Below are 66,084 nucleotides of genomic sequence, written 5' to 3' on the forward strand. Positions count from 1 at the left end.
AACTTAATTAATTAAACTAATCAATTAACTAAACTAATTAACCTGTTAGTTAACTAATTAATCAGTCAATGACAATGGGGCCCACCCCTAATTAATTCTGATTAGGTTAATTAAAATTTGGATAATAAAAATGTGTCACTAACCAGTGGGACGCACTGGTCAGGTGGACCAGTCAACCCTGTTGACTGCTGACGTCATGTTGATGTCATGATGACGTCAGCAAATACTGTTCTGGATAATGTTGAATTAAATTAATTAAATAAATTCTAAAATTAATTTAAATCTTTTAAAATTAATATAAAATAAATCGTAGCTCGGATGGAAAACTTTGTACATGAAAGTTGCTCAGAACGACGAGACGAATCCGGATACGCAGCCCATTCGTTCGCCACGCATCCCTAGCATAGCGAACATGCAACTTTCCCCCTCCGGTTCATCTGTCCGAAAACGCAAAACAGCTGGGATATTTTCCCGGATGTTTCCCCCCTTCACCGGTACCACCACATACCACGTTAGGGCACCCCTAGCACCGATACTTGTCATGTCATGCATCACTATGCATTTGCTTGCTTAATATTTAATTGTTTCTTCCCTCTCTTCTCTCGCTAGACACCGAGACCGACGCCACTGCTACCCAGTACGACTACGGTGTTGACGACCCCTCTCTCTTTCCAGAGCAACTAGGCAAGCCCCCCTGATCACTAGATATCGCCTACTCTTCTCTATACTGCTTGCATTAGAGTAGTGTAGCCTGTTACTGCTTTCCGTTAATCCTATCCTGATGCATAGCCTGTCATTGTTGCTACAACTGTTGATACCTTACCTGCAATCCTACATGCTTAGTATAGGTTTCTAGCATTTCATCAGTGGCCCTACCTTCTAGTCCGTCTGCCATGCTATACTATCGGGCCGTGATCACTCGGGAGGTGCTCACGGGTATATACATACATATATACATGCTATACAGGTGGTGACTAAAGTCGTGTCGTCTCGATGAGTACCCACGAGTGATTCCGGTGTGGTGGCTGAAAGAACAGGTGGTTCCATCCCGGTAGTGGTGGGCCTGGGTTCCCGACGGCCCCAACTGTTACTTTGTGGTTGAGCGACAGGGCAGGTTGAGACCACCTAGAATAGAGGTGGGCCTGGCCCTGGTCGGCGTCTGCGGTTACTTCTAAATAACACGCTTAACGAGATCTTGGTATTTTGATCTGAGTCTGGCCACTGGCCTATACGCACTAACCAACTACGCGGGAACAACTATGGGCACTCGACGTCGTGGTATCAGCCGAAGCCTTCGTGACGTCAGCAAATGAGCGGCGCGCACCGGGTTGGACCGTGTAACACACTTCCTTTGTAATGGAGGTTGCTAGGTCTGCTCTTCGGCCGCCCACGCAACATGCAGGTGTGCAATGGGCCCTGTCGTGGTTTTGTCACGGCAGATGTCCTAGAGAAAGGACTTAGTCGTGGAGCCATTGCGACGGGTTAGCTTGAAGGGGTTAAGTGGACACAAGGACGCAAGTTAGTTTATACTAGTTCAGCCCCTTCAAGGAAGGTAAAAGCCTACGTCTAGTTGTGATGGAATTGATGAGGTTTCGATGACTAGGGAGCAAACAAGCTTCGCCTAGGTCTCGAGTTGTTGTCTCTCCCCTTGAACCACCGCCGGGTCGTCCCCTTATATACAGGGTGACGCCTGCCGGTTCAGAGAGTCCCAACACCGGTTCATACTCGTATCCGGGTTGGTCTCTCCTTGTTCCTGACTTATAATACAAGTATATGCACAAAGTCGGTGTACGGCTACAGGTTGTAAACCGACTACGGGCCCTAGGCCTTTATCTGCCTCTTTGGGCTTTAACACCTTTGAACTACTGATGAAGTTAATCCGGCCTAGGTAGGCCGGTTTATGCCCAGTAGTAATATCCCCAACATTAGGCCCCAGATTGATTTGAACAGGTTCATGTCAATCCTTAGCAAAAATCTTCGTCTTCAACATCTTCTTGTAGTTATTGAACCGCCGTGATGTCATCTTCTCTGGTTGCTGTAAACCGGCGTGACGTCATCTGTCATAAAGAAAACATCCATGATATCTTCTTGTTTAATAGATTCACAATGACCGAGGCGACAGCTCCACTTCCAAAATCTGTGGTCCCTTGATTTACGCGCCTGACACATGTCCTTTGCCTTATAAATAGGCCCAAAGGGTCATTTCTTTTCTTCCCTTCGTGCCCTTCCTCTTCGTCTTCCTCGCGTCGCCAGTCTCAGAGCTCCGCCGCCGCGGTCATCTTCTGCATCATCCTTGGCCGCTGCCTCAACCTGAACGCACCAGAAAACCGCGGCGACCTTCCGCGTCTTCCTCAGCTCTGGTAGGTCTTCTGCTCTTCTCAACATAGATCTGATCTAGGGCTTCGTGTTCTTGCAGTGTTCATCACTTGGTCATACTCATGTACTAGCTCCTGGATGCACCTGTGAACCCTAGCTTTGTGTAGCGGTAACTTTCAGTATCCGCCGCTATTTTCCTGCCCAAAACCATAGATCTCACCTATACTTCTGCCCATTGATTCAATACTGCTCTGCTTTGATCTTCGACTATTTTTTCTTTTTTTCTGAACTTGCTTCAGATCCAACGCCGTAACAAGATCTTGTGAAACCTGTTTCTGCATACTTAACCATCCGCAACCTCAATTGCTTCAATGTTTAGATCAGGCGGTTTAACCTTATAGAAAATTTTCCAAACCGGTATATGCCATTAGTCCCCTTGTTGAACCGCCAGACGTTGGTTGCTTCATGAAAACTCCGGTTTAGATAGAGCTGTCTCCGGTTTAACATTGTATATACCAGTGCACTTTAATCAATGTAATTTTGAACCGGGGATCTTTTACCTTGTAGATTCCATCATGGCCAAGCAAGTGTATGAGTGCAATTGGGTTCCTTCTCGCGTCACAGAGGCTGAACTGGACGATTTAGTCCTGATTGGTGCTTTAGGCAGCAAACATATCATCCATTGGAGGGCTCCTGGCAAAGAATGCCCTCCCACACCTCGAGAAGGAGAGGTTGTTGTTTTTGTAGATCACTTAGCCCGGGGCTTTAAACCGCCCGGTTCTAAATTTTACCGGGACGTTTTAGCCGATTTCCAGCTCCATCCACAAGATACTGGCCCCAACTCTGTTACAAATATGTGTCACTTCCAAGTGCTCTGTGAAGCGTTCTTTCAAGAGGAGCCCATAGTGGAACTGTTCAGAGACCTATTCCATCTAAACCGTCGTACTGAATTTACTGACGGCTCCAATACGGAGTTGGGTGGCATGGCGATTCAGAAAAGGAAAGAGGTCACATACCCTCACGCCAAACTGCATAGCCACCCCAAAGAATGGAATCAGACATGGTTCTACTGCAAAGATACCTCCCCTGCTGGTGAGAATCCCTTGCCTGGCTTTTGACCGGAGCGGCTCAGCAATACACACCCTTCTCCATAAAGATTGACTGCACAGGAGAGAAGTAAATATGCTCCTCAGCTATCAAAGCTCAGAGCTTTTATGGCCAATGGTTTAACAGGGGTTAACCTTGCTTGCTGTTGGATATCATGGAGCATACTGCCTCTTAGTCAGCGCTCCGGTTTGATGTGCGAGTATACTGGCCATGTTGATGACCCACTGCGACACTCAAAACTCCAGCTCTCCGGTGAAGAAATCACCGAGGCTGTGCACAAGATACTGAATGAACCGGAGCACGTCTGCGCTAGAACCGGCCTGCTTCCCTTCTGTACTACCAACAAACCACCAGTTGTAAGACTTTTAATTTTTCTCTTTGCTGAATCTGTTATTGATATGTCTGGTCATTGTTTTTTAACAATAGTGTCTGCATAATCAGGGCGATGATCCGTTTTGGAGCAAAAAACTGCCGCAGGAGAAACCAGAAAAACCAGACAAACTGGAAAGAGCAACCCGGCAAAAGACTAAAGTTGTAAAGAAGACTGCCCATAGGAAAAGAACCACTGCATCTTCTAATCCAACTCCTGACAATGAGGTGGATAATCCGGACTTTGAGGTAGAGCTTGACTCACTTGGTTTATTTTTCATCCGTCTTATTGATGATGATATTTGTCAGGATGATGCCGAAGCCAGCCATGCGGATGTCGCAGAGGTAATTATTCTCTCTTCCGATTCAGAAAATTTGCCTTCACAAAAAATCCGTCAGGCAAACCGAAAAGTTAAATTTTCTCATCCTCTTGCTTATTTGGATCCTAAACTTCTTATGAAGACCCAACAACACGAAGCTCGCCGCATCACCCGGCACAGCGGCCAGGTAGTTACCTCCGCCGGTTTACCGAACAGTCCGGTTCGAAAACGCCATTCCGAGGTCTCTAATTTGCTTGTCAGTGCTTGTCCTAAAGCAGGCTGCTTTCGTCAACCTCTTAATCCGTCTGACTCTGATTATCAGGTTACTTCCCACTCATCTTCTGGCGAATCATCGGCTACTCAGCTCCCACCGCTCAAAACGGTGCTTGGGTAAGCTATACTTATTGTGATGTTTGCAGTACATTGCCTTAGAACATATTCTGTATTTGATTTTGTTATTCTTCTCAGGGCCAAACCTAGGCCAAGCAAGAAGGCCCGCCTGGACAAAGCGGCCGAAGAAGATGTCATTGTTGAAGCAGACAAGACACCCAATGCTGAAGCGGCTATTCCTGAGGATATTCCCAACGATCCACCGCAGCAAGATATTGATCTTATTGCAGAAGAGAGACCTACTGACACCTCAGGTCCTACCCATCAGCCTACAGGTTCCATCCGGATTGAAAGCTCCACCGGTCCAGCAAAGCCTACTGACAAGCCAACAGCTCCAGTGCAAACCGGCAGTACCAAAGATGATGAGGTTGTCATTACGTGGTACTGGCCATACTGAGCCAAACAATCCTGTCGCTTTATCAAAACATTCTGCCAAGGAAGAACTTGCTGCCTTTGGTAAAGGCAAGTGGAACGCTGATCTGACGACTTACGCTGCTCTGAACGCCCAAGATATCCATTCCAGCTATGTGAACCGGCTGTATACCAGCCGTGACTATGAAGCCGGTCTGGTTAATATGATGAAAGACAAATATGAGGTAATTTCCATATGCTCCTTCCTGCTTGTATGCTTCCATTCCTGACTCTCCTAGCCCCCAAGGGCCAGTTTGGAATATTCTTTCAAACCGGGACTTAAATAATATAAATCTTGTTGCTTTTAAATTTGCTGATGTAGCCCCCAAGGGCCGGTTCAACTTTAGCGTAGTTAAACCAGTACTTTAAGTAATTGAAACTGCCGCATCAGAATATATATGATCAAATAGCCATTGGCCCCCAAGTGCCAAGTTGAATACTTGTATTGATCTTGGGACTTTGTAGACAATTGAAAGATGAAGATCAAATATGCATTAGCCCCCAAGTGCCAAGCGCATAACTTGTTATGTGGTTGGTACTTGAATCCTTCTACCGATTTGTTGAAACATATATCTGTATGCATGCAGGCGGAGCTGAAGACGAAAGAAAATCAAGTCATCGATCTTCAAGAAAACCTGAAAACCCAACAGGCTGAAACCTCCAAAGCAAAAGAGGAATTGGCCAGTGCCTTAAGCGCCATGGAACAACTTAAGGAGAACTTCAAGAAGAAACGGGCGGACTGGGCCACGGAAAAATCCGCTTTGATCAAACGAGCCGAGGATGCTGAGGCTGCACTAAAACCAGTGGCAGATGAATTAACCAGCATAAAGCGGCACGTGCATGCCATGACTGCTGCTATCTTTGGTAAGCCGGTTTGCCTTCTGAATTGGCTCTACCTTCTGACAGAGTCGCCGGTTTATTAACCCTTTATGGTATTTCAGGGACACGCATTGGTCACTTGGGGTCAGATGTGCGGAAGAAACTAAAAGCCGCCTATACATTGGTTGAACAATTGTATACTGGTGCCCAGTGGATCATCTGTACCGCATCTCATAACAAACCGGCGCCCACTTTGATTCAAGATACTCTGATGAAACTGTCGGTGCTTCCTGCCCGGGTTGAAGAGCTGAAGAAATCTGCTGCTCGAACCGGCACAATCAATGCTTTAATCCGGGCAAAAACCTGGGTGCCGGATTTTGATCCTATTGAAGCGGCTCAGGGCTATCCCAGCTTGAAGGAAGACGGATCAGAATTCGGTGAAGCGGGTCTGCGAGCGATAAACCGGGAGGTGCGTCCACTAGCTTGTCAGTTGGCTGAGGAAGCAGACTTGTCTCGTTATCAAGCGCAATATGACAGTCAGAACAAGCGAATAGCTGCGCCAATTCATGAATCGGAAAATCTGATTCCTCCAATCTGTAAGCATACTTACGCTCCCGATATTGACCTGTCCTTGCTGATCCACGATGAAGCTGTTTTTCAAGCATTAATGGGAATCGACTGGACAACTGTTGATTTCCAGCCACTGGGTAGGGACACGGAGGCTGAAGCGGCACAGGATGACCCACAACCATCAGGCCAGGCTGGTGACCAAGCTTGAACCAGAAGTCGGTTTTAAAACTGCCTCTTCTTCACGAAAAACAATTATATTATTTATGGGCACCATGTTGCCTTGTAATAGGCTAGCTGATACCTTTGATGTTGATATGCCTTCGTGCATAATTTGCTCTTCCTGTGGTCATGAACTTTCCATATACTTTCTGAAATGAAAAATTCGTCAAGTGCCACCGCGGTTGTACCGTCAGGCAGAATATAATGTCTGCATATATGAAATCAAAACAAAATTTTAAGTATATGACCAAATTTTTGAGATACATAATACCTGCCGTCATTGAGCGTGAAGTTGGCTTAGCCAATCTTGAAGCGGAGTTTTGCAAACCCACACTGTTTGGAGGAGATGACAGCTCCTGTATATATATATGACGCCGGTTTACCATTGTAAACTGTGCCAGGTTATAATAAACACCGTGTTACTCCATAAGAGGATGTTAACAACATGGATCAAACCGGTCAAATAGTCTCTGGATTGACGTGAACTGTGTTCCATCAATTAAAAAAAATTGTCGGTTTAAGAAACACAATGAAAAGCAAAAAAAAAACCTTCAAAGAAAAGTGTGAAGCAGAAGAAAATTTTTATTTAAGCTGATCAAATGGCGTTACCATGGCTAAACATGACCAAGTTCCCGTTAGGTGTAACTATGGTTCTAGTCAGCCAGGTCCCCAGATGAAACCGTGGCATTTATGCTGACCAAATGGCGTGGTCATGGTTCGGGTTCGACCAAGCCCCCAAGTGATTCTGTGGCCTTAGGCCGACCAAGAGGCATGACTGGTTCAGACATGACCAAGTCCCCTAGTGATCTGGTGGCTCTCGCCTATCAAGAGGCATGGTATTGGTTCGGACACGACCAATCCTCCAAGTGATATAACACGATGCTTTTAGCAAAGTGAACTCAAGGGGTAAACCGGAGGCCGCTTTAGAGCAACTCCGTGTAACCTCACATGATGTAAAAGAACAGATACCCCGCTTTAGCTGAGGTTCCAGTTTATTATATTTAATCATAATATATACATTGTCGTAATATGTACATAAGTATAGCCAATGGCTCAGGTGTAGTAAGGCCGAAGATGAGCTATATTCCACGGCCTATTAGTCTCCTCCTCTGATGTACGTGAGTCCTTATGCTCTCGAATATCAATCAGATAGTACGACCCGTTGTGCAGATTCTTGCTGACCACGAAAGGCCCCTCCCAAGGTGGGGATAGCTTATGCATATTAGTCTAATCTTGGATGAGCCGAAGCACCAAATCTCCTTCCTGAAAGGTTCTGGTTCTGACCCGGTGACTATGATAACGACGAAGATCCTGCTGGTAAATCGCCGATCGGGCGGCTGCGATGTCACGCTCTTCATCCAACCGGTCCAAAGCATCTTGTCGTGCTGTCTCATTGTCCGCTTCAATATAAGCCGTGACACGAGGTGAATCATGGCGGATATCACTGGGAAGAACTGCCTCCGCTCCATAAACCATGAAGAACGGTGTGTATCCTGTTGATCTGTTGGGTGTTGTATTGATGCTCCATAGCACAGATGGTAATTCTTCTACCTAACAACCCGGCGTTCTCTGCAAAGGAACCATGAGCCGGGGCTTGATGCCTCTCAAGATCTCCTGATTAGCTCTTTCTGCTTGACCATTGGATTGTGGATGTGCCACTGATGAAACGCCAAGCCGGATGTGCTCCCGTTCGCAGAACTCCTTCATAGCACCTTTGGATAAATTGGTACCATTATCTGTGATAATACTATGCGGAAAGCCAAACCGGAAAATCACCTTTTTGATGAACTGAACCGCCGTGGCCGCATCACACTTGCTAACAGGTTCTGCCTCCACCCACTTCGTAAACTTGTCAACCGCCACCAGGAGGTGGGTCTTCTTATCTTTGGACCTTTTGAAAGGCCCAACCATATCCAGCCCCCAAGTCACAAACGGCCAAGTAATCGGAATCATTCTCAATTCTTGAGCCGGTACATGAGCACGCCTTGAAAACCTTTGGCACCCATCACACCGTCTGACCAGATCCTCCGCATCAGCATGAGCAGTTAACCAATAAAAACCATGGCGAAACGCTTTAGCCACCAGAGACTTTGAACCGGCGTGGTGACCACAATCTCCTTCGTGGATCTCACGCAAGATTTCACGGCCTTCTTCAGGAGACACGCAGCGTTGAAAAGCCCCTGATATACTGCAATGATGCAACTCGCCGTTGATGATAACCATGGACTTGGATCGCCGGATTATCTGCCGGGCTAGAATTTCATCCTCTGGCAACTCACCCCGGTTCTTGTATGCCAGGTAAGGAAGCGTCCAATCCGGAATAACGTGAAGAGCCGCCATCAATTAAGACTCCGGATCAGGAATAGCCAAATCCTCTTCACCAGGGATCTTGACCGACGGGTTGTGCAGCACATCCAGAAAAACATTGGGTGGGACCGGTTTGCGCTGAGAGCCCAGCCGGCTTAAAGCGTCTGCCGCTTCATTTTTCCGCCGGTCCACGTGGTCCACCTGATAGCCCTTGAAATAACCTGTGACAGTATCCACCTCGCGACGATATGCTGCCATGAGTGGGTCCTTGAAGTCCCAAGTGCCAGACACTTGCTGAGCCACAAGGTCCGAGTCACCGAAGCACTTAACTCGACTTAGATTCATCTCCTTAGCCATCCGGAGACCATGGAGCAAGGCTTCATACTCAGCTGCATTGTTAGTACAAGGGAACATTAAACGGAGAACATAACAAAACTTATCACCTCGTGGGGAAGTTAACACAACTCCAGCCCCCGAGCCTTCCAACTGCCTGGATCCGTCAAAATGGATGGTCCAATACGTATGATGCGGCCTTTCCTCAGGTGCTTGCATTTCCGTCCAATCATTGATGAAATCAACAAGTGCTTGAGACTTAACCGTTGTCCAAGGCACATACTTCAAACCGTACGGCCCCAGCTCTATGGCCCACTTCGCAATCCGGCCAGTTGCTTCCCGGTTCTGGATGATATCTCCCAAAGGAGCAGAACTGACCACCGCAATTGAGTGCCCTTGGAAATATTGTTTAAGCTTCCGGCTTGCCATAAAAACTCCATATACCAGCTTCTGCCAATGCGGATACCTTTGCTTGGACTCAATGAGTACCTCGCTGATGTAATAGACCGGATGTTGAACCGGATGCTCCTTACCTGCCTCCTTTCGCTCCACTACAATAGCTACACTGACCGCCCGGACATTAGCAGCAACATATAGTAGTAACGGCTCCTTGTCAACGGGAGCGGCGAGCACAGGCGGATTGGCTAATTGCCGCTTTAAGTCCTCAAATGCTTCATTAGCAGCAGAACTCCAGACAAACTGATCCATCTTTTTCAACATCTGATACAAAGGGATTGCCTTCTCACCCAGGCGACTGATAAACCAGCTTAGCGCGGCAATCCTGCCTGCCAAGCGTTGAACATCGTTGATACACTTCGGTTTAGCCAGGGAGGTGATAGCCGTGATCTTCTCCGGATTAGCCTCAATTCCCCTGTTGGACACTAGAAAACCCAATAGCTTGCCCGCCGGTACACCAAAGACACACTTGTCTGGATTAAGCATCATCTTGTATGTTCTCAAATTATCAAAGGTTTCTTTCAAATCATCAATCAGAGTCTCCTTCTCCCTGGATTTAACCATGATATCATCCACGTAAGCATGTACATTACGGCCAATCTGCTTGTGAAGACAATTTTGTACACACCGTTGGTAAGTTGCCTGGGCACTCTTGAGCCCGAAGGGCATAGACACATAGCAGAAGGCTCCAAAGGGAGTTATAAATGTTGTCTTCTCCTGGTCCTTAACTGCCATTTTGATCTGATGATAGCCCGAATACGCATCCAAAAAACTTAAACGCTCACAACCCCCGTAGCATCAATAATTTGATCAATACGGGGGAGGGCAAAAGGATCTGCTGGACAAGCCTTATTAAGATCTGTCTAATCCACACACATGTGCCAGGTGCCGTTTTTCTTGAGGACCAGCACCGGATTGGTAAGCCACTCAGGGTGAAAAACTTCAATAATAAAGCCAACTGCTAAGAGCCTGGCTACCTCTTCTCCAATCGCCTTGCGCCTTTCTTTGTTAAACCGGCGGAGGAACTGTTTCACCGGTTTATATTTAGGATCCACATTAAGTGTGTGCTCAGCGAGTTGCCTCGGTACACCTGGCATGTCAGAAGGTTTCCATGCGAAAATGTCCCGATTCTCACGGATGAACTCGATGAGCGCGCCTTCCTATTTCGGATCCAAGTTGGCACTGATGCTGAACTGCTTGGACGAATCGCCAGGTACGAAATCAACAAGCTTAGTCTCTGCTGCCGATTTGAACTTCAGGGCCGGATCATGCTTCGTAGTTGGCTTCTTCAACGGAGTCATGTCCGCCTGATCAACATTGTCTTTATAGTACTTCAACTCCTCGGTGGCACAAACCGACTCTGCATAAGCCGCATCTCCTTCCTTGCATTCCAAAGCGATCTTGCGGCTTCCATGAACCGTTATTGTCCCCTTGTGACCCGGCATCTTGAGCTGCAAATACACATAACAGGGCCGAGCCATAAACTTGGCGTATGTCGGTCGCCCAAACAGGGCATGATATGGACTTTGGATTTTCACCACCTCAAACGTCAATGTCTCCAACCTGGAATCATGATCATCCCCAAAGGCCACTTCCAGAGCTATCTTACCAATGGGATATGCTGATCTTCTAGGCACTACACCGTGGAATACTGTATTAGACGGTTTGAGATTCTTATCTGTTAGCCCCATATGTCGGCAGGTCTCATAGTACAGGATGTTAATACTGCTCCCTCCATCCATGAGCACCTTGGTAAACTTATAACCTCCCACCTGAGGCGCCACCACCAGAGCCAACTGACCCGGATTATCGACCTGGGGTGGGTGATCCTCTCTGCTCCATATGATCGGCTGTTCAGACCAACGTAGATAACGGGGTATGGCCGGTTCAACAGAATTGACCGCCCGCCTCTGAACCTTCCGGTCTCGCTTGTCCAAGCTAGTGGTAAAGACGTGGTACTGCCCACCACTCAACTGCTTTGGTTTGCTCTGGTAACCTGACTGTTGCTGCTGCTGGTTGTAACCACCCTGGTTGTTCCGATTATTTTGACCATTATTTCCGCCCGGATTACCATTAAATCCTGAACCGGAACTTCCTCCACCGTAACCCGGCCCGGACCCTGAGCCATCGCCAGATTCGTGATCATACCGGAAATTATTAGAATTCTTGAACTCCTGCATAATAAAGCAATCCTTCCAAAGGTGGTTTGCTGGTTCCTCCTTCGTCCCATGTTTTGGACAGGGCTGGCTTAGCAGATAGTTTAGGCGGTTTGGGTTAGGGTTGGGCGCCCCACTACGATTCTTCGGCCTCCCCTTGCGTCACTGGCCATTGTTCTGTGCGTTGGTATTAGCCACAAAGTCCATGTTACCATCCGCTTTACGCTTGCCTCCTCCGCCATTGCCTACCCAGTGATGCTGCTGACCTTTGGAGCTGTTGTTCCTCTTTTCTTTCCCTGTCTTGTCATCATTAGATTCGGGATCCTTGGTACTATCAGAATCAGCATATTTCACCAAAGCGGCCATGAGGGTCCCCATATCGGTGCAATGACGCTTCATCCGTCCCAACTTCAGCTTCAGGGGTCCAAACCGGCAGTTGCCCTCTAGGGTTAATACTGCGGTGTCAGCGTTGATGCGGTCTGAGGAGTGCAACACTTGTGAAACCCGGCGCACCCAATGAGTTGTTGATTCTCCTTCCTCCTGAACGCATGCCGCTAAGTCCACTATCGACATAGGCTGTTTACAGGTATCTTTGAAATTGCTGATAAACCGGGCCCGTAATTGGGCCCATGAGCTGATAGAATTAGCCGGCAAGCTTTTTAACCAAGTACGGGCCGTTCCTTCGAGCATCATGGTGAAGTATTTTGCACACGCCGCGTCATCCACATCAAGCATCTCCATGGCCATCTCATAGCTCTCCACCCATGTCTCTGGAGGTTGATCCGCCGTGTAATTTGGTACCTTGCGCGGGCCTTTGAAATCCCTGGGCAGGCGTACGTTGCGTAAAGCGGGGATAAGGCAAGGCACCCCCAAAGAACTGGAAGTAACACCAGGTTCAGTCAAGGTGGTTGGACGAACCGGCGTGAGCTGCCGGGCCTGATGCTGTGCGGCTAACTCGGCCTCCCGGCACGCGCGGGCCCGGTCCACCACTCCCTGAGCGTCATCAGCGCCACCCGCCGGGTTGTTGTATCGGGGTCCCCCACGTCGTTCGTTACTCGACACTGCCGGTTCACCCATATGTCTGCTATAGCTCCGGCTTGGACGAGGGGTCGAGTGGATCCGGTCGCGGCTGTACGAGTACGCTTCCTGTTGGGCCAAAGCTGTCCTCAGAAGTTCCTTGACCAACCGTGTGTCTACTGCCTGCGGTGAGTCACCTTCAATTGGAATGGCCTCCAGCCATGCAGCAGCGGCAACCAGATTGTCCATTGGGTTGGAGTAGTGACCCGGGGGTGTTAAAGCGGCCTGAGGTACAACGGTGTTTTGACGAGGCGGGTCGATCTGACGAGGCTGAACCGGTGCACCGGTCCCAGGGGCTTCTGCCCGGTTTCCCTCCAGCGGATTGCCGGCTCTTGGCCCTGGAGTATTGAAAAGGTCTCTGGCCTCGAAAACCGGAGGTAAGCGGGATCGGTGCTTCCTCCTCATGACTTCATGCGATGCGCTCTGGTCTAACATAAGCCTGTAGGCCTGTGCGTCTAAAGCAGCCCGCTCTGCGGCCATCCTGGTGTCCTCAGCCGCCTGATCCGCCTTGGCCTGGGTGATCTGTTCCTTTACCTTTGCAATCTCCGTATTGTGAATGTCCTGATCTGGCGGATTAACTTCCGCCATAAGCACAGCCAACACATCAAATAGTTCTGATAGAACCTGAGCCGGCGGGCGCACAGGGCCTCCTGCCCCGGCAGCCATCGCAGCTGCTGAACCGGAAATCATTGCCGCAATTGTCGAAGAATGAAGCGCTGCTTGTGTTTCGGCCATGAATATTCCAACCCGGTTGGGCAGATCAGAGGGGTCCGGAATACTGTCGCCATCGGAACAGCTTCCAATCCGGCCATCTTGTAGCTGATACAGAGATTCGGTTTCTCCGGTCGAAGATTCGTCACCGGAACAAATGATAGTCGCCCCGCGAAATCCCGATCCGTCCTCATAACTTCCTCCATGGATGACTCCCACGAAGGCACGCTTCATGGCCGGTTTAACCCGAGCGGATTGCGCACGCTGAGCCGTCTCGACAAGGTCGGTGCAGATGTCCGGCTCAGGGCCCGGTTCACCGATCTTGCCAATGAAAACGTGAATGCTCCCAAAGGGGACCCGGTAGCCTCGGGGCCCCAGCCTGCGTCGTCGATGTAGAGCCTGCCGCGACGACTCTTAGTCATCCGGCCTACAGCATAGCCCTCGAGCCCTTCAAAGCGGCCCTCCAAGAACTGGAAACCATCGTGCGATGGCCCCACGGTGGGCGCCAACTATCGTGGTTTTGTCACGGCAAATGTCCTAGAGAAAGGACTTAGTCGTGGAGCCATCACGACGGGTTAGCTTGAAGGGGTTAAGTAGACACAAGGACGCAAGTGAGTTTATACTAGTTCGGCCCCTTCAAGGAAGGTAAAAGCCTACGTCTAGTTGTGATGGAATTGATGAGGTTTCGATGACTAGGGAGCAAACAAGCTTCGCCTAGGTCTCGAGTTGTTGTCTCTCCCCTTGAACCGCCGCCAGGTCATCCCCTTATATACACGGGTGACGCCTGCCGGTTCAGAGAGTCCCAACACCGGTTCATACTCGTATCCGGGTTGGTCTCTCCTTGTTCCTGACTTATAATACAAGTATATGCACAAAGCCGGTGTACGGCTACAGGTTGTAAACCGACTACGGGCCCTGGGCCTTTATCTGCCTCTTTGGGCTTTAACACCTTTGAACTACTGATGAAGTTAATCCGGCCCAGGTAGGCCGGTTTATACAAAGTTCTCTTTGATGTTCTTGGAGATCTATTCGATGTAATACTTTTTGTGGTGTGTTTGCCGAGATCCGATGAAATGTAGGTTTATGATCAAGTTTATCTATGAACAATATTTGATTCTTCTCTGAATTCTTATATGCATGATTTGATATCTTTGCAAGTCTCTTCGAATTATCAGTTTGGTTTGGCCTACTAGATTGATATTTCTTGCAATGGGAGAAGTGCTTAGCTTTGGGTTCAATCTTGCGGTGTCCTTTCCCAGTGACAGCAGGGGCAGCAAGGCACGTATTGTATTGTTTCCATCGAGGATAAAAGGATGGGGTTTATATCATATTGCTTAAGTTTATCCCTCTACATCATGTCATCTTGCCTAATGCGTTACCATGTTCTTATGAACTTAATACTCTAGATGCATGCTGGATAGCGGTCGATGTGTGGAGTAATAGTAGTAGATGCAGAATCGTTTTGGTCTACTTGATACGAACGTGATGCCTATGTTCATGATTATGCCTAGATATTCTCATAACTATGCGCTTTTCTATCAATTGCTCGGTAGTAATTTGTTCACCCACCGTAATATATGCTATCTTGAGAGAAGCCACTAGTGAAACCTATGGCCCCCGGGTCTACCTTACATCATATAAGTTTCCAATCTACAATTCTAGTTCACTATTTATTTTGAAATCTTTACTTTCCAATCTATACAAAAATACCAAAAATATTTATCTTATTATCTTTATCAGATCTCACTTTTGCAAGTGGTCGTGAAGGGATTGACAACCCCTTTATCGCATTGGTTGCAAGGTTCTTATTTGTTTGTGTAGGTACTAGGCGATTTGCGTGTAGTCTCCTACTGGATTGATACCTTGGTTCTCAAAAACTGAGGGAAATACTTACGCTACTTTGCTGCATCACCCTTTCCTCTTCAAGGGAAAACCAACGCATGCTCAAGAGGTAGCAAGAAGGATTTATGGCGCCGTTGCCGGGGAGGTTTACGCCAAGTCGAGTCAAGATTTGATCTCCCATCAACTTGCCAATTTCTGGCGCCGTTGCCGGGGAGATCTACGGTCAAGTCAAGATATACCAAGTACCCATCACAAACTCTTATCCCTCGCATTACATTATTTGCCATTTGCCTCTCATTTTCCTCTCCCCCTCTTCACCTTTGCCATTTTATTCGCCTTTTTTCGTTCGTCTCTTTTCGCTTGCCTCTTGTGTGCCTATTTGCCTTGATGGCCTTGCCTAAAAGCGTTGATCCTTACCTTAGAAGATTGGAAGAACTTGAAAACAACGTTAGAAGCTTTATGTCTTTGCAATTGGAGCATAATAATTTCTTTAGAAATGAGCTTAAAGAACAGAAAGGCTTTATGGAGTACATGAATAAAGGGTTTGATGATATGTATAAAGAATTGTATGGTTTGAAATCTTAGTTTGCCCATCTTGAAAATTTAGTAGGCCAAATTTCGGATAAGCAAGCCACCTTAGTTAATAAGATGTCCGCTAAACCGGAAGATCTAGAGGATAATAATGATGAAGATCTAAAATTGATTGGTGTGCCTCCTATTAAATCTTTGTTTGGCAATTTGAATCTTGTTAAAGATGGGACTGGAGATGAGTCAACTTTAATTAGGAGGCATCCCAATGATTCGGAGTTTTTGGATCTTGATGCTAAAATTGGTAAAAGTGTGATTGAAGAGGTTAAAACATTACATAGCAATGAACCCACTATTTTGGATTTCAAAGAATTTAATTATGATAATGTTTGATAGATTGTATTTCCTTGTTGCAATCCGTGTTAAATTCTCCTCATGCTTATGATCAAAACAAAGCTTTTACTAAACATATCGTTGATGCTTTAATGCAATCCCATAAAGAAAAGCTTGAATTAGAAGTTTCTATCCCTAGAAAACTTTATGATGAATGGGAACCTACTATTAAAATTAAGATTAAAGATCACGAATGCTATGCTTTATGTGATTTGGGTGCTAGTGTTTCCACGATTCCAAAAAATTTGTGTGATGTGTTAGGTTTCCTTGAATTTGATGATTGTTCTTTAAATTTGCATCTTGCGGATTCCACCATTAAGAAACCTATGGGAAGGATTAATGATGTTCTTATTGTTGCAAATAGGAATTATGTGCCCGTAGATTTCATTCTTCTTGATATAGATTGCAATTCTTCAAGTCCTATTATTCGTGGTAGACCTTTCCTTAGAACATTGGTGCAATTATTGACAAGAAAGAAGGAAATATTAGATTCCAATTTCTGTTAAGGAAAGACATGTAACACTTTCCTAGAAAGAGAATTAAATTACCCTGTGAATCTATTATGAGATCCACATAGGGATTGCATACCAAAGATGGCAATACCTAGTTCTATTCTTGTTTTTATGTCTAGCTAGGGGCGTTAAACGATAGCACTTGTTGGGAGGCAACCCAATTTTATTTTTGTTCCTTGCTTTTTGTTCCTGTTTAGTGTTAAATAAATAATCTATCCTCTGTTATGATTGTGTTTTTATGTTTTAATTAGTGTTTGTGCCAAGTAAAGCCTTTAGGATCTTCTTGAATGATTGTTGTTTGATCTTGCTGGAAAAAAACAGAAAGTATGTGCTCATGAGAATAATTTTCATTTTTTACCAGAGAGTGATAAAATACCAATTTTAACTGAAGTAGATCAATATAAAAATTATTAAGGACGTCCTAATTTCCCAGGATTTTTGGAGTAACAGAAGTATTCGAAACCTACAGATTACTACAGACTGTTCTGTTTTTGATAGATTCTGTTTTTCGTGTGTTGTTTGCTTATTTTGATGAATCTATGGCTAGTATCAGGGGGTATGAACCATAGAGAAGTTGGAATACAGTAGGTTTAACACCAATATAAATAAATAATGAGTTCATTACAATACCTTAAAGTGGTGGTTTGTTTTCTTATACTAACGGAGCTCATGAGATTTTTTGTTAAGTTTTATGTTGTGAAGTTTTCAGTTTTTGGGTAAAGATTTGATGGATTTTGGAACAAGGAGTGGCAAGGGCCTAAGCTTGGGGATGCCCAAGTCACCCCAAGGTAAAATTCAAGTACAACCAAAAGCCTAAGCTTGGGGATGCCCCGGAAGGTATCCCCTCTTTCGTCTTCATCTATCGGTAACTTTACTTGAGGCTATATTTTTATTCACCACATGATATGTGTTTTGCTTGGAGCGTCTTGTATGATTTGAGTCTTTGCTTTTTAGTTTACCATAATAATCCTTGCTGTACACACCTTTTGGAGAGACACACATGAATCGGAATTTATTAGAATACTCTATGTGCTTCACTTATATCTTTGAGCTAGATAAATTTTGCTCTAGTGCTTCACTTATATCTTTTTAGAGAACGGTTGTGGTTTTATTTTATAGAAATTATTGATCTCTCATGCTTCACTTATATTATTTTGAGAGTCTTATAGAACAACATGGTAATTTTCTTTGGTTAAGAAATTAGTCCTGATATGATAGGCATCCAAGATGGGTATAATAAAAACTTTCATATAGAGTGCATTTGAATACTATGAGAAGTTTGATACTTGATGATTGTTTTTAGATATGAAGATGGTGATATTAGAGTCATGCTAGTTGAGTAGTTGTGAATTTGAGAGATACTTGTGTTAAAGTTTGTGATTCCTGTAGCATGCACGTATGGTGAACCGTTATGTGATGAAGTCGGAGCATGATTTATTTTTTGATTGTCTTCCTTATGAGTGGCGGTCGGGGACGAGCGATGGTCTTTTCCTACAAATCTATCCCCCTAGGAGCATGCGTGTAATACTTTGTTTCGATAACTAATATATTTTTGCAATAAGTATGTGAGTTCTTTATGACTAATGTTGAGTCCATGGATTATACACACTTTCACCCTTCCACCATTGCTAGCCTCTCTAGTACCGGGAAACTTCTGCCGGTACCATAAACCCACCATTTACCTTCCTCAAAACAGCCACCATACCTACCTATTATACAAATGTCATTATTGTTACGCTGACCACCAGGCCGTGAGGCTTTCCCAGGGGATGTTTTCTATTTACATTCCCGTCTCTTAGAAAGAGCCGCTAAACGATCGGACCAGACAAGTGCAGGTAGCTCGACTGTGTTACCCGTGATTGAAACACAAGCTGCCGTCTGATAATCTTTCTATAGGTTCCCCGAAGAGAATGGTCTCATCACAAAAACACTTTCTATATGTTCTGTTATTTCGAGATTCGAAGAAGCACCGGTTCTGCTTCGCTCTTACTTCGTGGTCTTGAGCAAGGAACTACTTAGATTCGCACCCTGATGTTTATTGGAAGGAAAAGCCAAAAAGCATGGCATTTCCATATGCATTCTGAGATATATTGCCATGCAACTTTCCATCGTTCCGTTTATTATGACACGCTCCATCATTGTCATATTGCTTTGCATGATCATGTAGTTGACATCGTATTTGTGGCAAAGCCACCATTCATAATTTTTCATACATGTCACTCTTGATTCATTGCACATCCCAGTACACCGTCGAAGGCATTCACATAGAGTCATATTTTGTTCTAAGTGTTGAGCTGTAATTCTTGAGTTGTAAGTAAATAAAAGTGTGATGATCATCGTTATTAGAGCATTGTCCTAGTGAGGAAAGGATGATGGAGACTATGATTCCCCCACAAGTCGGGATGAGACTCGGACCAAAAATAAAGAAAAAAAGAGGCCAAAAAAAGAAAAGGCCCAAACAAATAAAAAAAATAATAGAAAAAGAGAGAAGGGGCAATGCTACTATCCCTTTTCCACACTTGTGCTTCAAAGTAGCACCATGATCTTCATGATAGAGAGTCTCTTATGTTGTCACTTTCATATACTAGTGGGATTTTTTTCATTATTGAACTTGGCTTGTATATTCCAATGATGGGCTTCCTCAAAATGCCCTAGGTCTTTGTGAGCAAGCAAGTTGGATGCACACCCACTTAGTTTCTTTTGTTGAGCTTTCATATACTTATAGCTCTAGTGCATCCGTTGCATGGCAATCCCTACTCACTCACATTAATATCTATCGGTGGGCATCTCCATAGCCCGTTGATACGCCTAGTTGAGATGAGACTATCTTCTCCTTTTTGTGTTCTCCACAACCACCATTCTATTCCACCTATAGTGCTATATCCATGGCTCACGCTCATGTATTGCGTGAAAATTGAAAACGTTTGAGAAGATCAAAAGTATGAAACAATTGCTCGGCTTCTCATCGGGGTTGTGCATGATTTAAATATTTTGTGTGATGAAGATAGAGCATAGCCAGACTATATGATTTTGTAGGGATAGCTTTCTTTGGCCATGTTATTTTGAGAAGACATAATTGCTTGGTTAGTATGCTTGAAGTATTATTGTTTTTATGTCAACATTAAACTTTTGTCTTGAATCTTCCGGATCTGAACATTCATGCCACAATAAAGAATTTACATTGAAAATTATGCCAGGTAGAATTCCACATCAAAAATTCTGTTTTTATCATTCACCTACTCGAGGATGAGCAGGAATCTTGGGGATGCTTGATACGTCTCCAACGTATCTATAATTTTTGATTGTTCCATGCTATTATATTATCTGTTTTGGATGTTTAATGGGCTTTAATATGCACTTTTATATTATTTTTGGGACTAACCTATTAAACGAAGGCGCAGTGCAAATTGCTGTTTTTTGGCTATTCCAGTGTTTCGCAGAAAAGGAATATCAAACAGAACCCAAACGGAATGAAACCTTCGCGAGGATCTTTTTTGGAACAAACGTAATCCAGGAGACTCGGAGTGGAGGTCAAGAAAGCCACGAGGTGGCCACGAGGTACGGCGGCGCGCCCCCCACCCTCGTGGGCTCCTCGCAGCTCCAGCAACCTACTTCTTTCGCCTATATATACTGTTATACCCTGAAAACATCCAGGGGAGCTACAAACCACTTTTCCACCGCCGCAACCTTCTGTACACGTGAGTTCCCATCTGAGGACCATTTCCGGGGATCTGTCGGAGGGGGATTTGATCACGGAGGGCTTCTACATCAACACCATAGCCTCTCCGATGATGTGTGAGCAGTTTATCGTCGACCTTCGATCCATATTTATTAGCTAGATGACTTGTTCTCTCTCTTTGGTTCTCAATACAAAGTTCTCCTCGATGTTCATGGAGATCTATTCGATGTAATACTTTTTGCGGTGTGTTCGCCGAGATCCGATGAATTGTGTGTTTATGATCAAGTTTATCTATGACCAATATTTGATTCTTCTCTGAATTCTTATATGCATGATTTGATATCTTTGCAAGTATCTTCGAATTATCAGTTTGGTATGGCCTACTAGATTGATCTTTCTTGCAATGGGAGAAGTGCTTAGCTTTGGGTTCAATCTTGCGGTGTCCTTTCCCAGTGACAGCAGGAGCAGCAACGCACGTATTGTATTGTTGCCATCGAGGATAAAGAGATGGGTTTTATACCATATTGCTTGAGTTTATCCCTCTACATCATGTCATCTTGCCTAATGTGTTACTCTGTTCTTATGAACTTAATAATCTGGATGCATGCTGGATAGCGGTCGATGTGTGGAGTAATAGTGGTAGATGCAGCATCATTTCGGTGTACTTGACATGAAAGTGATGCCTATGTTCATGATCATGCCTAGATATTCTCATAACTATGCGCTTTTCTATCAATTGCTCGACAGTAATTTTTTCACCCACCGTAATATATGCTATCTTGAGAGAAGCCACTAGTGAAACCTATGGCCCCGGGGTCTACTTTACATCATATAAGGTTCCAATCTACATTTCTAGTTCACTATTTATTTTGCAATCTTTACTTTCCAATCTATACAAAAATACCAAAAATATTTATCTTATTATCTTTATCAGATCTCACTTTTGCAAGTGGCCGTGAAGGGATTGAAAACCCCTTTATCGCGTTGGTTGTAAGGTTCTTTTTTGTTTGTGCAGGTACTAGGCGATTTGCGTGTAGTCTCCTACTGGATTGATACCTTAATCTCCTAAGGATAATTTTGACCGGTGTCAAGTGATCTACTCTTGGATCAATATCGTACTCCCTTGCCAAACTCATGCAAGGTACACAATAGGTTTGGTACACAACATAGCATACTTTATAGAAACTATGACTGAGGGATAGTGAATGACTTTTCATTCTCTTTCTATTTTCTATCGTGGTTGGGTTTTGAGTCTTTACTCAACTTCATACCTTACAACACAGGCAATCTTTGACTGTTTCATTTTGAACAACTTCAAAAAACTTGTCGAGGTATGTAGTCATTGAAAATTTTATCAAGCGTCTTGATCTATCTCTATATATCTTGATGCTCGGTTTGTAAGCAGCTTCACCGAGGTCTTTCTTTGAAAAACTCCTTTCAAACACTCGTTTATGCTTTCCAGAAAGTTCTACATCATTTCTGATCAACAATATGTCATTTACATATACTTATTAGAAAGGTTGTAGTGCTCCCACTCACTTTCTTGTAAATAAAGGCTTCAACACAAGTTTGTATAAAACTATATGCTTTGATCAACTTATTAAATTTATATTCCGACTCCGAGATGCTTGCACCAGTCCATAGATGGATCACTGGAGCTTGCACATTTTGTTAGCACCTTTAGATTGACAAAACCTTCTGGTTGCATCATATACAACTCTTCTTTAAGAAATCCATTGAGGAATGTAGTTTTGATATACATTTGCTAGATTTCATAAAATGTGGCAATTTGCTAACATGATTCAGACAGACTTAAGCATCGCTACGAATGAGAAAATCTCATCGTAGTCAACACCTTGAACTTGTCGAAAACCTTTTTTTGCGACAATTCGAGCTTTGTAGATAGTAACACTACTATCAACATCTGTCTTCCTCTTGAAGATCCATTTATTTTGAATGGCTCACTGATCATTTGGCAAGTCAATCAAAGTCCATACTTTGTTCTCATACATGGATCCCATCTCAGATTTCATGGCCTTAAGCCATTTCGCGGAATCTAGGCTCATCATCGCTTCCTCATAGTTCGTAGGTTCGTCATGGTCTAGTAACATGATTTCCAGAACAGGATTACCATACCACTCTGGTGCGGAACGTACTCTGGTTGACCTACGAGGTTCGGTAGTAACTTGATCTGAAGTTTCATGATCATCATCATTAACTTCCTCACTAATTGGTGTAGGTATCACTGGAACTGATTTTAGTGATGAGCTAGTTTCCAATTCGGGAGAAGGTACAATTACCTCATCAAGTTATACTTTTCTCCCACTCACTTCTTTCGAGAGAAACACATTCTCGAGAAACGATCCATTCTTAGCAACAAATATCTTGCCTTCGGATCTGTGATAGAAGGTGTACCCAACAGTTTCTTTTGGGTATCCTATGAAGACACACTTCTCCGATTTGGGTTCGAGCTTATCAGTTTGAAACTTTTTCACATAAGCATCACAGCCCCAAACTTTAAGAAATGACAGCTTAGGTTTCTTGCGAAACCACAGTCCATATGGTGTCGTCTCAAAGGATTTAGATGGTGCCCTATTTAACGTGAATGCAATTGTCTCTAATGCATAACCCCAAAACGATAGTGGTAAATCGGTAAGAGACATCATAAATCACACCATATCTAATAAAGTACGTTTTGAGTTACTAATCATAGCAACTGAACCAGTATCAAATACCTAGAGGCTACTATGAACACTAGTAAAGTACACATCACTAACATGTATATCAAATATACCTTTCACTTTGCCATCCTTCTTATCCGCCAAGTATTTGGGGTAGTTCCGCTTGCAGTGATCATTCCCTTTGCAGTAGAAGCACTCAGTTTCAGGCTTACGTCTAGCTTTGGGTTTCTTCACGGGAGTGGCAACTTGTGTGCCATTCTTTCTTGAAGTTCCATTTCTTTCCCTTGCCCTTTTACTTGAAACTAGTGGTCTTGTAAACCATCAACACTTGATGCTTTTATTGATTTCGGCCTTCGCCGATTTCAGCATTGCGAAGAGCTCGGGAATCGTTTTACGTTATCCCTTGCATATTATAGTTCATCACTAAGTTCTAGTAACTTGGTGATAGTGACTAGAGAACTCTTTCAATCACTATTTTATCTGGAAGATTAACTCCCACTTGATTCAAGCAATTGTAGTACCCAGACAATCTGAGCACGTGCTCACTGGTTGAGCTATTCTCCTCCATCTTGTAGGAAAAGTACTGTCAGAGGTCTCATACCTCCCGACATGGGTATGAGTCAAATACTAATTTCAACTCTTGGAACATCTTATATGCTCTGTGGTGTTCAAAACGTTTTTGAAGTCCCGGTTCTAAGTCGTAAAGCATGGCGCACTAAACTATCAAGTAGTCATCATACCGAGCTTGCCAAACGTTCATAACGTCTGCATTTGCTCCTGCAATAGGTCCGTCACCTAACGGTGCATCAAGGACATAATTCTTCTATGCAGCAATGAGGATACTCCTCAGATCACTGAGCTAGTCCGCATCATTGCTACTAACATCTTTCAACATAGTTTTCTCTAGGAACATATCATAAATAAAACGGGGAAGCTATACGCGAGCAATTGATCTACAACATAGATATGCAAATACTATCAGGACTAAGTTCATGATAAATTTAAGTTCAATTAATCATATTACTTAAGAACTCCCACTTAGATAAACATCCCTCTAATCATCTAAGTGATCACGTGATCCATATCAACTAAAGCATGTCCGATCATCACGTCAGATGGAGTAGTTTACAATGGTGAACATCACTATGTTGATCATATCTACTATATGATTCACGCTCGACCTTTCGGTCTCTGTGTTCCGAGGCCATATCTGCATATGCTAGGCTCGTCAAGTTTAAGCCGAGTATCTGGCTTGCACCCATTGTATGTGAACGTAGAGGTTATCACACCCGATCATCACATGGTGTCTCAGCACGAAGAACTATCGCAACTGTGCATACTCAGGGAGAACACTTATACCTTGAAATTTTAGTAAGGGATCATCTCATAATGCTACCATCGTTACTAAGCAAAATAAGATGCATAAAAGATAAACATCACATGCAATCAAAATATGTGACATGATATGGCCATCATCATCTTGTGCCTTTGATCTCCATCTCCAAAGTACCGTCATGATCTCCATCGTCACCGGCACGACACCATGATCTCTATCATCTTGATCTCTATCAACGTGTCGTCACATGGTCGTCTCACCAACTATTGCTTTTGCAACTATTGCTATCACATAGCGATAAAGTAAAGCAATTATATGGTGCTTGCATCTTATGCAATAAAGAGACAACCATAAGGCTTTTGCCAGATGCCGATAACTGTAACAAAACATGATCATCCCATACAACAATTTATATATCATCACGTCTTGACCATATCACATCACAGCAAGCCCTACAAAAACAAGTTAGACGTCATCTACTTTGTTGTTGCAAGTTTTACGTGGCTGCTACGGACTTAGCAAGAACCGTTCTTACCTACGCATTAAAAACCACAATGCGGTATAGTGATTGCTTTTTGATCTTTAGAAAGAACCTTGTTCATTGAATCCGATTCAACTAAAGTTGGAGAAACAGACACCCACTAGCCACCTGTGTGCGAAGCACATCGGTAGAACCAGTCTCGCGTAAGCATACGCGTAATGTCGGTCTAAGCCAACAATACCGTTGAATCAAGAATCAACTAGTGATGGCAAGCAATATGTATATACCCACGCCCACAACTCCTTTGTGTTCTACTCGTGCATATAACATCTACGCATAGACCTGGCTCTGATACCACTGTTGGGGAAGGCAGTACTTTCAAAAAAATTCTTACGCACACGCAAGATCCATCTAGGTGATGCATAGCAATGAGAGGGGAGAGTGCTGTCCACGTACCCTCGTAGACCGTAAGCGGAAGCGTTATGACAACACGGTTGATGTAGTCGTACGTGTTCACGATCCGACCGATCCTAGCACCGAAGGTACGACACCTCCGTGATCTGCACATGTTCAGCTCGGTGACGTCCCACAAACTTTAGATCCAGCTGAGTATCAAGGGTGAGCTTCATGAGCACGATGATGTGATGATGGTGATGATGAAGTTACCGACGCAGGGCTTCACCTAAGCTCTACAATGATATGACCGAGGTGGAAATATGTGGAGGGGGCACCGCACACGGCTAAACAATCAACTTGTGTGTCTTTGGGGTGCCCCTCCCCAAGTATATAAAGGAGGGAGTGAGGAAAAGGCCGGCCTAGGAGGAAGCGCGTGCCAAGGAGGGGCAATCCTACTCCAAGTAGGTTTGGCCCCCTTTCCTATTCCTACTAGGAGAAGGAGGAAAGAGGAGGAGGGGAGAAGGAAAGAAGGGGTCGGGCCCCCAAACCCTAAACCAATTTGGTTTGGGCCTAGGGAGGCGTGCCACACACCTTGCTTGCTTCCCTCTTTCTCCACTAGGGCCCAATAAGTCCCATGGACTCCCCGGGGGGTTCCGGTAACCTCCCGGTACTCCGAAAAATACCCAATACACTTCGGAACCCTTCCGGTGACCGAATATAACCTTCCAATATATCAATCTTTATGTCTTTACCATTTCGAGACTCATCGTCATGTGCATGATCTCATCTGGGACTCTAAACTCCCTTCAGTACATCAAAACACATAAACTCATAATACCGATCGCCATCAAACGTTAAGCGTGCGGACCCTACGGGTTCGAGAACTATGTAGACATGACCGAGAAAATTCTTCGGTCAACAACCAATAGCGGAACCTGGATGCTCATATTGGCTCCTACATTTTCTATGAAGATCTTTATCGGTCAAATCGCATAACAACATACGTTGTTCCCTTTGTCATCGGTATGTTACTTGCCCGAGATTCGATCGTCGGTATCTCAATACCTAGTTCAATCTCATTACCGGCAAGTCTCTTTACTCATTCTGTAATGCCACATCCCGTAACTAACTCATTAGTCACATTGCTTGCAAGGCTTATAGTGATGTGCATTACCGAGAGGGCCCAGCGATACCTCTCCGACAATCGGAGTGACAAATCCTAATCTCGATCTATGCCAACTCAACAAACACCATCAGAGACACCTGTAGAGCATCCTTATAATCACCCAGTTATGTTTTGACGTTTGATAGCACACTAAGTGTTCCTCTGGTATTCGGGAGTTGCATAATCTCATAGTCATAGGAACATGTATAAGTTATGAATAAATCATTAGCAATAAACTAAACAATCATAGTGCTAAGCTAACGGATGGGTCAAGTCAATCACATCATTCTCTAATGATGTGATCCTGTTCATCAAATGACAACTCTTGTCCATGGCTAGGAAACTTAACCATCTTTGATTAACGAGCTAGTCAAGTAGAGGCATACTAGTGACACTCTGTTTGTCTATGTATTCACACATGTACTAAGTTTCTGGTTAATGCAATTCTAGCATGAATAATAAACATTTGTCATGATATAAGGAAATATAAATAACAACTTTATTATTGCCTCTAGGGCATATTCCTTCACCTTTGCCCTTTTTCTTGAAACTAGTGGTCTTGTTAACCATCAACACTTGATGCTCCTTCTTGATTTCTACCTCCGCAGCCTTCAGCATCGCGAAGAGCTCGGGAATTGTCTTATACATCCCTTGCATATTATAGTTCATCACGAAGCTTTTATAGCTTGGTGGCAGTGATTGAAGAACTCTGTCAATGACACTATCATCAGGAATATTAACTCCCAGTTGAGTCAAGTGGTTGTGGTAGCCAGACATTCTGAGTATATGTTCACTGACAGAACTATTCTCCTCCATCTTGCAGCTATAGAACTTATTGGAGACTTCATATCTCTCAATTCGGGCATTTGCTTGAAATGTTAACTTCAATTCCTAGAACATCTCATATGCTCCATGACGTTCACAACGTCTTTGAAGTCCCGATTCCAAGTCGTAAAGCATGGCACACTAAACTATCGAGTAGTCATCTGCTTTGCTCTGCCAGACATTCATAACGTCCGGAGTTGCTCCTGCAGCGGGTCTTGCACCTAGCGGTGCTTCCAGGACGTAATTCTTCCATGCAGCAATGAGGATAATCCTCAAGTTATGGACCCAGTGCGTGTAGTTTCTACCATCATCTTTCAACTTAGCTTTCTCTAGGAACGCATTAAAATTCAAGGGAATGGTAGCACGGGCCATAGATCTACAACAACATAGACATGCAAAAACTATCAGGTACTAAGTTCATGATAAATTAAAGTTCAATTAATCATATTACTTAAGAACTCCCACTTAGATAGACATCTCTCTAGTCATCTAAATGATCACGTGATCCATATCAACTAAGCCATGTCCGATCATCACGTGAGATGGAGTAGTTTTCAATGGTGAACATATCTATGTTGATCATATCTACTATATGATTCATGTTTGACCTTTCGGTCTCAGTGTTCCGAGGCCATATCTGCATATGCTAGGCTCGTCAAGTTTAACCCGAGTATTCTGCATGTGCAAAACTGGCTTGCACCCGTTGTATGTGAACGTAGAGCTTATCACACCCGATCATCACGTGGTGTCTCGGCACGACGAACTGTAGCAATGGTGCATACTCAAGGAGAACACTTATACCTTGAAATTTAGTGAGAGATCATCTTATAATGCTACCGCCGTACTAAGCAAAATAAGATGCATAAAGGATAAACATCACATGCAATCAAAATATGTTACATGATATGGCCATCATCATCTCGTGCCTTTGATCTCCATCTCCAAAGCACCGTCATTATCTCCATCATCACCGGCTTGACACCATGATCTCCATCGTAGCATCATTGTTGTCGCCAACTATTGCTTCTATGACTATTGCTACCACTTAGTGATAAAGTAAAGCAATTACATGGTGATTGCATTTCATACAATAAAGCGACAACCATAAGGCTCCTGCCAGTTGCCGATAACTTTTAAAAAACATGATCATCTCATACAATAATTTATATCTCATCACGTCTTGACCATATCACGTCACAACATGCCCTGCAAAAACAAGTTAGACGTCCTCTACTTTGTTGTTGCAAGTTTTACGTGGCTGCTACAGGCTTCTATCAAGAACCGTTCTTACCTGCGCATCAAAACCACAATGATTTTTCGTCAAGTATGCTTTTTTAACCTTCAACAAGGACCGGCCGTAGTCAAACTCGATTCAACTAAAGCTGGAGAAACAGATACCCGCTAGCCACCTGTGTGTGAAGCACGTCGGTAGAACCAGTCTCATGAACGCGGTCATGTAATGTCGGACCGAGCCGCTTCATCCAAAAATACCGCCGATTCAAAGTAAGACGTTGGTGGTAAGCAGTATGACTATTATCGCCCACAACTCATTGTTTTCTACTCGTGCATATATCATCTATGCATAGACCTGGCTCGGATGCCACTGTTGGGGAACGTAGTAATTCAAAAAAAATCCTACGATCATGCAAGATCTATCTAGGAGATGCATAGCAACGAGACGAGAGAGTGTGTCCATGTACACTCATAGACCGAAAGTGGAAGCATTTAGTAACGCGGTTGATGTAGTCGAATGTCTTCACGATCCAACCGATCCAAGTACCGAACGTACGGTACCTCCGTGTTCAGCACACGTTCAACACGATGACGTCCCTCAAGCTCTTGATCCAGTAGAGGGTCGAGGGAGAGTTCCATCAGCACGACGGCGTGGCGACGGTGTTGGTGATGTGATCTGCGCAGGGCTTTGCCTAAGCAATACGACAATATGACCGAGGTGGTAAACTGTGGAGGGGGGCGCCGCACACGGATGAGGAACAATTGATGTGTCTTTGGGGTGCCCCCTGCCCCCGTATATAAAGGAGGAGGAGAGGAAGCGGCGACCTAGGGGGCGCACCAAAAGGGGGGAGTCCAACTAGGACTCCCAATCCTAGTTGGACTCCCTTTCCTTTTCCGGAGGGGGAAAGAGGGAAGGGAGAGGAAGAGGAGAAGGAAAAGGGGGGCGCCCCCCTCCCTAGTCCAATTTGGACTCACTATAGGGAGGGGGTGCGGCCACCCCTTGTGGGCTGCCTCCCCTCTCCCCTATGGCCCATGTAGGCCCAATATTCCCCTGGGGTTCCGGTAACCCCTCAGTACTCCGGAGAAATCCCCGAATCACTTGGAACCATTCCTATGTCCGAATAAAACCTTCAAATATATGAATCTTTACCTCTCGACCATTCCGAGACTCCTCGTCATGTCCGTGATCTCATCCGGGACTCCGAACAAACTTCGGTGTCGAAAACACATAACTCATAAGACAAATCATCATCGAACGTTAAGCGTGTGGACCCTACGGGTTCGAGAACTATGTAGACATGACCGAGACACATCTCCGGTCAATAACCAATAGAGGAACCTGGATGCTGATATTGGCTCCTACATATTCTACGAAGATCTTTATCGGTCAAACCGCATAACAACATAGGTTATTCCCTTTGTCATCGGTATGTTACTTGCCTGAGATTTTATCATCGGTATTCTCATACCTAGTTCAAACTTGTTACCGACAAGTCTCTTTACTCGTTCCGTAATGCATCATCTCGCAACTAGCTCATTAGTCACATTGCTTGCAAGACTTATAGTGATGTGTATTAACGAGAAGGGCCTAGAGATACCTCTCCGATACACGGAGTGACAAATCCTAATTTCGATCTATGCCAACTCAACAAACACCTTCGGAGACACCTGTAGAGCATCTTTATAATCACCCAGTTACGTTGTGACGTTTGATAGCACACAAGGTGTTCCTTTGGTATTCGGGAATTGCATAATCTCATAGTCAGAGGAATATGTATAAGTCATGAAGAAAGCAATAGCAATAAAACTAGACGATCATAATGCTAAGCTAACAGATGAGTCTTGTCCATCACATCATTCTCTAATGATGTGATCCCGTTCATCAAATGACAACACATGTCTATGGTCAGGAAACATAACCATCTTTGATTAACGAGCTAGTCAAGTAGAGGCATACTAGGGACACTCTTTTTTTCTAAGTATTCACACATGTACTAAGTTTTCGGTTAATACAATTCTAGCATGAATAATAAACATTTATCATGATATAAGGAATTATAAATAACAACTTTATTATTGCCTCTAGGGCATATTTCCTTCAGATAGCTGGAGTAATAGTAGTAGATGCAGGCAGGAGTCGGTCTACTTGTCTCGGACATGATGCCTATATACATGATCATCGCCTTGAATATTGTCATAACTATGTTGTTTTCTATCAATTACCCAACAGTAATTTATTCATCTACCATATGTTATGTGCTCGAGAGAGATGCCTCTAGTGAAAACTATGGCCCGCGGGTCTACTTTTATCATATATAAAAACAAAAATACCTTGCTGCACTTATATTTATTTTATTTTGTTTTGCAATTTATATTATTACCTACCACTACGAGATTTTGTCCTTGCAAATAACCGCCGAGGGGATTGACAACCCCCTTTTTCGCGTTTGGTGCAACCGTGCAAGTATTTGCTTTTGTGTGTGCATGTGCTGCTAACGAGGTTCTGTGTGGTTCTCCTACTGGATTGATAACCGTGGTTCTTAATTGAGGAAAATACTTATATCTACTGTACTACTTCATCCTCTCCTTTTCGAGGAAATCCCAACGCAACTCACAAGTAGCACTACTACGCCGCCAAGCAGCTTGCAAACCCCAATGATACGGTTCCTTACAATGTCGATGTTAATGTGGCACCACTCTTCTCCGAGTATTCTTCATCTTTGCTCATCCGGGCGAGGACGAGGGGCGGAGAGCAGATGGGTGCCTGCGCGTTGTTTGCTGCAATGCCGAGAGCGGGGGAGTCGGCGTACGATGCGGAAAGAGAGATGCTCGATATCATCCATGATGGAGGCGAGGGAGGAGGAGGGGGCTATGAGGACGGGCAGGTGGAATACTCGGATCCCACCCAGTCCGGCTACTACCAGCAGCAACAGTCCTACACCCAGACGGCCACACAACTGTCTTACACCCAGACCGGCGATGGCTCACAACAACAACAACAACAACAACAACAACAACAACAACAACAACAACAACAATATTGGTCCGCCGAGAGAAGCATTCCGAAGGGGGAGTGGGAGGAGGGGGGAGGAGGAGGAGGACGGCGACGACGATGATCCAGATGATACAGTCGGTGATCCGAAGAAGAAGGGTATAGGAGAAAGTTTCAACATGCGGGAGGACGGGCTGTTGTGCGACGTATGGTTGGACACTAGCCTCGATCCTGTCCATGGCACGGTGGCCTAGCGGTGCATGAATCACCGAGCAAGTAAGTTGATCACTAGCCGGATATGCTTTAGTTTTGTTGATCACTAGCCGAATATTCTTTAGTTTTCTTGATCACTAGCCGGACATGCTTTAGTTTTGTTGATCACTAGCCGAATATGCTTTAGTTTTGTTGATCACTAGCCGGACATGCTTTAGTTTTGTTGCTCACTAGCCGAATATGCTTTAGTTTTGCTGATCACTATCCAGACATGATTTTGTTTTGTTACTCACTAGCCGGATATGCTTTAGTTTTGTCGATCACTAGCTGGATGTGCTTTAGTTTTGTTGATCACTAGTCGGACATGTATTGTTTTGCTGCTCACTATACAGATATGCATTGTTTCACTTTTGTAGCACACTCGTGCTTGTGTGGTGTACAAGAAGTTGGAGAAGAAGTCATTCATCGTCATGCATTGTTGGTTGAAGTTGAATGGGCAGCCGAAGTGGAACCTTTTCATTGCCAAGACCGCTGCTCAAGCTAACGAGGAAGAAACCGGTGACCCTACCGACCCAGCCCAAGAACCACCGAAGAAGGTTAGAAGAAATCTGTGGGGCAAGATGTGGGAGGAGGAGAGGACGAAGCGAGATGGTAAGGCTGTCAAGCTGACAGAGAGGTTCGAGGAGATCTTGACGAAGAAGGAAGAGGCATGCGTGAGGCGCTTGAACATCAAGGAGGAGCGGAAGGCGGAAATGTTCAAGCAGTTGATGGAGGCGACGGAGAAGAAGATCAAACTCGAAGAGAGGAGAACCATGATCGAAGAGAGTAAGGTGGCGTTCCAGGAGAAGAAGGTCGCGCTCTAGGATGAGAGGGTGAAGATCGCCACAAATGCAGGGGACGCCAAGATGTTGACCTTGAATATCGATTCTAGAATTGTCGTGTAATCTGTCCGCTACCAGATGCTGGAGTGGTAGAAAGATGAGTTGGTGGCGGCGGAAGACGTCGGAGGCGGAGGTGGACGCGAAGGCGGCCTATGCGGCGGCGACGACACCTCCTTGATCGAGAAGCATCTTGCTGAGATGGCCGGTCTGACAGAGCAGAAATGTACGGACTGCCGGACTGATGCTCTTTTGGATTTTGACATGTTAAAACTAAGCATATTTACCTGTTTTTGGTTGTGATCCGGGATACAATTCGACGCGGGTGTGATCCGGCGTGTTGTGCGGATCAGCGTAAATTTGAACTTAAATTTGCTTGCGGTCAAAATACGGCTAGGTTTGAATAACGTTTTCCCGCATCCGTATCCGCGGACTGATCCCTTATAGAGAAATTTGACGGTGGGAGATGACTTTACTACGCATGTATACCGGCCGGATCCATCTATCATGTCAACCACAAAAGCGAGATAATGACCCGCCTGATTTTGGACATGTACACTTCCGGTAAAGATGGTGCCTAGACACCCGCCGAGCCACCGTGTAGTTATTAGTTTTGAAAAGAAAAGAACGAAAGGATCTCATGGCTTTCTTCTGCATCGATCGATCAGGTTGTCATTCCTCATCCGACCATTATACAACTGCTAAACACCATCCTCGTTGGCACATTTGTACATATACAACTGCTAGTCTTTTCTCCCTTTATCCTTTTTCCTCTTAACTTTCACTAAAATTCATCTTTTTTTCGTTTTCTATAAGGCCAACTCCACCGCGCGACCCTATCCTGTCCGCCCCCATCCGTTTGGGGTAAAAGGCACAAATGAAACGGCCCAGCGCGCGGCCGTAAACGGACTTTAGTCCGCTTTCGACCCATCCGCGGTCCAAGTTTGCGCCATCTTTTGGAGTGAAACGGACACCACGAGGACACGCGGGTCGTCTGCGCGTGTCCTCCCCTGGCCCGCCCGTCGGTGGCACAACGCAGGCCTTTTTTCTATCCGCCCCCTCCCTCCCTCCGGCCGCACCCCCTCCCTCCCTCCGGCCGCACCCCCTCCACTCTTCCCCACTCTTCCCCTCGCCGTCGCCGCTGCCATTGCAGCCGTGCAGTTCGGACGCGAGCTCGCCCAACCCCTTCCCCTCGGCGCCGCCGAGCTATCCAACCACGGCCACCTGGTTTGCGCACCCGCCGGCCGATTTTGCGGCGGATCCGGTCGGTCTTGAGCTCGGCCGGCTGTGGGAGGCCGGGCCGCGCCATGGACTGGCCGGACACCTCGCCGGAAGGCCCTGGCAGGGCCGCAAGACCACATGCAGGCAGTGACTCCTCTTCTAGCCGCTCGGATCTGCACCATCGGTGGTCCGCCAGCAGATACACGAATGGCGGTCGGCCGGGCTCGGTGCTTGCCCAAAAGCTCGCCGGCGCACCGTTGCCACTCATTAAGTGCGACCACTGCTCAAGGATGGTCGTGCGCCGCGTGCCTACAACGCCGGAACATCCCGGATGAGTGTTCATCAAGTGCTTAAACGATGGGGTATGCGCTTTTTTTAGCTTCGGTTTGTGCTCTAGATTTGACTAGTTGTACTAACTTCAAATTTTGTTGTGTAGAATGGATGCAAGTTTTGGTATTGGGAAGAAGTGTACATCGATATATTGATAGAGCGAAATTTAGTACATGTTCGTGCACTTTTAGCTAGCATAGAGGCTGTAAATGAGACAAGTGCACTTGTTGCTAGATTAGAGGCTAGACACGAGACTAGGTGTGAGGAGGAAGCAACATCGACTTTTGGCTTGAAGAAGAAAGGAGGATGCCAGATCGAGCCTCCTCCTCCATAGATCAATAACGAGTGCATCGAGAAGGCCCTAACCCAACTCAAGGGAGCAGTTATGGAAGTTGGGTATGTTTTAAAATGTATTCTTGTGGTTCTTGTTTTCTTTGGTCTTACTTTACTAGTCAAAATGTGATAATGTATTTTTCATGTACCAAAAATGAATGATGAAATAAAGTTAAGGACTTGCAAAGAAATAATACGTGGACAGGATGCGTCCTGGATGCGTCCGCGCGTTGGGCGCACGGTCACCGCATCCCAGGACACGCCCGGACACAACCCCAAATCCCTACCCAAACGGACAGAATCCGGACAAAACGGACGTTCGTTTGGAGTCGCGTGGTGGAGTTGGCCTAAAGCTATAAGGGCATCTCCAGCCGTTGGCCCCCAGGAGGGGCAAAAAATCGCCCCCTAGGGGCGCACCGGCGCTAAACCGCGCACTGGGGGCGTGATGCCCCCCCAGTCGCGGCGCCCACGGTTAGTTAAAAAAGTCAATTACGGCGCAAAAATGACTCAAATTTAATGCAAACATCGGCGAGTTCGTTCAAACTTAAACATATTTTACAAAAAAAGGAAAAAACTACCGCGGGCTACCCCCGCCGTCTCCCTCGCCGTCCGCCTCGCCGCCCGCCCACGCGGTTCTACATGCCGGTAGAACTGCGTGTAGTCACCGCCGTCGTCGTCGCCGCCCCCGCCTACGCCTCCGCCGTCCCTGCTGCATCCCTCCCCTGGTTGGCGCGGCTGGTTGGACGGTCCGGGGGCGTCGTCGTCGCTGTCGAGGACCACGACGCCGTGCTCGTCCTCGCGCCCACGCTTGCGGGCGGCGATCTCCTCCAGGGCCCGGCGCTGCTGGACCATCTCGTCGCGGAGGTAGTCGTCCCGCGCCCACCGCAGGGCGTCCTCGTCGGAGAAGCCGCGTCGGGCTATCTCCTCGTACTCCGCGGGGAGGCCGGGCTCCGACTTGGGCTCGACGAGGACGAAGCGGCCGGTGGGTGGGGAGGCGTTGGCGCCGATGCGAACGCCGGAGCTGCGGGTGCGCGCGCTGACCGGCGTGCCCTGGGGCTCCGGCTTGACGGGGCGGAGGCAGGGCGAGCCGCCGGACGAGGAGGAGGACCCCCCGGTCTCCATGCACCTCGGGGTCCAGGAGCTTCCCTGGCGGCGTGAGAAGGAAGGGGGGCGGGGTACTCGAGGCGCGGCGTGTTGCCGCCCTCGATGTACTCGAGGACGGCCTTCAACGTGCGCCCGGGCACGCCCCACCACCGACGCCGGCCGACGGCGTTGAGCCTGCCGGAGGGCTCGACGCCGTTGGTGGCCTCGAGCTGCTCGGCATGACGGCGGCGGAAGTAGGTCTCCCAGAGCGGGCTGTCGGGGATGTACCGTGGCCCCTTCCTCGCCGCACGCGGCAGGGACGAGCGGATGCGTGCGATCTCCGCACGCGCGCCGGTGGGTATCGGGGGCACCGGCACGCCGCCGGCGCTGATCCTCCACGCCCCGGGTACCCGCATGTCCGGCGGGACCGGGTACTCGGCCTCGAAAAGGAGGCGAGCCTCGCTCTCATGAAGATGGCGGCGGCCGAATCCGTTCGCCGCCGCGCCGTCGCCTGGGAAGCGCTCGGCCATGGGTGCTGGAGACGGCGAGGGAGAGGAGAAGGAGGAACGACGACGGCGAGAGAGAGACGAGGGAGAAACGACGACGGCGAGAGAGTACGAGTCGCCGAGTGCTCTGGGACGCATCTTATATAGGCCGAGGCGCCGCCCGTGCGCGAGCCGCCGTGAGTACGCGTGGCGGGCGAGGGAGGGCGAGGGACGCGCGTCATCCGGTCTTCACTGCGCCGCCCGTGAGGCATCAATGGCGCAAGCTGACCGGCACGGCAGCTTTGGCATTGATTCGCCGCGGGAAACGAGGCGTTGAGGACGACGAAGGGCCGAGAAGAGGGTAGAGTCGCTGACGCGGCGGGCCCGCGGCTGTTTCGCGCCAAAACAGTTCGTCCCGGCGCCCCCGGGTGCCCCCCAGCGCGCCGGGTTCGGCCTGGGTCCGCTGGCGCTGCTTTCGGCCCAAGCCGACGAAAATCGGGCTCCTGGGGACGTGACTGGACCGATTTTTCGAAGCCGGCGCAAAAAAAAAACGCCTGAAAAGCCTTCCTGGGACGTGGTTGGAGATGCCCTAAACTAGCGGATCGACGTGGCATGTGAAAGCCCAAAGCAAAACAAGCATGCCCATGCCATACTCGTCCAAACAATCCCGGTCTTCCACACACGCTGAACGCGCTGGCTGACAAGCCGCTCGGCGCACGATGCGTCGGCAGCGGGGATCAGGATCACACATGCTCTCCCCTGGCCAGCGTGCCAGCCCCAGCAAACCCCGCCACCTTTCCGCAAAACCGCAAACCCCTTTTATGCCACCCCCCACCCCCGAAGGAAGCCCGCACCGCGTCAAGAACACACAGCACAGGTCTGGGAGAGCGAGAGCGAGAGCGGCAGCGGCGAGCCTGCAGCCATGGCGGTGAGCAACAACATCACGGCGTGCGTGACGCTGATGGCGCTCATCTGCGCGGTCCCCGTCATCGCCTCGGGGGTGTGGTTCGCGTCGGCGCAGGGGGAGGAGTGCGCGCGGCTGGCGCGCTGGCCCGTGGCCATCCTGGGCGGCCTCATCCTCCTGGCGGCGCTGGCGGGCTTCGTCGGCGCCTACTGGAACCGCCGCCGCCTCCTCGCCTTCTACCTCTTCGCCATGGCCGCGCTCATCGCCCTCCTCATCGCGCTCCTCGTCTTCGCCTTCGCGGTCACCCGCGGCTCGGGCGCCTACCCGGTGCTCGGCCGCGAGTACGACGAGTACCGCCTCGACGGCTTCTCCATGTGGCTGCGCGGCTACGTCTCCGACGACCCCGCCCGGTGGGAGGGGATTAGGTCCTGCCTCGCCGTCTCTGACACCTGCAAGAAGCTCGCCCGTCAGGCCGGCTACGTCACCGCCGACCAGTTCTACCAGTCCCACCTCACGCCGCTCCAGGTACTACGTGTTATCCATCACCTAATCCCAGTCCTATATTTTTAGTTGATTTTTGCGGGGAAGCATATTGGAGTGTTAGCTGAATGACGCTACCATGTAGTACTAGAACTAGCTAGGAGTAACAGTTTCACATTTACTGCTTCTTATAACCTGCAAGAAACTTACTACGTATACTAGTATATCGTTGTTTAGCCATAGATTTATGAAATACTCCCACCTTCTCAAACATAGGATTCCACAAAATGAGCATGTCCAACTCACACTGTTTCGACTGAAACTGTGGCCATACTACTCCACTAGATATGATGTGAGCAAACGCATCGGTAGTCACACTTATAGCCGAAACAAGACGTTGAGGTGTGCTTTAGAAGGATCCGGGCATCAGGTTATCTTGGCCCTCGGAGGTGCTACTAGACGATGAGGAGGGGAATCCATCCGGTGGCAACTTTCTGACAGGGCACAAAGAAGCGGTGCCCCCCATTCTTCACGGTCACTGTGATGTGGGCCACTCGGGTTCTCCAATTGCCAAATGGTCTTGAGGGGAATCCGCGCGTAGGCCCATGTAATTAAGCCCTTTGTGGAACAAATCTGACACTGATTTAGACTGCGAATATAATTGAGTGGCGTATCAATGCTACTTTTCACTCCATCCCCTGAGTGAAAGCTTAACCCAAGTACCGTATATATCGGCAACAGAACCATGGAAGAGTTGCTGTCCCAAGAACGAGAAATGGACGGGGACAGTGCCGGGGACAAGGGTCGCATGGGTCGGTGCGTGGGGGCTTGTGATTAGTTCTAGAGTCGTGTGTTGATTACTCCTGCTTATCATCTTAGTTCTGGGGTCGAGGGCACTTGAGCTCGGTTCTGCAGTGGCCGCACGCAGCATCTCGATTCCTCATCTGAGGAGGTTTTGTCTGCCTCTGTTTGCCCCCGCGTGTTCCGGAGCTTTGGTCTCTCACACGTTCATGCATCCATTTCTAGGAAATTCCACCTCACGTGATTAAGAGAAAAGAAAATTGCTTCAGATCCAGCCACTGGCAATGTCGCAGGATGACTGATTCCTGTAAAATTTCTCAGCATAACAATACTAATAACTAAGCTGAAACGTGGGCTCTGAGTCTCTGACAACTGACGGAGCTTGTGGTGTGGTGTGGTGTGTGGATGCAGTCGGGCTGCTGCAAGCCCCCGTCGGTGTGCGGGTTCGGGTACGTGAGCCCGACGGTGTGGACGAACCCGGCGCGGCCGGCGTCGGACCCGGACTGCGGCCTGTGGAGCAACGACCCGGCGCAGCTGTGCTACGAGTGCGAGTCGTGCCGCGCGGGCCTCCTGGCGGCGCTGCGGAGCCAGTGGCACAAGGCCAACATCGCGCTCGTCGTCGCCACCGTCTCGCTCGTCTTCCTCTACCTCATCGGCTGCAGCGCCTACAAGAACGCGCACGCCGAGGCCATCTACCGCCGCTACAAGTGGTGATTCCCATTTCCCATCCCAGCACCGAGAACCAACAGCCATCTCCAAGTAGTATGTTTGCTTCATACTGTATTATTATTAGTAGCTTGGTAACTGGTAGTAAGCTAGTAGGGGAAGATGGGAACTTCAGATTTATGGTTTGCCCATGCATGTATCGTGGAGAATTTTAGCGAGGTGCAAGCGCTGTTGGTGTTGATGTGAATGTTGTAATATGCAGTAGAGATGTTCTTCAGATTTATGGTTAAGAATTTTATTATGTTTTGCTGTCCTCGTGGCTTGATTACTGCTAGAACTGCACCAGTGATCAGTTGAGACGGGACGAATCTCATCCGTTAATTCTTAATTTGTGACTGGTCTTATTTTGTCAGAATGTGGCTGCTCTGCACTAGCATCTGTTTTCTCGTGAGAGCACAGTTCTTGCTTTCTTAGGCCCTCCACTATGTCACCGGTGCCAAATAACTGAAAAGGGTGCCACGTCACTTCTGATGCCAAATGAAAATTTTGTGGCACCGGCTTCACAACGTAGGGCACCGCTCGATCTAAAAGTAGATGACCCCACGCAAAAAAATAATCATTGAGCTAGCCTTCAGAGTGCCTCGCCGAGTTCTTCCTCCTCTCGCCCGAAAGATCCCCTTTGTTTATCCAAACCAAATCAGAAAATTGTATCCTCCCTCTTTCCAAATCCAAGCTTGTGCAGCCAGAAACTGGCGGAGGAAGTGAATGGGCCGAAGCGGGTGGGGGTCGCGAGCAGGAGACCATGTGGCGGAGGAGATCGGACCATCCTGAGCTGGACGACCTCACAACGGAGGCTACCGGTGTCGGGCTGCCTAGCTGTGCGGGCTGGCCGGGCTCGCATCCAACGACGGAGGTCGTGGCGAGAGGGTTCTGGTTGTGGGCAGGCCAAGCTCACGGCCGGAGTTGTCAGCGTCGGGCCACACACAGGTGCTGTGCAGGCTGTCCAAGCTCGCGTCTTGGGGCGGAGGTCATGGCCAAAGGGTGGTGGTCCAGCGTTGGAGGCGAGCAGCGAAGAGCTCACCGGAGGTGGTGGACGAAGCGAAGGTAGTCACCGCAGTTGATTCGCGCGAGAAGGACGAGAGACGGGTGTGGAATAAGTTTTTTATTCGCTCGATGAATTTGGCACCGGAGCAAGGTGCTCCGGTGCCCCCCAAAAAATTTATGGCACTGGCTGGGCAACGGAGGACACCGGTGCCAAATACTCCAAAAGTCAATTTGGCATCGCTTTTGGCCCACATAGTGGAAGCCTTACACTGTTCATTGCTTGTCATGTCATGACATGTACGCAGACAATGCATGTTACCATGGCACGTGACTAGACTAACAAGGCCCTCTACCTGGTCTCAGTCTTGTTCGTTTGAAAGAAGGCCCGGTAACTGGAGTGGACACACCTAAGAGCACCTCCAACGTCCGCGCCAAACGACGCGCGCGCGGTAAACCCAGTTTTTAGCGCGCGCGGGGCGTTTTGTCGCGCTCCAGTGGCGGCGGGAAACTCATGCGCGCGGGAACCGTTTGCGCGCGTGTGAAAAGGCGCCAGCTCGCGCGCCATTTTTTGCGCACCGCTTCCGGCGCGTCTATAAAGTGCGGCGCGCGCCACGCGCCTTCTCCACGCCTCCTTTTCTCCTCTTCCTGTCCCTCTCTGCCACGCGCCGCTCCAGCGCCCCGCCATCGACGCGCCTCCACCGCTCCAGCGCCCCGCCACCGACGCGCCGCCGAGGAGCGTCCGGCTACCGCGGTGTTCGCCTGCGCCCCAACGGCGGCTACTACTCGGAGATACGCTCCGGCGATCTCCGGCTCGGCCTCGGCACCTACGGGACGGCGCACAAGGCCGCCCGCGTGTACGACGCGGCGGCGTGGCGCCTAGGCTGGCCGCGCGGCCAGATGAACTTCCAAGATGTGTACACGCTCCAGCAGGCGCTCGACGTCGCCCCGCCGCCTCGTCTGAACACGGCGCAAGACCGTGCGGAGCACGCCGAGCGGCAGCGCCGCCTCCTCGTCGCCCAGGAGGACGAGCGGGTCATGGTGGAGTGGCGCCGGCGCCACCCGGAGGACGTCGCCTACGAGCAGGTCTACTGGGCAAGGTGCCGCGAGGAGGACACGCGAAGGCGCCGCGAGGAGCGGCTGGACAGGCGTCGGCGGAAGGCGTTGGCGAATGCGCAGTCCGATCCCGTTCCAGCAGGTGGGCAGTCGTTCTTCACGCCGGACGATGATCGATGGCTGGACATCTGGCTAGATACCTCGGACGACACCGCCGAGGATGATAATGGTGATGATGATAGCGACTTAGAGTAGTTTTTTTATGCAATCTATTTCGTTTTTTATCGTTTGTCGTTTTTATTATTATGCAATCTATGTTTCCGATGTAAAATACATTTGTATCGTTTAAAATCTATGCAATCTATCTAGTTTTTATGCTTCCAATGCCTACATTTCTAGTTTGTAGAATGAGCGCCCCATGCATTTTAGCGCGGCTGCTGGAGCGGTCGCTGCGCGCCGCGCCAAACCAGGCGATGGGCGCGCGTTAAAGTTGTTTTTTGCGCGCGCTGCGTTCGGCGCCTGTTGGAGATGCTCTAAAGCAGCAACACCAATTATAAATATTGGCCTTTTCGCTTCGATGGAGTTCTCCCTCTGTTTTGGAGAAGGGTCGTTGGGGAGCTGCCAGCGGTGGTATCGCTTGTTAGCGGTAGTACCGCGGGTAGTACCGCCATCTACTCGGGTCTCGATTCTTCGTGTCGGGTTGCACCGTTGCACGGTAGTCCAACGGTAATCCCTTTGGCTCACTTCCGTGGAACCCCCTTTGACCCAGTAGAGCAAGCGACAGTAGGAGTGGTACTACCACTTATAAGTCGTAGTACCACGCCTACTTCTGCTACCGCTACCGCTCGCAGCTTTGCTCTTCAGCGCTCCCCTGTTTTTCTTAGGGGTAGTAGGGAGCGGCAGTACCGACTGTTAGAGGTAGTACCGCCCATTCTAGGCGGCAATACCGCTGCTACCATACTACCAACCCCCGCCATCACAGTGCGGTGGTACTGCAACCCAGTGGTAGTACCGTCGGAGCGAGCGGTAGTACCGCTCCGGCAGCACTACTAGCTTGTGACCTTGTGTCATTGCACTTACTTTTCTGCCACTACCGCTTGGGCGGTAGTACCGCTCCCCGAGCAGTAGTTCCATTTATGTGCGGGCTGAGGGCTGCATAACGGTTGGATTTGTCCCCCACTATATAAGGCCTTGTTTGGCACACCGGGATTGAAAGGGTTTTTAGTGGATTTTCCCCATTGGGCTTGCAAGCCCCTAAAAGCCCAAGAGAAGCGGTTGGTACAGTGGGCTTCGACCGGGCCAGCCCCAAATATCCCGCCACATCCTCCCTGATCCACCGGGCTTTCCAGCATCGAGGGGCACCTTGCAGCTCACACGCCTCGCGCGAGACCCAGCCGCAAGAACGACGCACACCAACCGTCTCCCTCGCCGCCACCACTGCCTCCGTCTTCGTCGGATGCCTGATTCCGCTTCTTCCTAGGGCTGGCTGGCCATCTCCCCTATCGGATGTGGGGTTCCGGCAAACCCTTAAGGTTCGAACATCGGGGTTCGCGCGAAGTCTTTTCCTCCCACCGATCTACGCCCTAACTCTCTAAGATCTCGTGGGCGAACTCGACGAACTCGCAACACAGAAAGACACAGGATTTATACTGGTTCGGGCCACCGTTGTGGTGTAACACCCTACTCCAGTGTGGTGGTGGTGGATTGCCTCTTGGGCTGATGATGAACAATACAAGGGGAAGAACAGCCTCCTGAGGTTGAGGTGTTCTTGTGCGTAGCTAACTTGTACGGGTGAGAGAGTGATCTAAGATGTCGTCTCCCCGCCGTCCCCTGGTGGTGGCTAGCCCTACTTATAGAGGCCCTGGTCCTCTTCCCAAATATTGAGTGGGAAGGAAGCTAACAACGGCGGGCTAATTTGAAGGGGGACAGCTAGTACAAGCTATCCTGATAAAAGGTGGTCTGCGCCTGCGAAAGGCTCTGGTGGTGACGCCGTCTTGGGCTCCACGATGACCTCCGTCTTGCCGTCCTTCTGGTCTTGGTCCTTTTGCACCAAAATGGCAACCTTTGCCTGATGCATCGGTACTCCTCGCTTGCGCTAGTTTCCTTAGCACCAAAGAGGAAACAAGGACGCTGCACGTGCTGGCGCCCGCCTGGCGCCCGCCTGGTGTCGATCGTCATGGCTCACGTCACGAGAGCCTCGTGAGGTTCGCCTCGCCTTGATATCTCCGCTCTTCGTGAGCCTGCTTGACTAGGCCGCTCCGGAGGAGGTCTCGTGTCGTCCTCCTCGCGAGGCTTGGCCCCTCGCGAGGGTCTTGGATGCCTTGTTGATGAAGATGGGCCGTACGGTCTGCTGGCTTAGCCACGTAGCGGGCCGCAGGCAGGCAAGTCTGGGGACCCCCGTTCCCAGGACGCCGATAGTAGCCCCCGGGCCCAAGGTGCGCTCAGGCTTGGCTTCGCGGCGAAGCCAAGGGCCAAGCACGGAGCACCGCGGGCCCCAAAAGCCCGCGGCCTTGGTTAACGCGTGGCGGTTGATTGGTCGTGGGCGTCTGCGCTTCCCCACGCTGCCTCGGCGACTGCACGACTTGACGAGTCCCTGCGACATGCAAGGGAAACCATCATTACCTGCGGTCGAGGAAGGTGCCGGTTGGCCTTCTTTTGCTATAAATGGGGAGGGGGACGGAGCCCCCATCGCCCATCTCTTCCTCGCTTGCGGCTTCTTCTTCCTCGCTCCACTGCTAGCACGAATGGCGCCTATTAGAAGGTTCTCCGCCGAAGAAAAGGGGAAAGCCCCCCGAGATGTCCTGGAGCAACTCTCGCCGAAGAAGAGGTCGATCCACCGCCGTGAAGAAGCGGCGATGCAGGTGGTGGCGAGGCCTTGGTGCGAGCGGCCTCCTCCAGGGTACCTGCTACCCCTGTATGCCCAAGCCGAGGGCTCAGGAGGGCGGGGCGACGAGCAGTGCCGCCGACGCCGCGCTCGGGGTCACCGCGCCACGGCGACGCGCGCCTTCGCCCCCGGAATCCACGCCGCGAAATCCTCGCGTGAGCTGGTGCTGTGGGCGCCGATGCTGCCAAGCTCTTCGGTCCGCTTCCCACGGTTCTTCTCTGACGTGATGCCGCCGAGGGGGCCTCTCGAGCTCTGGTTGCAGCACGCCGACTGCGGCGCTCCTGCGACTGGAGCGAGATCGAAGCGGTCCCCTCCGGCAAGATCTTCATGACCCACGGCTGGGGCGAGATCGCACGGGTCTGCCGCGTGAGGGGCGCCCTCGCGATCCATCTTGAGTACGACGGCGTCTCCACGCTCTTCTTCAAGGTCTTCGATGCCGAGGGCCGCCTCCTGGAGTGCTGCTCCGGAGAGGGGCGCGAGGCTAATGCGCGCTCCGCTTGTGACCACTCCAGCAGCAGCAGCCCTTGGGAGTCCAGCAGCTCTACGAGACTCCGGAGACAAGCGACGACAGCTACGTGCCCCCGAGCTCTCGCCGCGCTCGGAGCAGTGCTGCCGCGTCCGGCCGCCGCCGCCTCTGATTTGGATGGGGTTGGCGCCGGCCTCCCGTGGCCCACTGTTGATGATGGTGTCTGCCGCAGGGGGTGTATATAGGATCTTCCTCAGTTTTAGCTTTTGCTGCGAAGAATCATGAAGCGCCCCGTGGGGGCATGTAAGGGTCTGTAATGTCTTTTGTGTTTTTCTTCCTTGTTATGAAGATTTGATGAACGCGCTTCCCGTTAAGGCTCGGTCCCCCTTTCTTTCCTCGCGATAGCTTGTTGCTCTACGCCGACAGGTCCCGGTCCCCAGGCAGGCTACAGCCGTCGCTGGTATGCCAGGTCGCGTGTCGTGGTCAAGGCCAGGAGGTGTGCGGCCCGAGGTCCAGTAAGATCCCCTGAGGCGCGATGCTCAGGAGGTCCCCCTTAGCGCTCAAGCGGCCATGGTTAGGGAAGAAAGGGAGTTGACGTGGCCGCAATGGCCAACGGGATTGCGGCAAGGCGTGAGTGTCCATAAGGCCCAGACATTTAGCCGATCCGAGGGCGAGACATATCTTGTGAACTTCATGACGATTCCTGACGTTGTGTTGGGGCTGCGCGCCAACTTGTGCGGCATAGCCGGGCCGGCCCATACAAGTTCCCCTCCTCCCATGCTCTCGTTAGTGCTCTGCGTCCTCAGGTCCCGGCCCTCGAGCGAGCTCAGCCGCCGCTGGTATGCCAAGTCGCGATGCCATGGTCAAGGCCAGGGGGTGAGGGCTGGAGAGCCAGTAGGAGCTCCTGAGTCGCGATGCTCAGGAGCCCCCTTTTAACGCGCAAGCGAATTGCACGAGAGAAAAGGAGACTCGCGATGCCGCCTGCTATCCTTCCCACGGGGTCCCTGTGAACAGGCACAAGAAGAACATGGTTTGCCGTTACAGCCGTCAGCCTACCGCTGGTTTGTCCGGATGAAATGAAGGCACTGAGGGTCTGGTGAGGTGACGTGCGCGGGGCGTGCCGCGAGCCAGAGTTCGACCGCTCAGGTTTGTCGACGTGGCAGGGACGGACCCATGCACCAGCGCCGTGCCTGTGAGGAGGCCCCGTGGGAGGCGATGATCGGGAAGATGATGACCGTAGGCAGGTTAAGAAGGGAAGACAAATCAGCTTGGGTAAATGCAGGAAGATACATGCCACTGGGTCCGGCCCGAGCAGCTTGGGGATGATGCAGCCCGAGGGGCGCCCCCCAGCAAGGTAAGCTAAAGACATAATCAAATGGGACACATGCCGTAGCGATGGACCCACACGGCCTGTGAATGATGCAGCCCAAGGGGCGCTCCCAGCTTAACGAGCTTGGAAGATGTCACCTGGTTCTGTAGACGAAGCAGAGTTGGTGCAGCTGAAGGCGTGCGTCGAAGAAATGACTCCTCATGAGCCACCGGAGCCCTGAGCCTTGGGAGTCCCTGGGGGCTCAGGAGGCTCCCTGAAGACCGTGTTCATTCCCTCAAGTATGACGCGGTAGCTGGCCTCTTGAGTCGCCAGGTCACGCCGCATGGCACGCTGATAGGCCGACGCCACGCTCGGCAAGCCGAGGGGCATGCGAACGTAGCTGTGTGGCGGGCCTCCGCAACGGCCCACACGTGAAGGCCAGAAGCGCTCCTGAGACGCGACCCTGTTGAGCCCTGGAATGTCGATGCAGACACGCAGCTCGGCACCCTCGCCTGGGTGGCGAGCCGCGCCCTGTGAGCGGCTATCCCCGCGCATGGCTCTTGCGTCTTGCAGTTCCTGTGTGGTCTTGGCGATGAACTCCTGAGTGGCGGGCACCCCTTGCCCGATGTTCTCCTGAGGAAAACATGCCGCCTAGCACGCCTCCAAGTGGTGCCCAAGCGCCTCCCTCGTGAGGTGGGAAAGGTCTGAGGCCCTCCAGAAGAGAGCCCCCGAGCCCTGCTTGAGGAGGGCGTCGGGCGCACCTTCCTATGCGATGGAGGGAGGCACCCCTAGGACGGACGCTAATTCTGATGAGGCTCCTGCCGCGACGCCATCCTCCTGAGGTCCTCCGCGGCGCAGCTGCTTCTTCTTGGGGATGGCCTCCGGAGGACCCTCACTTCTGCTGTCGGGGTCATCGATTGCTGCAGCTTGGAAGGCACGCTCGAGGGAGCACATCGCATCCCTCTCTTCACACGGGACCGTGATGACCCCACTACTTCCAGGCATCTTGAGGACGTTGTAGCCGTGGTGGGTGACCGCCATGAACTTTGCCAAGGTCGGATACCCAAGGATGGCGTTGTATATCAGGCGGATGTGCACGACGTCGAAGTCGATGAGCTCAGTGCGGTAGTTGTCGCGTGTGCCGAAGGTGAAAGGCAGGCAGACCTGCCCTATCAGTGTGGTGGAGCCATCGGTCACTCCCGAGAAAGGTTTGGTAGGCTGGAGCTGCTCATATGGCACTTGGGGGTTATCGAAAGTGTCAACGGATAGGACAATGAGTCCTGCACCGCCGTCGATGAGAGTCTTGGTAACTTGCACATTGCTGATGACTGGGAAACACAACATCGGGAGGACACCGGCAGTGGCCGCGCACTTGAGCTGATCTGCCGAGTTGAAAGTGATGGCGCACCGGGACCACTCGAGCGGGCGCGCAACCTCAAGCTTGGGGAGCGCCGCGTTCACCTCGCGAACGAATTGTTTGAAGATGGGTTGAGAGGCTGGGGCCTGGGCACCGCCCAAGATGCAGGCGATTGCACGCGGCTCCTGGAAGCCCCTAGCCCCGTCGTCCTGATGATGGTCATCGTTCCTTCTTGGTGGCGGCAGTGGAGGAAGACCGTTGTTGCCTTGGGGGCGATCCTTGCGAGGCTGGTCCCTCCAGGGCCCCTCGCGAGGATGGTCCTGCCAGTGGTCCTCACGAGGCCTGTCGCTCCATTCCTGGCACGGGCCGCGGTCGTCCCAGCGTCCGCCTCCTCATCCTCCTCCATGGCCGTAGCCCCGGTCGCCGCGCTCGGGGCGTCGACCGTAGCGTCCCTCGCGTAGGGCTCGGAGCTCTTGGCAGTCGCTGGTGTTGTGGGTGTTCAGGTTGTGGAAGGCGCAGAACGGTCGGCTATTCTTGGATGATTCGGGTTGATCTTTGCCCCGTTTGGTGTCGGGCTCCGCAGCTAGCACTACCGCTTCCTTGCGCTTCACGTCCTTGGCCTTGGCTTTCTTCTCCTCTGTGCCTGTGGCTGGCAGCTCAAGGAGGGAAAGACACCCCTCCTCAGCTCTTGCGCACCTGGTCGCCAGGTTGAACAGCTCCTGAGACATGCAGAGCTCCTCGTGGATGGCTAGCTCTTCCTTCATCTTGACATCACGGACGCCGTCGAAGAACGTGTAGATGATGGCCTCATCCGTGACCTTGGGGATCTTGAGGCGGGTGTTGTTGAAGCGCTGGATGTACTTCTGGAGGGTCTCCCCTGGTTGTTGCTTGATGCGGCGCAGATCGGTCGCGGCCGGCGGGCGGTCGCGAGTGCCCTGGAAGTTGGCGATGAAGCGGTCGCGCATCTTGTCCCAGGAGGAGATCGAGCCGTGCTGCAAGTTCAGGAGCCAGGTGCGGGCCCCATCCTTGAGAGCCATGGGAAACCAGTTCGCCATGACTTTCTCGTCGCCGTTGGTTGCTTCGATGCTCAGCTCGTAGAGCTGCAGGAACTCTGCGCGGTCGGCGATGCCGTCGTAGCGAGGAGGCAGATCCGGCTTGAACTTGCCTGGCCAGATGACGCTGCGGAGCTCGGGGGTGAAGGTGCGGCAGCCGGCCGTGGTTACTAGGGCCCACCTTGGAGGTGGAGCTTGGTCTTGTCGAGGTCCGCGCGGTGTCGACGCAAGCGACGCACGGTCTTGACGAGGCGGCGCGGGAAGCGCGGGTGCAGCTTCTCGCGGCCGTGGGATTTCTTGGCAGCTTCTCTCTTCGCGCGCGGGCACCGGTCGTGGCGGATCGCATCGCGGAGCCACGCGCCTTGGTGCCAAGGCACCGTCTTTGAGCTGGGGTGGTGGAGGCACGCCTCGGGCCTCGTCGCCCGTGGCTGGCTGAGGGTGAGGCCGAGAGAGGGACGGTGCCGGGGAGCCCCCTACGGCATGGACGATCTCGGCGACGCGGTCGAGCCACTCCTCATAGAGGTCGTCGACTGGGCGGTAGCGCAGGAGCTCGTTTGCGGCGAGGAGTGCGGCCCGCGCCTCCATGGGAGCGCGGTGTGCGTGGGACAAAGAATCGGCTGGGGCCAGGGATGGGGTGGCGGTGCGGCCGTCCTGCCGCACTAAGGGATGCAGCGAAGACGCTTGCTGCTCGTTCCCCATTAGGCTGGTGGCAGCGTTGGCAGTAGGGGACAGAGAACGACGTGGTGGCCCGCCGATGGGAGCTGTCTGAGCAACGCGGGCGGTGAGAGCAGCCCGACGCTCGGCTCGAGCGCGACGAGCGTCTGCCATGGAGACGATGGAGCGATGAACTGACGGAAGGAAAGCTACAGCGCACCCCTACCCGGCGCGCCAAATGTCGGATATGGGGTTTTGGCAAACCCTTAAGGTTCGAACACTAGGGTGCGCGCGAAGTCTTTTCCTCCCACCGATCTACGCCCTAACTCTCTAAGATCTCGTGGACGAACTCGACGAACTCACAACACAGAAAGACACATGATTTATACTGGTTCGGGCCACCGTTGTGGTGTAACACCCTACTCCAGTGTGGTGGTGGTGGATTGCCTCTTGGGCTGATGATGAACAATACAAGGGGAAGAACAGCCTCCTGAGGTTGAGGTGTTCTTGTGCGTGGCTAACTTGTATGGGTGAGAGAGTGATCTAAGATGTCGTCTCCCCGCCGTCCCCTGGTGGTGGCTAGCCCTACTTATAGAGGCCCTGGTCCTCTTCCCAAATATTGAGCGGGAAGGGAGCCAACAACGGCGGTCTAATTTGAAGGGGGACAACTAGTACAAGCTATCCTGACAAAAGGTGGTCTGCGCATCAAAAGGCTCTGGTGGTGACGCCGTCTTGGGCTCCACGATGACCTCCGTCTTGCCGTCCTTCTGGTCTTGGTCTTGTTGCACCAAAATGGCAACCTTTGCCTGATGCCTCGGTACTCCTCGCCTGCGCTAGTTTCCTTAGCACAAAAGAGGAAACAAGGACGCTACGCGTGCTGGCGCCCGCCTGGTGTCGATCGTCATGGCTCACGTCACGAGAGCCTCGTGAGGTTCGCCTCGCCTTGATATCTCCGCTCCTCGTGAGCCTGCTTGACTAGGCCACTCCATAGGAGGTCTCGTGTCGTCCTCCTCGCGAGGCTTGGCCCCTCGCGAGGGTCTTGGATGCCTTGTTGATGATGATAGGCCATACGGCCTGCTGGCTTAGCCACGCAGCGGGCCGCAGGCAGGCAAGTCTGGGGACCCCCCTTCCCATGACGCCGACATCCCCCGAGGTACTCCATCCCCCTCCCCCCTCCCCTCCCTTCCATCTTCATCTAGGGTTTGTCAATATAGCCGCCGCTGATTGGTCCTCTGTTCATATCGTAGTCCTCGGTGAGTTCGTAAAGCATGTCGTCACCGACAGCCACCACCGCTCCTCTCTCCTTTCTAGCACCACCGGCGGTATTGTCTCATGTTCCCTCTGTAGTCAGCAATGGAAACATCATTTACTGTAATTTTAGTCTTGATTGATCTTGGTAGTGAAACCAAGATGATAGTTAACTTTATTCATGCTGATACATAGACATTGGCATCTTGAATTGATGATTGGCTCTCGTTCCTTATAGAATGAACCAAACATGATTCAGTTTCAGAATCTGGACTCGACATATCAGCAGGAACAATGCAACGTATTAAGGGATCATGGGAAGCACAAGAATATTTTTTCTTTTTCGTGTCCCGCAGAAATAGGAAGGTAGCTATGTACCTCTTGCTTTTGCATAATATTGAAACTTGTCTTTGTTCTGATTCGGATAAGTATGCTTTTTCAGATGAACATGTTTACAAAACCAATCCAGATGACCATGTTGTTTAGTTCTAAACTCAATCGTGGATGGGATGTACACATCATCAGTAGTAACTTGATACAAGAAATTTTATTAGTTGGCGTACTATTTATTGCTGACATAATTCATAAGCCCAGAGAACATGTGTTAAGATTAGTAGCATTTCCCTAATATACATCACTTCTTTTACCTCTGTTTAATCTTGCTTCCTTTGCATTGTCACTTTGTTGATTCATGTCTCTCGATTCATATAATTCGTTGTCCATTAGGAAAATATACATGGATGCAAGTAGCGAATTTAACTTGGTGCAAGCTGGAAGGGGAAGGAAAGTTGCACTTGGAACAAAACTGGATTCGCGAAAGATTACCAAAAGGGATTCTCCAAATGGTATTCTCATATCCTATTGTTACAATGTCTCTTTATTAGTTCAAGATAGTCCATATATTAGATATTTGGTTGCACAAAATTGTGGATCATAGAGAAGTAGTATGTACTCCCTCCGTCCGGAAATACTTGTCGGAGAAATTGGCCATACTTGAATTTTATAACTGTTTCATCTATCTGTCGACTTTGGCTTTTGATAACTTGTCTATCGAGATCACAGTTGCATGCTTATATGCAAACTTGTATACTAACCAACAATACATTATCTTTTGCTCGTCTTTCTTCTTTTTGTATGGTAAAAACTGGTTGTTTTCAATCAAATTTAGAATTGTAGTCCTTCTTCTATGTCCTTAGATCTGAAATCCAGAGCCTAATGGAATCTAGAACTTGAAAAGGCTTTGGTGGAGATACTTCTTCAGCACAATACTCCTTATCACCGAGGGCGGAATGGATGGAATGGTGAAATTTGGAATATGATGGTTGGAATATTCCATGCTAGACATAGTTATGTCAAATTCACAAAGTCCCAAGTTCAAGAGAAGGAAAAGGAATTGAAGAGAGACTATAAAATGCTAAAGGAGGCACGTAAACAAAGTGGAGTTGATTGGGATGAAATTAGGTGCATGATACAAGCTGATGAACATCTTTGGGATGAGTTGACGATTGTAAGTGCTTTCCTCCTAATTTCAGTATTGGACTAGTTATATCATTTTATTAACTCTCTACTGGTAGTTGTTTAACTTCTATCACCCCTTGTTTTTTTGCAGTCATTTGGTTCGAGGATCAATAAGTTCAAGTCCAAACCTTTTCCTCTCTTCAACTTACGAGGAGATCTCTATGATGGTTAGTTCAGTGGCACCCATACATCTTAATTAGTTACAGAGTTATAGTTACGTGGTTGATAATTTCATTCTTGTTGCAGTTCTCATTTTTCAGGGCCGTTATAACTTGACAACCACTACTGAGCCTGAAGGAAATATGCCTTGGAGGAAATAATAAACTTGATTATTTATATTTCTTTATATCATGATAAATGTTTATTATTCATGCTAGAATTGTATTAACTGGAAACTTAATTCATGTGCGAATACATAGACAAACAGAGTGTCCCTAGTATGCCTCTACTTGACTAGCTCATTAATCAAAGATGGTTATGTTCCCTAGCCATAGATATGCGTTGTCATTTGATGAACGGGATCACATCATTAGAGAATGATGTGATGGACAAGACCCATCCGTTAGCTTAGCATTATGATCGTTTAGTTTCATTGCTATTGCTTTCTTCATGACTTATACATGTTCCTCTGACTATGAGATTATGCAACTCCCAAATACCGGAGGAACACCTTGTGTGTTATCAAACATCACAACATAACTGTGTGATTATAAAGATGCTCTGTAGGTGTCTCCGATGGTGTTTGTTGAGTTGGCCTAGATCGAGATTAGGATTTGTCACTCCGTGTATCGGAGAGGTATCTCTAGGCCCTCTCGGTAATGCACATCAATATGAGCCTTGCAAGCAATGTGTCTAATGAGTTAGCCATGGGATGATGCATCACGGAACGAGTAAAGAGACTTGCCAGTAATGATACTGAACTAGGCATGATGATACCGACGATCGAATCTCGGGCAAGGAACATACCGATGACAAAGGGAACAACGTATGTTGTTATGTGGTTTGACCGATAAAGATCTTCATAGAATATGCAGGAGCCAATATGAGCATTCAGGTTCCGCTATTGGTTATTTTCCGGAGATGTGTCTCGGTCATGTCTACATAGTTCTCGAACCCGTAGGGTCCGCACGCTTAATGTTCAATGACGATTTGTATTATGAGTTATGTGATTTGATGAACCGAAGTTTGTTTGGAGTCCCGGATAGGATCATGGACATGACGAGGAGTCTCGAAATGGTCAAGACATAAATATTGATATATTGGAAGGTTGATTTTGGACACCGGAATGGTTTCGTAAAGGTTCGGGCATTTTCCGGAGTACCGGGGGTTACCGGAACCCTCCCAGGGAGTTAATGGGCCTTCATGGGCCCTAGTGGAGAGAGGAGGCGGCGGCCAGGTGGCGGCGCACACCCCCTTTCCTTCTCTTCTCCTCCTCCTTCCCTCGTTCTCCTAGTAGGAATAGGAAGGGGGGCGAATCCTACTTGGACCGGGAGTCCAAGTAGGACTCCCCCCATGGCGCGCCCCCCTTGGCCGACCACCTCTCCTCCCCCTTTATATACATGGGAGGGGGAACCCCAAAGGCACACCAAGTCTTCTCTTAGCCTTGTGCGGTGCCCCCCTCCATAGTTACACACCTCGGTCATATCGTCGTAGTGCTTAGGCGAAGCCGTGCGCCGGTAACTTCATCATCACCGTCGCCACGCCATCGTGCTGACGAAACTCTTCCCCGGCCTCAACTGGATCAAGAGTTCGAGTGACGTCATCGAGCTGAACGTGTGCTGAACGCGGAAGTGTCGTACGTTCAGTGCTTGGATCGGTTGGATCGCGAAGACGTTCGACTACATCAATCGCGTTACTAAACGCTTCCACTTTCGGTCTACGAGGGTACGTGGACAGACTGTCCCCGCTTGTTGCTATGCATCTCCTAGATAGATCTTGCGTGATCGTAGGTAATTTTTTTGAAATACTGCGTTCCCCAACAGTGGCATCGAAGCCAGGTCTATGCGTAGATGTTATATGCATGAGTAGAACACAAAGAGTTGTGGGCGATAATAGTCATACTGCTTATACCAGCAACGTCTTACTTTGATTCGGCGGTATTGTTGGATGAAGCGGCCCGGACCGACATTACATGACCGTGTTCATGAGACTGGTTCTACCGACGTGCTTCACACACAGGTGGCTAGCGGGTGTCTGTTTCTCCAACTTTAGTTGAATCGAGTTTGACTATGCCCGGTCCTTGTTGAAGGTTAAAACAACACACTTGACGAAAAATTGTTGTGGTTTTGATGCGTAGGTAAGAACGGTTCTTGCTAGAAGCCCGTAGCAGCCACGTAAAACTTGCAACAACAAAGTAGAGGACGTCTAACTTGTTTTGCAGGGCATGTTGTGATGTGATATGGTCAAGACGTGATGATATATAAATTGTTGTATGAGATGATCATGTTTTGTAACAGTTATCGGCAACTGGCAGAGCCATATGGTTGTCGCTTTATTGTATGAAATGCAATCGCCATGTAATTGCTTCACTTTATCACTAAGCGGTAGCGATAGCCGTAGAAGCAATAGTTGGCGAGACGACAACGATGTTACGATGGAGATCAAGGTGTCAAGACAGTGACGATGGTGATCATGACGGTGCTTTGGAGATGGAGACCGAAGGCACAAGATGATGATGGCCATATCATATCACTTATTTGGATTGCATGTGATGTTTATCCTTTATGCATCTTATTTTGCTTAGTACAGCGGTAGCATTATAAGATGGTCTCTCACTAAATTTCAAGGTATAAGTGTTCTCCCTAAGTATGCACCGTTGCTACAGTTCGTTGTGCCGAGACACCACGTGATGATCGGGTGTGATAAGCTCTACGTTCACATACAACGGATCCAAGCCAGTTTTGCACACGCAGAATACTCAGATTAAACTTGACGAGCCTAGCATATGCAGATATGGCCTTGGAACACTGAGACCGAAAGGTCGAACGTGAATCATATAGTAGATATGATCAACATAGTGATGTTCACCATTAAAAACTACTCCATCTCACGTGATGATCGGACATGGTTTAGTTGATATGGATCACGTGATCATGTAGATGACTAGAGAGATGTCTATCTAAGTGGGAGTTCTTAAGTAATATGATTAATTGAACTTTAATTTATCATGAACTTAGTACATGATAGTATTTTGCATGTCTATGTTGTTGTAGATCAATGGCCCGTGCTACCGTTCCTTTGAATTTTAATGCGTTCCTAGAGAAATCTAAGTTGAAAGATGATGGTAGAAATTACACAGACTGGGTCCGTAACTTGAGGATTATCCTCATTGCTTCACAGAAGAATTACATCCTGGAAGCACCGCTAGGTGCAAAACCCGCTACAGGAGCAACTCCAGATGTTATGAACGCCTGGCAGAGCAAAGCTGATGACTACTCGATAGTTCAGTGTGCCATGCTTTACGGCTTAGAATCGAGACTTCAACGATGTTTTGAACGTCATGGAGCATATGAGATGTTCCAGGAGTTAAATTTAATATTTCAAGCAAATGCCCGGATTGAGAGATATGAAGTCTCTAATAAGTTATATAGCTGCAAGATGGAGGAGAATAGTTCTGTCAGTGAACATATACTCATAATGTCTGGGTACCACAACCACTTGACTCAACTGGGAGTTAATCTTCCTGATGATAGTGTCATTGACAGAGTTCTTCAATCACTGCCACCAAGCTACAAAAGCTTCGTGATGAACTATAATATGCAAGGGATGGATAAGACAATTCCCGAGCTCTTCGCAATGCTAAAAGCTGCGGAGGTAGAAACCAAGAAGGAGCATCAAGTGTTGATGGTTAACAAGACCACTAGTTTCAAAAAGAAGGGCAAAGGGAAGAAGGGGAACTTCAAGAAGAATGGCAAGCAAGTTGCTGCTCAAGTGAAGAAGCCCAAGTCTGGACCTAAGCCTGAGGCTGAGTGCTTCTACTGCAAAGGGACTGGTCACTGGAAGTGGAACTGCCCCAAGTATTTGGCGGATAAGAAGGATGGCAAAGTGAAAGGTATATTTTATATACATGTTATTGATGTGTACCTTAATAATGTTCATAGTAGCGCCTGGGTATTTGATATTGGTTCTGTTGCTCATATTTGCAACTCGAAACAGGGGCTACGGATTAAATGAAGATTGGCTAAGGACGAGGTGACGATGCACGTGGGAAATGGCTCCAAAGTCGATGTGATCGCCATCGGCACCTACCTCTACATCTACCTTCGGGATTAGTTTTTGACCGAAATAATTGTTATTTGGTGCCAGCGTTAAGCATGAACATTATATCTGGATCTTGTTTGATGCGAGACGGTTATTCATTTAAATCAGAGAATAATGGCTGTTCTATTTATATGAGTAATATCTTTTATGGCCATGCACCCTTGATGAGTGGTCTATTTTTATTGAATCTTGATAGTAGTGATACACATATTCATAGTATTGAAGCCAAAAGATGCAAGTTTAATAATGATAGTGCAGCTTATTTGTGGCACTACCATTTAGGTCATATTGGTGTAAAGCGCAAGAAGAAACTCAATGCTGATGGACTTTTGGAATCACTTGATTATGAATCACTTGATGCTTGCAAACAACAGACTTGTTGGAAATAATACATACTGATGTATGCAGTCCGATCAGTGTTGAGGCTAGCGGCGGGTATCGTTATTTTCTGACCTTCATAGATGATTTGAGCAAATATGGGTATATCTACTTAATAAAACATAAGTCTGAAACATTAGAAAATTTCAAAGAATTTCAGAGTGAAGTGGAAAATGGTCGTAACAAGAAAATAAAGTTTCTACGATCTGATTGTGGAGGTGAATATTTGAGTTATGAGTTTGGTCTTCATTTGAAACAATGTGGAATAGTTTCGCAACTCACGCCACCTGGAACACCACAGCGTAATGGTGTGTCCGAATGTCGTAACCGTACTTTATTAGGTATGGTGCGATCTATGATGTCTCTTACAGATATACCGCTATCGTTTTGGGGTTATCCTTTAGAGATGGCTGCATTAACGTTAAATAGGGCATCATCTAAATCCGTTGATATGACACCATATGAACTGTGGTTTGGCAAGAAACCCAAGTTGTGGTTTCTTAAAGTTTGGGGCTGCGATGCTTATGTGAAAATGCTTAAACCTGATAAGCTCGAACCCAAATCGGAGAAATGTGCTTCATAGGATACCCAAATGAAACTGTTGGGTACACCTTCTATCACAGATCTGAAGGCAAAATATTCATTGCTAAGAATGGATCCTTTCTAGAGAAGGAGTTTCTCTCGAAACAAGTGAGTGGGAGGAAAGTAGAACTTGATGAGGTAATTGTACCTTCTCCCTTATTGGAAAGTAGTTCATCACAGAAAACAGTTCTAGTGATTCATACACCAATTAGTGAGGAAGCTAATGATGATGATCATGAAACTTCTGATCAAGTTACTACCGAACCTCGTAGGTCAACCAGAGTAAGATCCGCACCAGAGTGGTATGATAATCCTGTTCTAGAGGTCATGCTACTTGACCTTAATGAACCTACGAACTATCAGGAAGCAAAGATGAGCCCAGATTCCACGAAATGGCCTGAGGCCATGAAATCTGAGATGGGATCCATGTATGAGAACAAAGTGTGGACTTTGGTTGACTTGCCTGATGATTGGAAAGCAATAGAGAATAAATGGATCTTCAAGAAGAAGACTGACGCTGTTGGCAATGTTACTGTCTACAAAGCTCGACTTGTTGCGAAAGGTTTTTGACAAGTTCAAGGAGTTGACTACGATGAGACCTTCTCACCCGTAGCGATGCTTAAGTCTGTTCGAATCATGTTAGCAATTGCTGCATTTTATGATTATGAAATTTGGCAAATGGATGTGAAAATTGCATTCCTTAATGGATATCTTAAAGAAGAGTTGTATATGATGCAACCAGAAGGTTTTGTCGATCCAAAAGGTGCTAACAAAGTGTGCAAGCTCCAGTGATCCATTTATGGACTGGTGCAAGCATCTCAGAGTTGGAATACACGCTTTGATAGTGTGATCAAAGCATATGGTTTTATACAGACTTTTGGAGAAGCCTGTATTTACAAGAAAGTGAGTGGGAGCTCTGTAGCATTTCTGATATTATATGTGGATGACATATTGTTGATCGGAAATGATACTGAATTTCTGAATAGCATAAAAGTATACTTGAATAAGAATTTTTCAATGAAAGACCTCGGTGAAGCTGCTTATATATTAGGCATCAAAATCTATAGAGATAGATCAAGACGCTTAATTGGACTTTCACAAAGAACATACCTTGATAATGTTTTGAAGAAGATCAAAATGGATTAGTCAAAGAAAGGGTTCTTGCCCGTGTTACAAGGTGTGAAGTTGAGTCAGACTCAATGCCCGACCACTGCAGAAGATAGAGAGAAAATGAAAGTCATTCCCTATGCCTCAGGCATAGGTTCTATCCTGTAGGCAATGCTGTGTACAAGACCTGATGTGTGCCTTGCTATTAGTTTAGCAGGGAGGTACCAAAGTAATCCAGGAGTGGATCACTGGACAACGGTCAAGAACATCCTGAAATACCTGAAAAGGACTAAGGATATGTTTCTCGTTTATGGAGGTGACAAAGAGCTCGTCGTAAATGGTTATGTCGATGCAATCTTTGACATTGATCTGGATGACTCTAAGTCACACACTGGATACATATTTATATTGAATGGTGAAGCTGTCAGTTGGTGCAGTTCCAAGCAGAGCGTCATGGCGGGATCTACGTGTGAAGCGGAGTACATAGCTTCTTCGGAAGCAGCAAATGAAGGAGTTCATATCCGATGTAGGTGTCATACCTAGTGCATAGGGTCCAATGAAAATCTTTTGTGACAATACTGGTGCAATTGCCTTGGCAAAGGAATCCAGATTTCACAAGAGAACCAAGCACATCAAGAGACGCTTCAATTCCATCTGCGATCAAGTCAAGGAGGGGTCATAGAGATTTGCAAGATACACACGGATCTGAATGTTGCAGACCCGTTGACTAAGCCTCTCTCACGAGCAAAACATGATCAACACCAAGACTCCATGGGTGTTAGAATCATTACTATGTAATCTTGATTATTGACTCTAGTGCAAGTGGGAGACTGAATGAAATATGCCCTAGAGGCAATAATAAAGTTGATTAGATATATTTCCTTATATCATAATAAATGTTTATTATTCATGCTAGAATTGTATTAACCGGAAACTTAATGCATGTGTGAATACATAGACAAACAGAGTGTCCTTAGTATGCCTCTACTTGACTAGCTCGTTAATCAAAGATGGTTATGTTTCCTAGCCATAGACATGTGTTGTCATTTGATGAACGGGATCACATCATTAGAGAATGATGTGATGGACAAGACCCATCCGTTAGCTTAGCATTATGATCATTTAGTTTTATTGCTATTGCTTTCTTCATGACTTATACATGTTCCTCTGACTATGAGATTATGCAACTCCCGAATACCGAAGGAACATCTTGTGTGCTATCAAATGTCACAATGTAACTAGGTGATTATAAAGATGCTCTACAAGTGTCTCCGATGGTGTTTGTTGAGTTGGCATAGATCGAGATTAGGATTTGTCACTCTGTGTATCAGAGAGGTATCTCTGGGCCCTCTCGGTAATGCACATCAATATGAGCCTTGCAAGAAATGTGTCTAATGAGTTAGCCACAGGATGATGCATTATGGAACGAGTAAAGAGACTTTCCAGTAATGAGATTGAACTAGGTATGATGATACCGACGATCGAATCTCGGGCAAATAACATACCGATGACAAAGGGAACAACTTATGCAGTTTGACCGATAAAGATCTTTGTAGAATATGTAGGAGCCAATATGAGCATCCAGGTTCCGCTATTGGTTATTGACCGGAGATGTGTCTCGGTCATGTCTACATAGTTCTCGAACCCGTAGGGTCCGCACGCTTAACGTTCGATGACAATTTGTATTATGAGTTATGTGATTTGATGAACCGAAGTTTGTTCGGAGTCCAGGATAAGATCACGGACATGACGAGGAGTCTCGAAATGGTCAAGACATAAATATTGATATATTAGAAGGTTGTGTTTGGACACCGGAATGGTTTCGGAAAGGTTCATGCATTTTTCGAAGTACCGGGGGTTACCGGAACACCCCCGGGGTGTTAATGGGCCTTCATGGGCCCTAGTGGAGAGAGGAGGCGGCGGCCAGGTGGTGGCGCGCGCCCCCCAAGCCCAATCCAAATTGGACTAGGGTTGGGGGGTGGGGGCTTTCCTTCTCTTCTCCTCCTCCTTCCCTCCTTCTCCTAGTGGGAATAGGAAAGGGGTGGGGGCCGAATCCTACTTGGACCGGGAGTCCAAGTAGGACTCCCCCCATGGCGCGCCCCCCTTGGGCCGGCCACCTCTCCTCCCCCTTTTTATACATGGGAGGGGGGCACTCCAAAGGCACACCAAGTCTTCTCTTAGCCATGTGCGGTGCCCCCCTCCACAGTTACACACCCCGTTCATATAGTCGTAGTGCTTAGGCGAAGCCCTGCGCCGGTAACTTCATCATCACCATCGCCACACCATCGCGCTGACGGAACTCTTCCCCGACTTCAACTGGATCAAGAGTTCGAGGGACATCATCGAGCTGAACATGTGCTGAACACGGAGGTGTCGTACGTTTGGTGCTTGGATCGGTTGGATCGCGAAGACGTTCAACTACATCAACCGCGTTACTAAACGCTTCCGCTTTCAGTCTACGAGGGTACGTGGACACACTCTCCCCGCTTGTTGCCATGCATCTCTTAGATAGATCTTGCATGATCGTAGGTAAATTTTTTGAAATACTGCGTTCCCCAACAAAGCCATCATAGATTGCTAGATTTGCACATACCGAAACTGCGACAGAGGAAGTCAATCAAAGCTTTTCTCATCTTCTTGTTAAATAGAGGTAGAAGAAGTTCCCTATGAATTGTTAGTATAAGAAACAGACTCCATGGTATATTTTCCCCCTGTTCCTTCTGAAGCATCATGGTTCTCATATGTAGTTGTGGGATTTTGAATTGTTGGTATGAAACGGAAGTTGCAACTTTTCATCTTGAAGTATGTTGGCCACATTAGCAATATGTTTATTTGGCAATCCACTTAGCAAACCGAGTGAGTGCAAAATATGTCATGTATTGTGTATTTTGTGTATTCAAAGGATTTTTTTCTTTCTTGAGAAAGTAATTGAAGTATATATATAGTTTTTGTACATATAAATTTAGTTGTGAGCAATGCAGTTGAAACCATATTTTGGAACTGGTTGACTTTTACATGACAATGAGGCTGTAGAGAACAAGTATAACATATGTTTTATGGAGTAAGTATTCTCGGTCCGCAGAGAACTGCATTGTACTATGTTTGCTTCACTGGAGGTAGCTAGGTGGACTTTTACATGAGCTAGCTATGGACTGTTTTGTATCTAGTAGCATTAAGCTAGCTGGGGCTTTATATATATTTTTGTTCAGCTAAAATTTGTTGTGTTATTACTTATTACATACACCGCAAGCTCATGATTTTATACTTTTTGGTCCAACAAAAAATGATGATCAAATCTTATTTTTAGCCAAGAAGGAAGTTCGCTCCCAAGAGTTCAAAGTGAAGGCGAGCGAAGTGATCAAAATTTATGAACTTTTGCTGTGAACTGATATGAGGAACTGTTATGAAATGCTGTCACGATTCTCTTTCTTTAGCCTAGATGATGTATTCTTGTTTTATTTGATCCAAAGTCATGGAAAATGATTGTGCCATTGTTAAGAAAATGGGTGATGGTGTTGCATCCTGATGCTTGCTAGCCTTTGATGTTCTTTGTTCATATGACAATGAGGCTTGGGATGGAGTGTGTCCTTTGAGCAATAAAAGATTTATATTTTTTTGCTTCCAGTACTAGTTGACGAAGTATATGGTTGTTCATGTTGTAGTAAAGATTGAGAAATATAGTAGTTTATTTCACACATGTGTTGTGATGGAGTAAAATTGTAGGATATGAGAGCCACAAGTCATTTATATATGATGGAATAAAACTAAAGCAAAATCACGAACCTCTATATGCCAAACACTCAATACTAAATATGGGGAAGGGGATTAGGACGGGGGAGAGGTTTGGTGGGGATTTGAAGGGAGGGATTCACCAAATCCCCCAAAATCCCTAGCCCCTTTGGGGCTTGAAAACCATCCTGACCAAACAAGGCCTAAAGGGGGTTTTCTTCCCCAAGAAGACCCACCTCTTCCTGCCCAAACTCCATTGTTGCTCCAAAGCCCATTTTCACCCGATCTCTCTCCCTAGCCAATCAAATTTATTGATTTTGTAGGGATTGCTCGAGAAGGCCCCGATCTACACTTCCCCCAAGAGAAATTTGATTCCCGCCACCAATCCCTTGCGGATCTTGTTACTCTTGGGTGTTTGAACACCCTAGACGGTTGATATCACCTAAAAGCCATATTCCATTGTGGTGAAGTTCCATGGTGGTGTTGAGAGCCTCCAATTCGGTTGTGGTGATTGCCCCAACCTTGTTTGTAAAGGTTGGTCACCGCCTTCAAGGGCACCACTAGTGGAATCACAACATCTCACATTGTGTGAGGGCATGAGGAGAATATGGTGGCCCTAGTAGCTTGTTGGGAAGCATTGTGCCTCCACACCGCTCCAATAAAGACATACTTTCAAAGGGAAGGAACATTGGTAACACATCCTCGTCTCCACTGACTCCACTTGTGGTTATCTCTTATCTTTACTTTGTGCAAGCTTTACTTGTGCTGTGTATCTTGCTTGCTTTTGTTTTTGTCGTTACTAACATCATATAGGTTGTTCACCTAGTTGCATATTTAGACAACCTATTTATCGCTAATCCTAATTCGGTAAGAAAAGCTAAAAATTGGTAGTTGCCTATTCACCCCCTCTAGTCAACCATATTGATCATTTTCAATTGGTATCAGAGGCTCGTCTCTTTTTAAGGGTTTTATCACCCAAAGAGTATGGTTGACGGAGAGAAGGAAGTGCCCAAGGCTGCTACCTCTTGAGCACTGCGTTAGTTTTCCCTTGAAGAGGAAAGGGTGATGCAGTAGAGCAGCGTAAGTATTTCCCTCAGTTTTTGAGAACCAAGGTATCAATCCAGTAGGAGGCCACGCACAAGTCCCTCACACCTACACAAACAAATAAACTCCTCGCAACCAACGCGATAAAGGGGTTGTCAATCCCTTCACGGTCACCTACGAGAGTGAGATCTGATAGATATGATAAGATAATATTTTTGGTATTTTTATGATAAAGAGAAATAAAGATGCAAGTAAAATAAATGGAAAAGGAAATAACTAAGTATTGGAAGATTAATATGATGGAAAATAGACCCGGGGGCCATAGGTTTCACTAGAGGCTTCTCTCGAGAGCATAAGTATTACGGTGGGTGAACAAATTACTGTTGAGCAATTGACAGAATTGAGCATAGTTATGAGAATATCTAGGTATGATCATGTATATAGGCATCACGTCCGAGACAAGTAGACCGACTCCTGCTTGCATCTACTACTATTACTCCACACGTCGACTTCTATCCAGCATGCATCTAGAGTATTAAGTTCAAGAGAACAGAGTAATGCTTTAAGCAAGATGACATGATGTAGAGGGATAAACTCATGCAATATGATATAAACCGCATCTTGTTATCCTCGATGGCAACAATACAATACGTGCCTTGCTGCCCCTACTATCACTGGGAAAGGACAACACAAGATTGAACCCAAAGCTAAGCACTTCTCCCATTGCAAGAAAGATCAATCTAGTAGGCCAAACCAAATTGATAATTCGAAGAGACTTGCAAACATAACCAATCATACATAAAATAATTCAGAGAAGATTCAAATATTGTTCATAGATAAACTTGATCATAAACCCACAATTCATCGGTCTCAACAAACACACCGCAAAAGAAGATTACATCGAATAGATCTCCACGAGAGAGGGGGGGACTTTGTATTGAGATCCAAAAAGAGAGAAGAAGCCATCTAGCTAATAACTATGGGCCCGTAGGTTTGAATTAAACCACTCACACTTCATCGGAGAGGCTATGGTGTTGATGTAGAAGCCCTCCATGATCGATACCCCCTCCGGCGGAGCTCCAAAACAAGCCCCAAGATGGGATCTCGTGGATACAGAAAGTTACGGCAATGGAATTAGGGTTTTGGCTCCGTATCTGGTAGTTCGGGGTTACGTAGGTATATATAGGAGGAAGGAGTACGTCGGTGGAGCAACGTGGGCCCCATGAGGGTGGAGGGCACGCCTTGGGGGGGAGGGGTAGGGCGCCCCCTACCTCGTGCCTTCCGCGTTGATTGCTTGACGTAGGGTCCAAGTCCTCTAGATCATGTACGTTCCGAAAATCACGTTCCCGAAGGTTTCATTCTGTTTGGACTCCGTTTGATATTCTTTTTCTGCGAAACCCTAAAATAGGCAAAAAACAACAATTCTGGGCTGGGCCTACGGTTAATAGGTTAGTCCCAAAAATAATATAAAAGTGTATAATAAAGCCCAATAATGTCCAAAACAGGATATAATATAGCATGGAACAATAAAAAATTATAGATATGTTGGAGGCGTATCAAGCATCCCCAAGCTTAATTCCTGTTCGTCCTCGAGTAGGTAAATGATAAAAACAGAATTTTTGATGTGGAATGCTACTTGGCATAATTTTCAATGTAATTCTCTTAGTTGTGGTATGAATATTCAGATCCGAAAGATTCAAGACAAAAGTTTAATATTGACATAGAAATAATAATACTTCAAGCATACTAACTAAGCAATTATGTCTCTTCAAAATAACATGGCCAAAGAAAGTTATCCCTACAAAATCGTATAGTCTGGCTATGCTCCATCTTCACCACACAAAGTATTCAAATCATGCACAAACCCGATGATAAGCCAAGCAATTGTTTCATACTTTTGGTGTTCTCAAACTTTTTCAATCTTCACGCAATACATGAGCGTGAGCCATGGACATAGCACTATAGGTAGAGTAGAATGGTGGTTGTGGAGAATACAAAAAGGGAGAAGATAGTCTCACATCAACTAGGCGTATCAACGGGCTATGGAGATGCCCATCAATAGATATCAATGTGAGTGAGTAGGGATTGCCATGCAACGGATGCACTAGAGCTATAAGTATATGAAAGCTCAACAAAAAGAAACTAAGTGGGTGTGCATCCAACTTGCTTGCTCACGAAGACCTAGGGCATTTTAAGGTAGCCCATCGTTGTAATATACAAGCCAAGTTCTATAATGAAAAATTCCCACTAGTATATGAAAGTGATAGCATAAGAGACTCTCTATCATGAAGATCATGGTGCTACTTTGAAGCGCAAGTGTGGAAAAAAAAGGATAGTAGTATTGCCCCTTTTTATTCTCTTTTTTTGGGCCTTCTCTTTTTTATTTGGCCTTTCTTTTTTTATTGGGACAATACTCTATGAATGATGATCATCACACTTCTATTTATTTACAACTCAATGATTACAACTCGATACTAGAACAAAGTATGACTCTATATGAATGCCTCCGGCGGTGTACCGGGATAGCAATGATGCATGAGTGACTTATCTGAAAGAATTATGAACGGTGGCTTTGCCACAACTAAAATGTCAACTACAAGATCTTGCAAAGCGATATGGCAATGATGGAGCGCGTCATCATAAACATAATGGTGGAAAGTTGCATGGCAACATATCTCGGAATGGCTATGGAAATGCCATGATAGGTAGGTATGGTGGCTGTTTTGAGGAAGTCATATGGTGGGTTTATGATACCGGTGAAAGGTGCGCGGTATTAGAGAGGTTAGCAAATGTGGAAGGTGAGAGTGCGTATAATCCATGGACTCAACATTAGTCATAAATAACTCACATACTTATTGCAAAAATCTATTAGTTATCGAAGCAAACACTACAAAAAAAGACACATCCGTGATATTTTGGGCCGAACGAATTTTTTTTTCATACATATGACACTTCTATGACGATAATTGTGACAAAACCCGGTATCATCATGGATGTGGTGGGCTCCTACTTCTATGACAAAAAATCATGACAGAAAATGGGCTTTTCGTCCTGGGCGGACCGGAGACGCAGCTGCATGACATTCTTTGGGCCGTCCATGACGGAAAAAACCGTGGTAGAAGCGAGGGCGAGGAAATTTTTGGGGAGTTCCCGGTTATGGTGGGAGGTCGGGGCCGAGCGATGCGCGTTTCTCTTGTACACGTACACGCGTGTGTGCGAGGCGTTGGCTCTAACTGAACCCGAGTGAGGCGTTGGGCTCTAATTGAACCTGAGCGATTGCACTGCAGGCTACGCGTTACTGAACCCGAGTGATCGATCGATGGCTGTTAACTGAACCCGATCGAGCGATTCCTTCGCTACTGCTACTAACTGAAGCCGATC

The 66,084-nt window shown here is 47.8% G+C and overlaps 1 protein-coding gene across 1 annotated transcript; it reads left to right on the forward strand.

Annotated features, from left to right (window-relative positions):
- The first annotated feature begins 36,949 nt into the window (after positions 1-36,949).
- LOC119316663 (tetraspanin-2-like) lies at positions 36,950-39,391 on the forward strand. Its single transcript, XM_037591023.1, has 2 exons — positions 36,950-37,596; positions 38,764-39,391. Exons 1-2 carry the CDS (start codon positions 37,090-37,092, stop codon positions 39,064-39,066), a joined length of 810 nt encoding a protein of 269 aa, XP_037446920.1. The 5' UTR covers positions 36,950-37,089; the 3' UTR covers positions 39,067-39,391.
- The last annotated feature ends 26,693 nt before the right edge of the window (positions 39,392-66,084 follow it).

The sequence above is a fragment of the Triticum dicoccoides genome, chromosome 6A (assembly GCF_002162155.2).
Source record: "Triticum dicoccoides isolate Atlit2015 ecotype Zavitan chromosome 6A, WEW_v2.0, whole genome shotgun sequence".
Taxonomy (NCBI): Eukaryota; Viridiplantae; Streptophyta; class Magnoliopsida; order Poales; family Poaceae; genus Triticum; species Triticum dicoccoides.

Coding starts and splice junctions, on each gene's coding strand:
- LOC119316663 (XM_037591023.1), top strand. CDS start 37,090: ATGGCGGTGAGCAACAACATCACGGCGTGCGTGACGCTGATGGCGCTC. Junction 37,597..38,763: donor CCCACCTCACGCCGCTCCAG/GTACTACGTGTT, acceptor GTGTGGATGCAG/TCGGGCTGCTGCAAGCCCCC.